Consider the following 72,089-nt stretch of genomic DNA (forward strand, 5'->3'; position numbering starts at 1 on the left):
AAAAGTTTACTGCAGCATATATCTTCTACTACCATTTGTCATGTTAGAAAACAATATGCATAATTTTAGGTGTAATTAATAAACTAACACAGGAAAAATTGAAAGAGAAGTTCCAATCAGACTTATGGAGTCATTCAGCTAGAATGACTCTATAAGTAACTAAGGCCAAGACAGATACATACATGTTAAAAATGGAGGAAGGCTACCAGATCTGCACATGCTGACAAGCACATTTAATATCTCATTTGTACACAAATGTTAATTCTTATTTAGGATAGATTGGTAGTGATGAATATTAATAAGAATGTAATGCCTCAGGTGCCTCCATTGAACTCTCATATTGCCTTACTCTTGAATTAGATATCAAGGTAAATATTACGAATGAGTGTCTACATCATATAGCTTCACCCACCAGTGATTTATTTATTTATTTAACAATGTGTGGATAAAATTGAAGACTAAAATAAAATCTAAAACTGACTGATAGCAGAAAAGAAAATCTGCCATTTGTACCATACCAGGAAGTCATGTGAAAATACATCAAAGCGCTTGATGTACAAATAATTGCTTTAAAACATGGTCAGACTCTTTTGTGAGCAAACATTACTGCAAGTATTCTACCGAGGTTGTAAAATTACCAATGTTATGAATTTGGCAGCCTAGCAATTCATTCAAATGTCTCTGGAGCGTAATAAACCATAAAAACAGCATTTTTTTGTCCCACAGCCAACTTCCTTCACCCTGCCCTGGAATTTTGGACAGCCCCTCATAAAACTTTTTCTCAAGGTCGATGCCATTTCATGGCAGAATTGCTAATCACCTCCAATGAATTGAAGTGAGAAGTATTCAATAGTATCAAGAAATCTAACAACTCACTCCAGCCACACAATCCTTGAACTTCGCTTGCTGTGTTGCAGGCCCATCTTTACCCTAGATCTCTGTAACTATGGGAGGTGTTCAGCATAGGACAACAGAATAAGCAATTTTTATCTGTCACGGTTTCTTTCAACAAGAATTTAGATTTTTTTTAAACCGCTATTCATGTAAAATACTCAAGAGGAATCTTTGGTTTCTGTTATTGTGTTCATTCTTTTGTACTACTCCTAAGAGTATAGTGAAGAGACAGATCTTAAGTGTGCAAGCTACTTATTTTTGGAAGCCCACTTTTTGGCAGTTTGGAACAGGCAACATAACCAGTTTTTATTCAATTTTGGAGGCCAAGGTCCAAGACCCAAAAGCTAAAGATGTTAAATCGCAAGAAGTTAACCCATTATGGACAGTTGTCTTCTGATGCTGGTTCTCAGGAGCTATGGCAATTATGTTGAAAAAGCCATTTTTTCACATTGCACTATTATGTCATCAATATATCATTCTGAGACCAAAATCTAGAAATTGCTACCAGCAATATTAGTTTGTTGAATGATGAATGTTTTTGTATAGCATTTTGTTGGCTATTTTAACAGAGGAGTATACCCATTAAAATAAAGGGCTGAAATATGCATTAAAATAGCAGACAGAAGAACATAATATCATACATCAAATATCCATCCATTAATATTGGCAACATTTGTTTTTAAGCTCACAAAGTATTGCTTTCTGACAAAACTTATTGTTTGATTCACATCTCATGGGAAATTGTATACATGCCAAAAAAATTATATAAAAGACAAATTACTTCAAATATATAAGTAATATATATAATATATAATATATAATTATATATATAATTATATATAAATATATAATTATATAATTATATATAAAAATATATAATTATATATAAATATATAATTATAAGTAAAACTACTGAGCCTCTCTACCAAACAAAAAACCGTGTCCCTAATGTATAAAAAGTTCACTTTGAAAATTGCCACTCCATCCCTTGCTGAATTGTAACAGAGCCAATTATGTGAAACCCTTTATTTGTTTTTATTTTCTCCAGTTGAATTATTAAAAGTTAAGACTTTAAATGTTAACTTTCACAGATGAGCAGCTGCAGGTTTTAATATTACCAGAGCTCTGTAATCACCAATTGCAGAAGCCCACTTCCTAAGATCTATAAGGAATGGAACATTGGAATTATACCAAGCAATGCAACGGCCTCCATTTCCACTACCTGAATAAGAAGCTTTTTCACTACTGCACAAGGGGCATTTTAGACTGCTCTTCAGCCAATTGACAAAAGAAAGTCTTTCAGGTGTGGAATTCAATGAAAAGTAAAATTTTAAAAACATCCTCATGACTATCCTTGCTGTCAAATGAAAGATTTATTTGCTATATCAACCGTATATTTACCTCTGGAGATATAAAAAAGCTGTATCTGCCTCCCATATTGGGCCGGATTTTCATCCTAGCTCAGAATGCTCATCTTGGGAGAAAATGCTAGGAAAGATGGGGTTTTCATTTTGGGAAGTGTGGGTGCAAATGCCAGGAATGGGGTCAGGATTCCCTGCATCAAGTCCTGGATGCCATTTTCTCCCCGCCAGTCTTCCTGATGCCATGAAAATCCAACCCACTGTCACTGCCATCTATTTTCAGAAATATTAACAGTCAATCATTCACTGAGGCCATATTGTTTCTCATCCCAAAAATAAACATACGCTGCAGTCAGTCCAGTATCATACAATTCCTACAGTAGGAGGAGGCCATTCGGCCTATCATGTCTGCACTGACAATAATCCCACCCAGGCTCTTTCCCCGCATATTTACCCCACTAATCCATCGAACCTACACATCTCAGGACAATTAGGGGCAATTTAACATGGCCAATGCACCTAACCCGCAACAGCTTTGGACTGTGGGAGGAAACCAAAGCATCTGGGGGGAAACCCATGCAGACACGGGGAGAATGTGCAAATTCCACACACACAATGACCCAAGTCGTGAATTGAACCCAGGTCGCTAGAGCTACAAGGCAGCAGTGCTAACCACTTGCCACCGTGCCTCACTTAAATTTTAGTACTTCTGGGACTCTGGTACTTATGTCTGTTTCTACCTCTTTTAACTTGGGAAATGAACACAGAGAAGTGGTTCTGTTCTCCCTTAACATGAAACGGGCATTGTGTTGCGTGTAATGGAATTTTCAGGTATAAATCTGACTGCCTCTGTCCTGTATGTGGGACTGATATCAATTGATTAGATGCGGACTAAATTTTCATTGCTAAATTTTGAAGTATATCTGAAAATGGCATCCATGCCTTGGTGCAGGGGGTTGTGTTCACTGCAATACAAAATTATGAAGTAAAATTAACTCCAAGTGTTAAAATCTAAATGCTTTTCCATGGTTGGGATGCTACAGTTGGCCTCAGTACCCTAGAGTTAGAGAGGGGAAAGTTGTCCCGGGCTTCTGCTCCTGCTTCCAGCAATCACTACCAGACGGAAATGTGTAGATATCAGGTGAGGACGAAATTGTGTTTAGCAATGATGCTTTCCCCTGTGGAATAGCCCACCAACAGTCACTACCAAGGCTCAGAGTTGGATGACCATCTGTACTCAAAGTTGACCAGCGAGCTGGAAATCATAACTCAGCAAATACTTACAACTGCCTGAAACTGCGCCAATAGTTGAAAGTTCACTGGGGTCCATGTGCAACCATTTGTCTGCCTGATTCAACTTTCAGACAGGTCTTAAAATAGGTTTCAGCACTCCTACCTAAGCTTGGTGAAGGACCCTGATTGTAACTTTCAAAGAGAAATGCTTGGAACATTCACAGCACATGAAAGTCATATTCCTTCAGCGCCTGTGAGGCCCGAGTCTCCTGTGTGGTTAAAATATTGCTTTATCTCCACAGGCTTAAAGGTTGACGTGGTTGCAACACAGACATAAAGAAGCCAACTTCAGAAACAATTTTTTAATCTCAAATAAATGCCACGTGCTCCTAGACAGAAAAGCTCATCTGAGGCACATTCAAAGTGGTAGCATCAGTTTGGCCAAAGGATTTCACTGCATTTTTCCTGGGGAATAGAAGTCATGCCACGCTCAATGACTGTCCACTGGGGCTTGTCTAACTGGTTACAAAATCACTTTGACCAAGGTTAACAGTTAAAGTAGCATCTCTGATGATTTTTTTAACATTCTTTCATGAAAGGTAGGCATCATTGCCTTGGCCAGCATTTATTGCCCATTCTAAATTTCCCATGAGAAGGTGGTAGCGAGCTGCCTTCTTGAATCACTGCAACCCATGTGGTGTAGCTACACCCACAGTGCTGTTAGGGAGGCAGTTCCAGGATTTTGACCAAGTGACAGTGAAGGAATGGTGATATATTTCCAAGTCAGGATGGTGTGTGACTTGGAGGGAAATTGCAAGTCGTAGTGGTTCCTATGCATCTCCTCCCGTTATGCACATTAACCAATATATTTCTTCAGCTATGAACAGTGCAATGTTAATTCATCACAGAATCCCGTGTGGCATTTTGTTTAGTGATAATGTATGGAGAGCTGTGAGCCACGGGCTCAGTGTGTACAAAATCTCACAGCACAGCTTATAGGCTTATAATTTCCTTTCTTTGGAAACAGTCATTAGATGTGTTACCACATAACACTGAGGAAGCCATGCTGAAGCACAAATTGAACAAGGTTTTAGACAGCTAAACCGCATGAAGTGAAATTATCATTTCACAATGCACCCTGAACAGAGGGACCAGCATCACTTGAGGTTTAGCAAAGAATGTCTGACTAATAAATTCCTTTTAATCCTTTCAGATATTTTTAAAATAAAACATTTGAAAAAAATGTGCACACATCAATGTTTGGTATTCCCCTCCACCTACTCCTATTGCCTTTGGTCATATTTATGAGAGAATAGATGTTACAGTCAGAATTCAAACAATCTGACAGAAAGTCAGATTGAAGCTGCATTTTAAGAATGTGATGAATCACGCTAACGCTCATCAATAAATTGAAAAAAGACTTTACTAAATTGTGTTTTATTCATTAAAAATGGATACCTCAAATCTTTATGTGATTTTCACTTGCGTGGTAAATGACCGAGATGCAGAAAGAGAGTATTTATGTAAATTCATAACCCCTAATACTTAAAACTCATTTTATCGAAATAAAGGATACAAATTGCAATGCACTGTTAAGCAATGTTCCTTGAAAAATAAACTGGTGATTCACGCAGGTATGTTTATCATAATTGCATTGCTTCAGACTCCAACAATTAATTTCCCTATAGAATAATCAAAGAAAGACAAATCATTTAAGTAATTCAGATGTATTTTCTCTAATGTTAAAGTAGTATTTAATTCAGGAATGTTTCTGAGAGGCTGCTGTGTTCTTAGAGCTTGCTCATTGCACTATTAAACTGGACAAGGCAAAATGTGTGCTTGCATGATTAAATGTACACATGCAGTTCAGATCATTGGCCTCCGTACACTAATGTGATTTCTGCTAAAAATAGCTTGTGGGACAATCTCTCATTGTTCTAATAAGAAATGTAAATATAAGATCATGGAAATATATAATACAGGGAACTACCACACAAACTTAGAAATCCCTTTAGACGTTTCATAGCTTTCAAAAATGCAAACTCTACTCCTGGTTAGATTCATTTGGTTGATCTGGTTTATTGAAAACGGCATATGTATGAAGCAGCTTGGATGTAGTTTTTATTTTATTTCAGATTCAGTTGTTGTGTTTCACAGAGTTTTTCTCCCCATCATAACATTTGAATCTATTTGCTGCTGTGCCCATTCCCCAACATTTTTAAGGGTGAAGTTTTTGTTTCAACACAAATGAAAATTGTCTCTCTTTCTCTGTGCTTAATGGGTTCTTCATAGAACCCATTAAGCTCAGTTTCTTCATAGAAATGCACAACTCTGAAATGGCTAATTTTGGAGAAAGTGATTTTGTTAATCAGTAACTGTAGAGAAAAACATCGGATGGAATTCTCCCATGCCCCTTAGTGGATTAAATGTTGGGTGAGCTGCAGGTGTTGGGGGACGGGTGTAGAATTCAGTAGGAGGCCTAAACATCAGCTTTACATCAGCATGAATTCCCTGAGGGATCTTCCGCCAGCACCTGCCATGGCAGATCAGGAAACTCATTGTTGGCCGGGATAAAACCGATTTGGAACTGCTAATGGAATGCAACTGAAGGCCCAACCGGCATTTGCCAAGCACACCTGAATCTCTGTGATGCCAGCAGGAGACAATAGTGGACCAGAATGCATCTGGAACTACATAGCATGCAGAAATCAGGGCTTACCTGAAAAATGTCTGGAGCTGCTTCTGGAGATTGGGCTGGAAGCAGCCAGTGACCATGCACTCTGGAACAACACAGGATGAATGGTGACACATCTAGAGGTAGATCTTCCAGATTTAGAGTATCAAAGAAGTCAACCTTGTAGCCTCAGCGTGCTCCTAAAGATCCATCTTCTTTTTCCATGAGGTCCATCCCCTTTTAAATATGGCAAGCAGTGATGATGGCAGGACGAACGCAATCAAGCTCGCCCCACCACAACATATGATGTTAAACCCCTGGATGCATATTGATGGGCTGAGTCTGTAGATACGGCCTGGTTTTTCATCAGCCTCCGTAGTGGGAAACACACCCCTTCCCTGCCCCACCACAGGATCTGGTCCCAGATGCGAGAAACTCTGCCCATTGTCCCATTCTTCATCAGGTTAGTTTTTACCAAATTCTTTATGTTCTGTGGTAGTCACAGTTCTCTTCACTTGGTGGAAGGATAGTACAGAGTGTGTGAAAATACACTGCATTGCAATTTTAAAGTGCTTAATTTTTCAGCTGGATACGGTGCCAGCCTTAGTCATACATGTATGCAAATCAGGGTTATTTTATATCAATAGAACCCAATGTCACTTCAATCTGGAAGAGACTGGGAATCTAACCCAACAGTTACAATCTGAAGACAAAAAGATCTTCTTCCAGCTTTCCATTGTGGAACTAGAAACTTCAGAACAGCTCTGCAGGATCTCACAGGAAAGGGTAGACTTCTCCTGTCATGCACTACCACCCCATCTGCTCTACCAACTATCGCCACCCTCCGCCCATTTTGGGTGGAAAGTTAGACAGTGGCGAGACCTATTTGTTAAAACTCTTAACATCCGTGGAAAGTAAAATTAGACAGTTGTGAAATGGGTGGTTAATTACATCACATCAGCTCATCTCTAGGTGAGATAGGTTTAATGAGCCTCTCTATGCAATGTTCCCTGTAAGTTGAGCAGGTGCACAGCTGTGCAGCAGTCCAGAACTTACCACTGAAGAAATAAACATACCACACACAGGAAATATTTCCTTTGCGATGTGTGCATGTGCAGCTGCAGCACAGTCTTAAAGGGACTGCACAGTAAAGAGGACACACACAACATGAACAAATTAGAGGGAACATTATCTGTCACCTGATTTTTTTGGATGGTGGAGCCTCACTTCCCTCCATCCAGAGAGTCACTGACTCCGAGTGCGCCACAGCCATTTCATGCTTAAATGAGCATTAAGTTAAATTTTTGGACTGAATTGAATTATTAATGTCATATGTATTAGTATACAGTGAAAAGTATTGTTTCTTGCAAGATATACAGACAAAGCATACTGTTCATAGAATACATAGGGGAGAGGGAAAGGAAAGGATGCAGAATATAATGCTATAGCCATAACTAAGATGTAGAGAAAGTTCAGCTCAATGGGTGATAGAACCTATTCAAAAATCTGATGGCAGCAGGGAAGAAGCTATTCTTTAGTTGGTTGTGTGTTTTCAGACTTTTGTATCTTTTTCCCAATAGAAGAAGGTGGAAGAGAGTATGCCCGGGATGCGTGGGGCCAATGATTATGCTGGCTGCTTTTCCGAGGCAGAAGGAAGTGTAGACAGAATCAATGGGTGGGAAGCTGGTTTGCCTGATGGACTGGGCTATATTCACAACACTTTGTAGTTTCTTGCAGTCTTAATCAGAGCAGGAGCCACATCAAGCTTTGATACAACCAGAAAGAATGCTTTCTACAGTACATCTGTAAAAATAGGTGAGAGTTGTAGCAGACATGCTGAATTTCCTTAGCCTCCTGAGAAAGTAGATGGTTGCAGGCAGGACTTCCACCCCTCACTTGGGAAGAAGTCTCACCTCAAAGAGCTGCATACCCACGTAATTGGCTAGCAGCTCTCAAGTCACTATAGTGACAAGAACTGCAGTGGATTGAAGAGGAATTGCATGAGGGCACCTGAGACTAAGTCCGACCATGGAGGCCAAGGTAAGTCCAAGGTCCCAGGGCAGGGAAGGCCTGGAGTGTATGAAGAGGGCAATCAGAGTCTCGGGAGAGAGGCTGGAAGGGGGGGGAGGAGGTGGTCCAGTGATCACTGGATGTAAGACATGTGGGGGAGGGCAATCAACTTTAGAAGGGGCTTCTGATGGAGGTGCCCCCCCTCTCCCCTCTTCCTTACTTCCCACCCAAGTTCATTGATTTTTGGTATTCCCTCATGCAAGATTAATCCTCCCGTCAGCCTAAAAACTGAGGATGGGTGGAAAAGGAGCCTTAACTGAGCACTAATTAAGCCATTCCTTCAATTTTACACTCCTTGCTGCCTAAAGCCCTGCCATCAGGGGAACATAAAATTTTGGCCTTTGTGTGAGTTAGTGAGCATGTGTAGAGAGAGAAAGGAAGCAGGAAGTTGTGACACCTCTTTGACTTTTTTTTTATCTGATTCTGCTTTAGAGACAGATTAACATAAAGATTTATTTATATTCCTGTGTTTGGCTTTTAATATTTAGCTAATGTTAAATCTGAGTTCAAATCATCAATGTTACACAATACTTTCTAACGTCTTGGATGTGGTAGCATTGTGGTTATATTTGCTGGACTGGTAATCCAGATTTATAGACTAATCACCTGGAGACACAAGTTCAGATTGCATGATGGCAGCTGGGGCAGTTTAAATTCACTTAAATAAATCTGGAATGAAATCCTAGTGTCTGTAATGGCGACCATGAAACACTGAATTGCTGTAAAAATCCATAATTGATGCCCTTCTGGGAAGGAATCCTGCTGTTCCGACAGTCTAAACCTTCATGTGACTCCAGAGCATAGCAATGAGGATGTCTCTAAAACGGCCTATCAAACTAGAATAAAAGAACAATAAAAGTAAAATTGGATGGACAAATCGGACAAAAGAGTATCAGTGTTAATTCTTCTGAGTCATTACCAGAGTGGCAGTTTTCCTTCATTATTACATAAACATTTGTTTTACATAAACCAGACCAGTTGGAGCCAATGCAGAGAAAACATTCAGGTTCCACTGAACTAGCCATCATTTAAGCATCGCCATTTTCATTGATTTATCTGCAAGGTACCAATCATGTCTGGGGTGTCTTCATATATTGACATGCCATGAGTTGCCAGCCCTTGGTATATTCTCGGTTTGTTCAATCATTAACTGCAAGTCGTGGCATTTCTCTGCTTCACAAACAACGGCTAATCAGTGGGCTTTTAATATTGGGAAATGTCAAGTTAGACATTGAGCAGGTCACCTATGGCCTCACTTGTCCCCAAAAGGTAAAACCCACCTGAAGTCAATGGACCTTTACATTGTCCACCCCTCACCCACTCCGATTCCTATGGTAGGTGGGGCGGTAAAATTTCATCCTTTGAAATATGGAAACTTGCTCAGTCAAAGAGATATCATACATTTCTTATTAATAACTTTAAAAAATTGGCTCCTTCATTTTGAAGTGGTGGCACAGGGCAGAGTATCTCAGATTCATGGGGTCTGCAGGCTCTTAGGTTGAATCTGATGGTGCTGAGATTCTGGAGGCCCTGAATTTTCCCTGTTTCTCCATTCAGAAATTTGTTGTTAACATTTGACTACCCAAGATATTCATTCTGCAACATACTGATCTTTTGGAATGTTCATGCCTGTGGGTTCTTCCAGTCCCGCCAACGACACACCCCCGCCGTGGGGTGGATTAATTGAGAAATCCCATTGGCAGCAGCAGGAAGATCTTGCCACCAGCAAACGGCGCATCACCTCCCGCCATTGAGAAAAATGTGGTGAGGGGGGAGGACAGAAAATCTCGACCCCTATGAAAGATTTTTCCAAGTGCAATTTCTACAGCTCCAATCAATCAATTTCCTATATGCTTCCCACTGATTTAAACTTTGTCCTGGCTATTTATCACAATGCTTCTTGGTTTAATTAAGTTATTATTTGATGGCATTTTTGACTGGTTCGATCTTGTCAATGGTGAATTTGTCCCTAAGTTGCTATCATAGCTACTTTGCTTTATTAATTTTTTTTCCTTGCTTTTCTTCACACATTGTAGCCATTGCTATTGGTTGCTGTTGCCAATGTTATATTACAAACGCTCAACACCTTCATATCAATTTAATCTCTCCATATGTAAAGAGGGAGGCATTGACCCATTAAAATAAGCACTGTTAAAATAGTGGGAATGAAATTGATATTAGTGCTCATATGAAAATATCACTGTCAGCAATTTTTAGCTTTGTGTCATTTTAAAATTCCCTCTAAGAAGATCTCTTTATGTATTTTAATTCTCATTCAATAGTGGCTAACAAAGCCAGGGACCCAGGTTCAATTTTGCCTTGGGCAACTAACGTAAGGTTTACTATTAGTCCCAAGTAAGGTTTACATTAACATATTAACAATAATGAAATTATTGTGCAATTCCCCTAGTTGGCAGACTCAGATGTCTGTTCCGGTCAATGCACCTAAGTATTGTCTGTGTGGAGTTTGCACATTCTCCCCATGACTGCATGGGTTTCCTTTGGGTGCTCAGGTTCTCTCCCACAATCCAAAAATGTGCAGGTTAGGCTTTTTGGCCATGCTAAATTCCCCTTTAGTGTCCACAGATGTGAAGGTTAGGGGGATTAGTGGGTTAAATATGTGGAGTTACAGAGATAGGGATTGGGTGAGATGCTTTCTCAAGGAGTTGGTGTGAATTCAATGAGCCAGCACTGATTCATATGCCTTGAGATGAAGAGATAAGAGCTATGCAACCTCCTTTGCAATGTTCCATTGAAGTGTGTATATTAAAGCTTATTTTGTTGTTCTGATAAGGTTGTGAAATTTATAACCTCTTTTGGTACTCTGTTTGGTCGAATAACTTATTTTCCAAGTCTTTTTTTCAACATCTGAGACAGAAGAACAGGGAACTAAAGACACTTCTTGAGCATCCTTTGCATGTAGGCAGGTAGGTAAATGTTCAAGTTAGTGGCTGAGGCAGACACCATGTGAACATTCAAGATTAGATTGGTAGGTTGGATGAAAGGCAAAGGGGTGGAAAGGAAATGGGAACAGGGCAGCTTTAAGTGATTAAAACAGCCTTAATGGAGGTTGGTGAAATGGCCTGTCACTGCTTTGTAACTCTATGCATTGTTATAGTACTGCAAACATCCTACAGTTATACCAGTGCCACATCACAGGCAGGTTGCTAATTGGTAAAGCACCATAAACTCTGCTGTTATTTTTAAAAATACTATTAAAATGGAATGGCTTTGGAATTCAATCATACCACGCCTCATTTTCAGGTGCAAAAAGGGCATCTAAGCATCCGATAAGGCAGACCAATATGCTCTCAATATACATTGTAAGTGCCATAATGGTAAATGCAGAAAAAGACACATCTAATGCTGCACCTGAAACAACAATCAGGCCCTAATTGGGGCTGTTTGTTTGAGGCCTCCTTTGAAAATTGGGGTGCTCTCTTACAGCCGACCACAATCAGAGAAAGGTAATCCCCATGCAGCGTAACCAATGGTTCCTAAGTTTTTGCCAAATGTGGAACTATCAGATGCAAGAGGACTGCTCCCAGCTCAACCATAGTGCAAAAGACCATTGCCAATCCCAGCTTGGCCTTATCTTGACTGTATTCCCCTTTCTCCTTATTGCTTCTCCTTTTCCCAATCATCCTGCTCCTTGTCTCTTCCCCAAAACTCCCCGCCTCACTTCTGATCACTTCCCTCCCTCTTGCTGAGGGCTATTAATGCAGTGGCCCTAAATTGCAATCCTCTGCACAGTCGAGGTGCCTTGGAATATATGGCAGGCATTCACAGCTCACTAGTCTCTCGTAAATGAGGTTGGGGGCCCAAAGTTGAGTGTGATCTTCCAGCACAGTGATCATTCTTTTCATACTTTAAAAAACGCTTAAACCACATAAAGCTAAAACCAGTTTTTGCACGTTGCACAGTGAGGAAAGAGTTTTAATGACTGGACAGGAATCTCAATAGGGATTTTCTGACTACAGAAAAGCCTGTAATAATTAAATATGCATTTTTCCTGTTTAAACAAAAAGGCACTTTGAAAAAGAGTCTAACAGTCTTTTGCTTCTTCAGAGACAAAAGGGATAAGTGTTTGCCTTCATCTGTCCTCCTCCTTCCTCTCTGCCTAATTTATGGGTGGGATTTTCTGGCCCTCCCTGTCCCAGGACCGGAAATTCCCACCTGAGCTCAACAGAAGTTTTGCTTATTGTCTGTCAAATTCTGCATTCCACCCATGACAATTTCTGCAGCGGGTGGGACCCCCTCCGGTGGGACACCCAGGACTCTCCTTTTTCTCTTCACCACTCAACCCTAACTCCCATATATTTACCTCTTCAGCACTCACACTGTCAGTCAGTTCTGGTGAGAAAACAGACCAACTGAGCATAGGCACACTCAGCTCAACAACCTTCAAATTGGAGGTGGAAATGGAATGAATGAGTACATGGGAGATTATGAAGGGTAGAATGACACTGAGGCATTTAAGACAAAGGCGTATGGACAGGTAAGAAAATTTACCTGCATTAGGAATGATGTGACACAATGAAAGGCTAAGACTGACTGCAAAAGATATAACTTTATTTAAGTTACAATATATAAGGACATTATTTTTATATATATATACTTGGGAGTTGGTTTAGCTTAGTTAGCTGAATGGCTGGTTTGTGATGCAGAGCGATACTAACAGCGTAGATTCATATTCCCGTACCGGCTGAAGTAATTCATGAAGGTTCACCTTCTCAACCTTGCCCCTTGCCTGAGATGTGGTGATCCACAGGTTAAATCATCACAAGTCAGCTCTCCCCCTCAAAGGGGACAGCAACCTTTGGTCATCTGGGACTATGGCAGCTTTACCTTCATTATATCTCATAATCTTCACCTTTTGTCAAATAAACTCACCTTCTGGGTTGAAGCTGGAGCAATCTGTTTCTAACCAATTGTCTAACCAATCAGCCAGATATAATGTCAGAGACTGGTCACTGGGATAATGGGGAGAAGTTTTGGGTGTGAGGTGTCTTAAACTCGATGTGTATAGATTGGACCCGTACAATCAGATCTGAACTCCGTTAATTTGTTTGGATAGATAAGTTCAGTTCCTAATGGGATCTCACTCTGTGCTTCATGAGTATCGTGTTAGTACACAGAAAGCACTATATGGTCACTCTGCTGCAGCTCACCTGTCTGGTGAGTGTAGTATATGGGTCTGGGACATATAGGGTTAATGTAAGACTGGGTAAAGTACCATCCACACTGTGGTGTAAGAGACTTTGCACCCAGAGTCAGTTGAGTGTTGGATAGAGCCGTGTATACAAGCATACATGGAGACAACTCCTAACTTATATCCTTTACTGTATATTTGTAAATAGTTCTAAGAGTCAATAAAGACTTATAGTTAACCTATGTACGATTATGAAGATGTCTTCAGACCTACTGATCTAGAACCAACACCCTACAACAATGAGAATCAAAATTAGCCAGCTACTGCATTCAAGTAGGCATGTTGAAAAGGAGCAGGTGCCTGGTCAGGACAGCTGGGTTGGCTGGGAGGGAGACGTGGTGAGTGATGGGTCAGAAGATTTTGTGAGGCCTGGAGGTGTCCTCCTAACCCCAGATCAATCTAATAAAAAGCCTCAAAACTTCACCTTTTGGGAAAGACCTCCAGCTGTCCCTTTAAAGGTTGTTAATGACACCTCTCAATTCCTGGACAAAGTGGGTGTGACATATTCAATGCTTTGCCTATTTGCCAATGGAAAGGCAAATTAGACGAATAATAGCTAATGACTGCTTTGTGCCACCAACCCCCTCGTTGTTTTTTGTTCAGAATTCATGAACCCTTGGTACATTCTTCAGATGTGTGAGTACATTGGAAAGTAGGTGAATTGCCCTCTATATAATGCAATATATTAGTCAGCGCACCTAATATTGTACTGATTGCTGAAAGATAATATGACATGTTGATGGTTACCACCGATCACAATACCCTGACAAATGCATTAGTCGTTCTGCAACTCTGGATAATTACTGCAAAAATATCATTTATCAAAGAGGTCTGAAACTAATTACTGGGTACAGAAATGATAAGGAATCTAACAGTTATTTTAGAGAATACTTGAAAAAAATCTTAATTCATGTGCAATGCCATGTAGGCCTCTTCATTCTGCTCTATACAGGCTGTTGTTCTGTATGACTTTTCACTACAGAACAAATCCTATATTTTGTAACTGATGTCTGCCTGTGAATTTATGTCGATTTATTTAGTTATCTTTTAGTAATGCCTCAATATTGGGAGAACGCTCCTCACTAGGCATGTTATGTAATGATCACAGCCAACGCTGTGATCATTTTATTCTATCTCAAGCCTCAGGAAAAAATAATGACATGATGAAAGTGCATCAAATGTGGTAAAAGGCTGCTCATTACTAATTTCAGTGCAATGGGCCTTGAGCACATAGCCAACTACTTGTCTGAAACATTGTAAGCACAGCCAATGAGATTAATCTGTACACTGTGCTTGTTGCTGCCAATCTTATAGAGGGGGTCTGTGCATGTGTGAGGTTTGTGCATGGAGTGAGCACCTGATCAGCAGTTGATGTCACCAAGCATGCAAGCCCTTGTTTTCTATCAGTATGTGCACGTGACTAATGATGCTTTCACATAAATAAACACAGCCTCATCTGAAATAGCACAGTGGACATATTAGTGGCAATCAGTGTGGAGCTGCTTAATTATCAAGATCAAGGCAGACAGAAATGTCACTGAGACACAAGTGGAATTGAAGGTAACAGCAGACATGTCAGGAATCCATGTTAGGATGTAGTTAATCAATATTTTGGAGTCCAAGAACTTGAAATCCAAATTTGACCAAATGTCTTTTTTTTAGGTTAACAAAATACCCATTGTAAACTATGACGGTATTTCAAGTTAATTGAAATGCAAAACTTTTGAATCAATCATTTCAAAATTTCCAAACTCCTTAGAAACACAGTACTAACTGAGAATGAGGGGGTGGAAGGAACATGTAGCATTCAGAAGGAAGGTGCAAACTTGATAATTGTTCCATACAGCATAGGGCGAAAATTCCCTTAAGTAGTTATTTTAAATGAAATAAACTTTTTTTCAGTAATATGTATTCAGTATTTGCAACTAAAGGGTGTCATAAAGGATACATCCGTGTGTATGCAAGATGTACATAGGTTTGTGGTACACAATGACAGCAGTTGAGCTATCCTGTTAACAGTGCATATTGGTACATTATTCTCCATATTACAGCTCAAATTTCAAATCTGTTTTCTAATGCGCTTTCCAAGTATCCTTAGTTGTTTTAAGCAACAAAAATTGCATTTATAAAGTGCCCTTAATGGAATCAAACATCCCAAGACACTTCACAAGGAGATAGAACAAAGAACAATACAGCACAGGCTCTTTGGCCCTCCAAGCCTCCATCAATCACCTATCTAGACCAACCACCTGTATCCCTCTGTTCCTCGTCTGTTCATGTGTTTATCCAGATAAGTCTTAAATGTCGCTAACGTATCTGCTTCACTTGGCAGTGCATTCTAGGCACCCACCACTCTCTGTGTAAAAATCTTCCCTGACACATCTCCACTGAACCTTTCCCTCCTTACTTTGAACTTATGCCCCCTTGTAAAACAAGGATGGAAAAACAAAATATAATACTGAGTGATATATGGAGATCTTTGACCAAAAGCATGGTCACTGCATAAAGCGCTTTATACAGTGACTTAAGAAGGTGCAGAAATGCTTACTTAGGGAATTCCAGCGCTTAAGGCTGAGCAGCTGAATGTACTATCAATAGTGAAACAACTACAATTGGGGATGCACAAGAAAACAGAATTAAAGGAGCACAGTTTCACCAGAGTCGTGGGATTTGAGAAGTTGCAGAATTAGGGAAGGGTGAGGTCACCATATAACTTGAAAGCAAATATAAGCATTTTAAAATCAAGTCGCTTAACCAGGAGCCAATATAGGTCAGGGAGTCATGGCGCATGTTAGGATCCATACAGCTGAGCTTTGCATGACTTCAAGTCTACAGAGGGTAGAACAAGGGAAGATGACAAAGATTGCATTAGAATAATCAAATGAAGAGATGGCCGTCGGCAACAGATATAATGGAGGTGGGAATTAACTACAGTAAGTTCACTCGACAGACTGGAGGGGCTGATTGTGGACAAGTCCCCAGGACCAGATGGAATGCATCCGAGGGTTCTGAAAGAAATGGCGGAGGTGATAGTGGATGCCTTGGTGGTTATTTTCCAGATGTCGCTGGATTCCGGGGAAGTGCCGGATGATTGGAAAACGGCTAATGTTACGCCGTTGTTTCAGAAGGGTGCCAGGCAAAAGGCGGGGAATTATAGGCTGGTTAGTTTAACGTCTGTGGTGGGTAAAATGTTAGAATCTGCCAATAAGGAGGAAATTGCGAGGCATCTTGAAGGGAATTGCTTGATAGAGCAGACGCAGCACGGTTTCATTAAAGGGAAGTCATGTCTGACAAATTTACTGGAGTTCTATGAGGATGTGTCTAGGGCGGTGGATAGAGGAGAGCCGGTGGATGTGGTCTTTCTGGATTTTCAGAAGGCGTTTGACAAAGTACCTCACAAGAGGTTATTGCAGAAGGTTGAGGGACATGGAGTTGGAGGTAGGGTGTTAGCGTGGATAGAGGATTGGTTGTCAAATAGGAGGCAGAGAGTGGGGGTCAACGGGTGCTATTTGGATTGGCGGATGGTGACGAGTGGAGTGCCCCAGGGGTCGGTGCTGGGGCCTCAGCTTTTTACCATTTATATAGATGATCTGGAGGAGGGAACCGAGTGTAGGGTGTCGAAATTTGCTGATGACACCAAGATAGGGGGAACGGCAAATTGTGCGGAGGGTGTGGAGAGTCTGCAGAAGGATCTAGATAGGCTGGGCGAATGGGCCAGGAAATGGCAAATGGAATTTAATGTTGGCAAGTGTGAGGTGGTCCACTTTGGTAGGAAGAATGGTAGGAAGGACTATTACTTACGTGGCGAAAAACTGCAGCAGGCGACGGTGCAGAGGGACCTCGGGGTCTTTGTGCATGAGTCGCAAAAACCCAGCTTGCAGGTGCAGCAGGTGGTCAGGAAGGCGAATGGGATGCTGGCCTTCATAGCGAGGGGGATTGAATATAAAAGTAGGGAGGTCTTGCTGCAGCTGTATAGGGCATTGGTGAGGCCGCAGCTGGAGTACTGTGTGCAGTTTTGGGCGCCGCACCTGCGCAAAGATATTTTGGCATTGGAGGGAGTGCAGAGGAGGTTTACTAGGCTGATACCGGAGTTGAGGGGGTTGAGCTATGAGGAGAGGCTGAATAAACTGGGCTTGTACTCATTAGAGTTTAGAAGAATGAGGGGAGATCTCATTGAGACTTATAAGATGATGAATGGGATGGATAGGATAGAGGTGGAGAGACTCTTGCCGCTCAAAAAAGACAGTAGGACTAGGGGGCACAGCCTCAAGATAAAAGGGGGGCGGTTTAGAACGGAGTTGAGGAGGAACTTCTTCACTCAAAGGGTGGTGAATCTCTGGAATTCTCTGCCCGTTGAAGTGGTGGAGGCTGTCTCGCTAAATATTTTTAAGACGCGGGTTGATGGGTTTTTGATAAGAGAGGGGATTAAGGGTTATGGGGAGAGGGCGGGAAAGTGGAACTGAGCAGCGACAGATCAGCCATGATCTTATTGAATGGCGGGGCAGGCTCGAAGGGCTGGATGGCCTACTCCTGCTCCTATTTCTTAAGTTCTTATGTTCTTATGTTCTTACATGCGTCTTGATTTGTTAATTTTGTTGCAGCTATTTGGCTAGCCCTTATTGGTTTGGATTGTACTTGGCACTGTTCATCATGATAACAACCAAAACATCAAGGCACATTGGAATTTGAAAAAAACATCTGGGCGATTTTTCCAAAAGTGCTGAGTTGTTGAGAAAGCTGTTCTAAGTCCCAACTGTTCTGATAGTTCAGCTTCTCACCTGAATCTCCGCACTCTGTGCACTGAAGAGGTCCCAGTCATGAATCTCATTAAAAACCTGGGGGGTGGGGCCTATTCACACCAGAGTTTGACAGTTCTGGAGCTCTGCACATGCGCAGCGACTCCAAAGTGACAACTTCCCATTTGCTGGCCAGCTCGACCCCTGGCCAGCCTTGGATCCTCATGCTACTCCCATGGCCTGAACACGGCCCCCACAACAATTCCCAGGCCAGCACTGACCCCTCCCGCCCCTCCCACCCCGATGCCCAGGCTCCATCCTCTAGCAGTGGAAATCCCCCCAGCCCCCACACTCTGCAGATCCCCCCCCCACCCTGCTGACCCCTCCATGCCCAGGGTCAGTCCATCCCAGAGGCAGCGACCCCCCCCCCACCCACCCCCAGAAGACCACCTCCCTCCCCAGCCCAGCCCAATCGCTGGCCTCCCTCCATTCCAGGCCAATCCCAATGCAGAGTGGCAGCAGACCGCCCCCCCCCCCCACCCCCACCAATCACACCTAGGCCCCACCCACAATTGGCCTCACCCCCTTGGCACTGCCTGATGCCAATAATGGTGACCATGAAAATATAATTGGTTGTTGTAAAATCCCATCTGCATGGTTTAGTAATGTCCTTCAGGGAAGGAATCTGCCTTCTTTCTCTGGTCTGGCTTACACATGATTCTAGACTCACAACAATGTGGTTGATTTTTAATTGCCCTCTGAAATGGTCTGGCAAGCCACCCACTTCAAGAGCAGCAAGGGATGGGCAACAATGATGGTTGCATCTCTCGAAACAGTTTCATAAAAATGATGGGCAATCGGGGAATTTAGAATCTTAATGTTTTGATTCCACCATAATTGAACTAACTTGTTATGAAATAATGGTGGTTGAGGGTGATAGTTCCATGAGAGAAACTCTTACCTTTTACTTAGTTATCCAACCTATTTGAAGCACAGTTGCAGTGCAAGGTATTGCTTTCAAAAAGCCAGAAGCTGACAACTGAAGTGAAGCAGGAAATGAGAGTCAACCAAAATAAGTCAGAGTTCTGAAAAACAACATCATCTACAGCTGACAGTAGCAGATCCTGGAGAATGTGTGGGAGGAGGTTCCTGATCTACACCTCAGATTATCACTGATAAAAATCAATATCATTTCTTATGTGCTGGTTGGTATTTGAAAAAAAAGATATTTTCTGAGAACAAAGTGTAACTGATCATTGCGCCTTGACAACTTGACATCTATAATGTTATTTAAAAATGGCAAAGCTCTTTTCTCAAGATGAATAGGTGCAATGGACAACATTTATATGATAAACTTAAAATTGCCAATAAAGCATAGTGAACCAACCAAATAATCTGTCTTGGGAAACCCGAGAAGAAGCATGTTGTAAAATGAATGGTGTGTCTTATTTCAATCCCATCCATTAAACCTACCAGTAAGATAACTAGGGGAGATATTGTGGTGCAGTGCATAGCATCCCTGCTTCTGAGCCAGAAGCTCCAGGTTTGAATACCGTTTCAGAAGTTGATGGCCAATGAAGGTGCGTTCATAACATGGTCCAACAGGTTGAGTATCAACCTAAAATTCCTACAAATACACCAATGGCTGGCAGTAAGAAGGGGAGAGACTCCTGCTTGATATGGAGTGAACCGCACCCCCACCCCCGCCGCCTTCAATCTATGAGAAGGTAAGTTTGCTATGGTCCCAGATGACATAGGGCAGAACTTAATGTTGGTGACGATAGCCTCGCCCATCCTCTGGAGCTCCACATCACCTGCATTGGGGAAGGTCCACTGTAATTTGGTGCCCGTAAGGCACTAGGCAGTGTTGGGCCTCCCCCAGTATTATGATGGCCACAGGGGACCATCAGTGGATATCCCTGTGGACCTCATAGAATATGAGGCAAGTGGAGGCTGGCCCCATAGAGGTGGGGTCAGCTGATAGAGGGAGGGAGGGGTCAGGTGGGGGAAGGGGTGGGGTCACAGCCACTCACAGCTCTTCACAATGCTGGATCTCTCGATCAGGCAGTGAGTGGCTTTGAGTAATGGATCCGCCTCTGCCCTCCAGCCAAACATACACCTGTTTGCTTTTCAGCCTCCCCATGTAGTTGAATACCAGAGGCAGTGGGATGAGATCCTTTAAGTGGTCATTAATTTCAATGGTGTGAGAATGTGCTGGGACAGAAGCAGGCATGATTTTGGGGATGGAAGTATATGGTCATGATGATGGGCTAACCGAACTGCATCTTACAACAAGCATAAGGGTAAGGGTGGGTATTTTTGACACATGTTGAGCTGTTGACCCTATTCTTACAGAGGTGCTATCAAGAATGAACAAGGAATAAATAAGGATTATTGTTGACATTTGACAAATGATCGTTAAGTAGCAAAACTTTTAGCAAACCGTGATGCAATCAGAGAGAGCAGTCTGGCCTGTACAGATTCCATCTCCCTCAGAGTCAGTGCCAATGTCCCAAGAATTAAAGCTCTCCTGCCTGCACAATTATTCCAGCCATGCATTAATCTATCTTATTCCCCTTGTCCTGTACTCACTTGCATATGACACTGAAAGTAATCTGGAGATGGCTAATTTTGAGGTCCTGCTTGCTAACTTTCCACTTAGTTCCAGGACCACATCCTTCTTTCTATCTCTGACATTAGTACCTATGTGAACAATGACTACTGGCTGTTCACCCTCCCCCTTTGGGGTTCTGTGCAGCTATTCAGTGACATACTTGACCCTGGCACGAGGGAGGCAATACACCATCCTGAATTCATATTTGCAGCCACAGAAACACCAATCTAATCACTGATTACTATTACTATCCAGACTTCCTTGTATCCCTCTTCCACTTTGGCTGTCTGGTGATCACCCATCCTCTCTCTCTTAACATGCAGGGTGACCACATCTTTAAACATGCAATCCATGAAACTCTCACGCTCATGAGTGTGATGCATTTATGCCAGTTGCTGGCACAACTTCCACAACTCAGAGCTCAAGCTGCTACAACTGACAACATTTCTTTCATAGATGGTTATCCAGGTAATGAGAAACCTCCTGGTGTTCCCACTTAGCACAGGATGTGCACTCTCGAGATTGGAGCAGCCCTGCCATTTCTCTATTTATCAACTCTTAACCTTGTTATATAAGTCACAAAATCTTAGCATGTGGGCACAGCAAGTAATCAAGAGGGCAAGTGGAATGTTGGCCTTTAATGCAAGGAGGATAGAGTATCAAAGTAGGGAAGTCTTGCTGCAACTGTGCAGGGTTTTGGGAGACCGCACCTGGAGCACTGTGTGCAAGTTTTGGTCTCCTTACTTCAGGAGGGATGCTTGCATTGGAAGCAGCTCAGAGACGTTTCACTAGGCTGATTACTGGGATGTTGGGGTTATATTATGGGGAAAGATTTAGCAGGTTTGGACTATACTCACTGAAGTCCACAAGAATGAGAGGTGACTTTATTGAAAGGTGTGAGACTCTGAGGGAGTTTAGCAGAGTAGATGTTGATAGTATGTTTCTCCTTGCGGGGAATCTAAAACTGAGTGGCACAGTATAAGACTAAGGGGCTTCCCAGTTAAGACAGAGATGGGGAGGAACTCAGATGATGGTTAGACTTTGGAATTCTCTTCCACAAAGAGTAATGGAGGTTATATCAATGAATACATTCATTGGGCTTCACTGGGCAGGTTATTGCTGAGCAGGTGCTGCTTGATAGCACTGCTGATGACTCCTTTCATCATTTTACTGATGATCGGGAGTAGACTGGACAGTAATTGGCCGGGTTGGATTTATCCTACTTTTTGTATACAGGCCATACCTAGGCAATTTTCCATATTGTTGGGTAAATGCCAGTGTTGTAACTATACTGGAAGAGCTTGGCTAGGGGAGCAGCAGGTTCTGGAACACAAGTTTTCAATGCTGTTTCCAGAATATTATCAGGGCCCATTGCCTTTGCAATATCCAGTGCCTCCAACTGTCTCTTGATGCCACATGGAGTGAATCGAACTGGCTGGAGACTGGCATCTGAGATGCTGGGGGTCTCTGGAGGAGGCCGAGATAAATCGTCCACTCGGCACTTCTGACTGAAGAGGATGAGGATATTTATGGATCCTCCTCCTCCAGTGAATTGTTTAATTGTCTACCACCATTCTCAACCGGGTGGGGAAGGACTGCAGAGCTTAGATCTGATCCATTAGTTATGGGATTGCGTACCTCTGTCTTTCACTTGCTGTTTTTGCCATTTGGCATGCAAGTAGTCCTGTTTGGTAGCTTCACCAGGTTGACATTCATTTTTAGATATGCCTGGTGCTGCTCCTGGCATGCCCCCCTGCACTCTCCATTGAAGAAGCGTTAGTTCCCTGGCTTGATGGTAATGGTTGAGTGGGGGAAATGTCGGGCCATGAGGTTGTAGATTGTGTTGGAGTCCAGTTCCACTGCTGTTGATGGCCCACAGCGCCTCATGATGCCCAATCTTGAGTTGCTAGATCGGTTCGAAGTCTGTCACATTTAGTATGGTGATCATGCCACACTACGTGATGGAGGTTATTCTCAATGTGAACGTGGGACTTTGTTTCCACAAGGACTGTGCATGATCATTCTTATCGATGGTCAGATGCAGCTGCAGCCAGTGGATTGGTAAGGATGAAGTCAAGTATGTTATTTCCTGTTGTTGCAGATCCAGTCTAGCAGTTATATCCTTTAGGACCCAACCAGCTCGATCAGTAGTGCTGCTGTCGAGTCACTCTTGGTGGTGGACATTGAAATTCCCCATCCAGAGAAGCACCCTCAGTGCTTCTCCCAAGTGTTGTTCAACATGGAGGAATACTGATTCATCAGCCGAAGGAGGACAGTATGTGGTAACCAGTAAGAGGTTTCCTTGCCCATGTTTAACCTGTAACCATGAAACTTCATGGGGTCCAGCGTTGATGTTAAGGACTCCCAGGGCAACTCCCTCCTGACTATATATCACTGTGCCACTGCCGCCTCTGTTGGATCTATCCTGCCGATGGGACAGGACATATCCAGGGATGGTATGGTGGTGTCTGGTTTGTTATCTGTAAGTTTGATTCTGTGAGAATGGCAATGACACTCTGTTGCTTGGCCCATGCTGTGAGACAGCTCTCCCAATTTTGGGCACTAGCCCCCAAATGTTAATAAGGAGGACTTTGCAGCGTCGACAGGATTGTTTGTTTTGCTGTTGTCTTTTCCGGTGCCTAGCCAGGTGGTCCGTTTGGTTTCATTTCTTTGTTGAGACCTGTAGTGATTGAGTAGCTTGCTGAGTAAGGCTTACGTTATCACTGCATTGAAGTTACTGTGAAATTCCCCCAGTTGCCACAGTCCAGCATCTGTTTGGGTCAATGCAGCTAACCAATACGTCTTTCAGAAGGTTGGAGGAAACAGGAACATCCAGTGGAAACTCATGCAGACACAGGTAGAACGTGCAAACTCCACACAAACAGCGACCCAAATTCCACTATTTGCCATAGCGGGGTTCAAACCCAGGTCCCCAGAACATTATCTGGGTTTCTGGATTAATAGTCGAGCGATAATACCACTAGGCCATCGCAGTGCTGCGTCCTCCCCCTCCATCCGCCCCCTCATCCCCCCTGTCCCCCCGAATGGGGAAACAAACTCAGTTGTCTGATTAGCCTACTCCTGGCTCCTAATTTATCTGATCGTATGTATGTGTGGAGAAGCCATTGCAAAAGATGTGTTAGTAACATATGGCCTCATGGGGACGGAGTCATGAATAGTTGACACCATGGAATGGATCAGTAAAGATAATTGCATTAGTCTGCCACATCAAAGGTCACAGAGAGATCAAGATAGGGATGATGCATGACACTCAAAATCTCATTTGTGAATTTGATCAAGGGAGTCACATGATTGTGAGTGGGATAGAGACAAAACTGGGGAGATTCAAAGGTGGAATGGCTGCAAAAATGGGGACAGAATTTAATAACGGTGACAAGATTCCCATGGTTATGCTGCCATATTTTATACTAATTAGGTGTGCAACTGTTGGTGTGAGGACTGAGGCACAGAGTGGAGCAACAAGGAGAGCAAAAGTATGGAACAGAAACTTGAAATCGCCTCCAAGCATCAGTGGATTAACAGGAATGAAGAAAGCCCTGACACGCAGCAGGTGAGTGGCTGTTTACTTTAGCAGCATTGCCAGGAGGCAGAAATGGAGAACACCCTCTGGGAAGCAAGAGAATAAAAGTCCAGCCAGAACTTCCTGCTTTTAAGAAACCTCAGAATGCACATGACGGGCATTTCCTTTTATAACACATCCCTTGCTATACAGGAACTAGATGATGTGACATAATTATAAATATCATCTGGTTGAGTGAAAGACAATATTTTTGACAGAACTGAACAATTCAGGGGGTAGTTACGAGTCAATCACATTATTGTTGGTTTGGGATCACCTGGGCACCAGTCTTGGTAAGGGGATGGAAGATTCCACCCCCCCCCCTCCCCCAGAGGACAATAGTGAACAAGTTGGGTTTTTAATGATAATCCAGTAGTTTAAATTCCAGATTGATTTAACTAATAGGACTTAAAAATCTCCTGCTGCTGTGGTGGAATCTGGTCTGTGGGTTATAAGACCAGGTTGTTGACCAAGGTCATGAGTCAAGATAACATTGAGATTAATACTGATGGCAAATTCCTCTCCACCCGAATCCTTGCCAGGGCTCCAGTGCAGAAGATCCAAAAGGCAACTCCTCAAATCTCCACAATTCCTGTAATTTGGAGGGCTGGTGTTAGCACAACTGGCTACACAAAGTCTCCTCTTGGAAGTACAAATGAGATATCCAGATGTTAGAATTTGTCAGAACACTCAAACCCTCCTGGTTAGTTCATATCCTTCTGAGTGTGAATGCATTCTAACATATTTCAAATGGCAGCATTTGTTCAGAGCATTTGGGTGCAGGAGGAGGGGGAGGCAGAATCCAGAATTCGAGCCTTTGGCCACTTGTGTGACTCAGTGAAGCTATTCGTGTGCCCCACACATCAAAATATGACCTGTAATTAAACAGTGAGTACAAAACAGGATAAGGCTATCTCCACGCTCTGTATCCTACACCCCAAGGGTGCAGCAGTTCTCAGAGTTGGTTGTATGCCAAATGAACCTTGTCTCAACAATCAGGTGAAGGTGAGGGCGTTTACATTGGCACTCCTCATACCATAAACAATCTCCTCTAGGCCTTAAAGACATCTGAAAAAAGTAGAAAATGTTTAAAACTTTTTTTATTTTTGTTGTCAACATAATTTTTGCTGTCTCCATATACATTTGTGTCACAAATAACAGAACAAACTTTGAGAGCAAAACAAAATCTGAAGAATTGCCAAAAAGACAGCTGTAACAAACCCTCCGTCACAACAAGAATTTCCTGTTGTCACCACAGTTCCAGAGTTGCAAAGGTTTTGTTTGGTGACTATCTGAAGCGATGTCTTACATGTGCTTTTTTTTTGAACAAAGTTAACCCTTTCACTTCCGCTATCAGTCTGAGGCTCCACAGTGGAACACCAGTTTATTGTAGTTTCTTCTCAATGTTTGCTATGACCTCGTGAGTTGTCCATCAGGGGAAGCACAAGTATGCTTTGCAAAGTGAGTTTTGAAAAGAAGCCTGGAATAATTGGGTTTAAGTTAATTACTAGTATCACAAGTAGACTTCCATTAACACTGCAACGGAGTTACTGTTAAAATCCCCTAGAGTCGGAATGAAAATACAGAAAGCAGCAGCTACACTTTTTATGCCATTGTTACTTTATTGCTTAAGTTTCGAAGTCACATGTGATTAAAACTTGGGAAGGCTAGAACGGAACTACGAGTGAAAGGGACAATTTAGAAAGTGGGAGTCCTGGCTGGCGACCTTGACTGCTGGAAAGTGAGCAGAACATGCAAATGACAGGGTGGCCCGACCCATTCCCACCGTTGGGAACGGAAACATGCTATTTGATTCTCGAAACTTGCACGGTAGCACTAAGAATAAAACCCGTAGTCCTGAATTAAAATTGATTTCCAAGAATAGACCTGTATTGCTGCGATCTGAGTCCACCCGTGGTTATAGCTCACTGAACTTGGTGATCCTGTCCTTTTATATAAAGTCGATAGTGCCGGAGTTTTGGCATTTGCCAACAAAAACAGCCGAACTGCAGTGAAGTCCAGAAGCGGATCTCCGTTAGAGGGCAGTATCAAAACTCGAATCTGGGCAGTTTTGGGAGAGGATGCAGCATTGTTAATTATCATCACCCCACGCAGGGAGCTGATTTTTTTTTCATTTGTAAGTTGGCAGTGAATAAGCACCAGAATTGGAAAGGGCTTTCCTTTTTGTGCCTTGTAAAACAAAATGAAGTTGTAAGTAAGGCGCACTTACTATGTTAGCACCTGTGGAGTCCGTTTTATTTTATTTGGCTGGGCGTGTAATTTATCCCAACAATTGCATGTGAATTGTGCAGCTACTGGGAGGCTGTTTGAAGTGGTGCAGGTTAATCGTCAAAACCGCTGAGCTACTTGCAGTGTATGTGTGAAACTGCCTGCAAACAATCCGCTCCAACAACGGCACAGGCTGGACGTGGTGGAAGCTGAAGCCAATATTGCTGCTCTGACAGCGGCTGATTTCAGTGTAGCTGAGAAAGGTAACTGTGATAATAAGCGAAGTGAACCTGGGGCTTTGTTTGTGTTTGAACGGGCACGGGGCGTTGGGGGGTGGGGGGGAGGATTTTCCTTTTTTTTCAAGCATGTACATCTACAAACCTCCGTTATTTTATTTTGATTATTTCCTTCCCAGGGTTCGGAATGCACAGAGTGGACAAGGCAAGCCCTTAATCCATCTCTTTGCTTGCTCCAAAATCCAATTCAAATTGAATCCAATTGGTGGTCTCCCCAGGGAAACAGACTACATCCAAAGCTGACAAGAACAGGCATTATACCTGATCTTGGGCTTGATCTCAGCCAAAAGGCAGAGACCTGGAAACCGCCCCTATTTGTAAGTGCTTCTGGAGGTCCGATCGCAACAATTCAGCGTGTGGGAGAGGCCGCTCTGAGTTCTTGTCAAGTCCAGACCTGAACAAGAACTGGAGAGAGGCGGGGACCAGCAGGGCGGGATCTTGGCTTCAATTGTGAATAAGTGCTGACAAAACAAATTAAATGCCTTCATGTCATAAGACACAGAAATATAAATGAAAAACAAGGGGGCATTACATTGAAAATATGAGTCTTGAGTGTCTGGTATATATTTTGGCATTTTCGGGCAAGCCCACTCAAGAAACAGACTCAAAGCCAGACTAGTGGGAATTTGAGAGGAAAGGATTTGTCAAGACACAGGTTCTTAGTCTTCTCCTCTGTACAACCAAAACAAATTAAAAAAAGTGGATTCAAAGTAAATTACATAAAAGACTGCACCAGTAATCAGGGCCAAATTGGTACTTTAAAAATGGATTTTATAGTGCTCCATCTCAGAATTTGCCTTCAAATATTTTGATAGACAAGTGTATTCCAGATATATACGTGTATGAAAAAGTACTCCAGATAGTAATAAATGAAATCAATTTGTTCACCTAAAATTCCTCTCTATTCCAGCAGAATTTCTAGTCAGTTTGTTTTGAAAAATATTGATGTTTCTACTGAAGAGAGGAACTGCTAATGAAAGTGTAAATGTTTGTACACCTGAATCCCATGTCATGCTGTAATAATAGGGTGCTCAAATCTACCACTCCTTGCTTCCATTTCTGCCATTAGTCTGAACACAACAGTCCCTAAAACATCAATCATTAATCAAGCACTTTTGGATTAATGCTAGGAAACTTGCAGTTGATTCTATAGATTGGAATGGCATTTCTCTGATGTTAAAGGGAAAAGAAAGGCAGAAATCCTGGAACTCCTTCCCTTGCAGCACTGCAACTGCACCTACACTAGATGGACTGCAGTCATTCAAGGCAATGGTTTATCACCACCTTCTCGAGGGCAATTAGGAATGGGTAATTAATGTTGGTCTAGCTAGTGCCATTAACAAATAAAGTAGTTTAATTGTGCCTAATTAAAAATTAGTATGTTAAATAGTTTTTTTCTAAAACTCTGTATAAATGTAATACACAGTGAAAACCAGTGGATTTCTAGATTACTGTAATGAGGAAAATCCTCATAACTAGTGTATTAGTCACATTCCAGTTCCTTGGTTATTAATTGCTGTTGATTTTGAGTGAGCTCAGTTTTGAATAGTTTAATGAGGTCACTGATTTCCTGTCCCTGGATATTAATTGTTGCAAAATCAGGCCTGCAGTGAATCGGTCACAAATAACAGAAATTGCTGGAAAATCTCAGCAAGCCTTACAGCATCTGTGGAGAGAGAACAGAGCCAACATTTCGAGTCAGGATGACTCTTTGTCAGAGTTGAACACTAGGAAACTCAGACAAGATTTAGACAATGAGAGTGAGCGGGCGGGTGGCTGTCATTGATAGGAATGGAATAGGCAAAAAGACAAAAGGAATGTAAATAGTGATGTTAAAGGCTGAGAATGGTGCTAAGAGCGTTCATTAAGCAATCAGAATGTGTAAATGGCAGAACAAAGGCGCAGAGTTTAAAGGACAACCTAGGAATGTGACAGTTGGCCCTAGTGGGAAGTGGGAATGGAAAACAAGATGGAAAGCGAGATTTTAGATGTGGAAAAATAAAAGTAAGAATATAAAGTAATAAACATGGATGATTAAGCTGGAAAGAAGAAATAAAATAAATGGGAATGGGATGAAGGTGGAGGGGAGAATACATGCTCTGAGATTGTTGAACTCAATGTTCAGTCCAGAAGGCCGTAAAGTGCCCAATCAGAAGATGAGGTGCTGTTCCTTCAGTTTGCATTGGGGTCCACTAGAACATTGCAAAATGCCAGGGACAGATATACAGACAGGCGAGCAGGACAGTACAGAGATAGGAGTGTTGAAATGGCAAGCGACAGGAAGCTCTGGGTCCTGCTTCTGGATGGGCCAAAGGTGTTCTGAAAAGTGGTCACCCAATTCTCCAATGCAGAATAGACCGCATTGGGAGCAATGAATGCAATAGACCAGATTAAAGGAGGTGCATGTGAAGCATTCTTTCACCTGAAAAGCTGAATGTAACCTAATGACTTCAACCAAGTGCAGCATGTCGATACTACACTTGATCTTAGCCAAGAGGTACGTTTCAACTTCATTTGAAGCAATTTTTTAAAGCAGCATCTCGGCCTTTTGGCTAAGAAGCAAATGAAATCAGGCCTTGGAGGTGGAGCTACACCTACTCCAATCAGTTTGGATCATGTAGGTCAAGCCCAAGACAGGAGGTGAGAGCCCTGTCTTGTCAGCTTGGATCGGGAATGTCCCAACTTGTTGGGACTCTGAATTGTCTTTAATTTGACTTGATTGGATTGGAATAAAGTTTAAAAAAAAAATTCCTTCACCTGAAAAGACCTCAGCTCTGGGATGGTGAGCAGGGAGGAGGTGAAGAGGCAGGTGCTGGACCTTCTGTAATTACATGGGAAGGTGCCATCGATGGTGGGTGAGGTGTTTGATGTGATGGAGGAATGGACTGGGGTGTCCCAGAGAGAATGGTCCCTGTGCAGTGCTGACAGGAGGAGCCAGGGGAAGATGTGCTGAGCGGTGGCATCATGCTAAGTTGGTGGCAATGGCAGAGGACGATCCTTTGAATGTGGATGACTGAATGTGCCACATTGGCCTCTGTACCCAATTCTCAGGTCAGCACTGAGAATCCCTACATAATGTTCCACTATAGTCACCAATCCACACTTAATTAAGGCTCTGTTTCTGCATGAAACTATCTCTCATGGTATATATAAGATGCAGAACTAATTACTAGTTACAGTCTCCTTCTTAGGCAGTCCACTGGGATTGAGTTTACTACCATCCCAGTTCAATGGATTCTAAGATGGCTGATAAATTAAATGAGTGATTAGTGGATTTTGCTACATACTGGGCAGGTGGTGCTTGGTGAGTTGGGCAGATGAATTGTTTGGAGGTTTTTGTGCTCTCTCTGTCTCTTTGGCTTCACAACCTGGGTGAGAGTTTCCAGCCACGCTCATCCCAAGACCCAAAAATCCCTCCCGAGGCCAATGGACCTTTGCATGGTCTGTGTCCAGCCCACTACAATTCCTGTGACGGGTGGACAGGAAAATTCCGGTCTCTGTGTTTGGACCATGTTTCTTCATGTGCTTAGTGTCTTCCCTGCATGAGCCTTATAAATTTCAATCAATCACAAACCTGGGATTTCCATGAGTAAGGATATTTGATCTCTTTAGAGATACATTAAGAATGTTTTGAAAGTGTTTCTGCTGTCTTCTACTTTGGAGCCCCTGGCAATACTGAGTTCCAAGTTAAATAGTTGCTTTGGGAGTCTGGTGTCAGCTATACAAATGGCATGGTGGGAGCTGATGGCCAAGTGGTATTATTGCTAGACTATTAATCCAGAAATTCAGCTAATGTTCTGGGTATCTGTATTGAATCCCGTCGGGGGAGTTGATGGAATTTGAATTTGATTTAAAAATATCTGGAATTGAGAATTTACTGATAACCGTGAAATCGTTGTTGATTGTCAGGAAAAAAAACCATCACTAATGTTCCTTAGACAAGGAAATCTGCTGTCCTTACCTACATGTGGCTCCACACCCACAGAATTTGGTTGACTCTTAATTGCTATTCAGTTCAAGGGCAACGTAAAGTGGGCAATAAATGCTGGCCAGCTAGCAGTGCCTACGCCCCATGAATGAATAAAATATATATATATATATTCTAATCTTATAAAAATAGTCCAATCATGCTGGTTCTCACTGTTCTGGTCAAACACAAAATGAAGATCCTCTTCCTTTGCTTTTGGGTGTTATCTAATTACCTGGACTAATGCAAAATTGAACAGGGACAATTGTGTTCTGTAATGATGCCTATTGGATTAAATAAAGGCCCTTTGATCGTGCTGACCTTCACAAATTAAAGTTCACCTCTTCCCACATTGTGCAGTCACTCTATCTGGCCACTGTTTCACTCCTGCTGCCAACAGGCTTTTCAGGTATTGGTAGATTGTGTTTAATATCTTAGTCATCCAAGCAAGATGGATCACGTTTGCAACATAATGGAAAGCCCTGACTTGGTTCATATCACTTGTCATTGATCAAAAATGTTGTAGTGTCTCTTTATGTAATTTGGTGTGGTTTGAAATATGATAAAGGAACTGGGATCATTTAAAAATCTGGATATGAGAACAAATTTGAATCAGTGTACTGTATTGAGTTGGAGCTGAAAATACACAGTCTTTGTCTTGGCAAGCCCCAAAAGTTATGGTAAACAGGGTGTTTCAGATGAAGAAAGGGAGAGATTCTACAAAGGTGAGTGAACATAGATTTAAAAAGCGTCTTCAAGTTACACAATTGCTTTTATCTGCTATTGTTTGAGCACCTGGGTCAAAAATCTCTAACCCTTAGAGGACAATAGCATTAAAATACAGGTAATACTGGATTAATCTTTTCAACTATAAATAGAAATCCTAAGGCTGTGTACAAAACTGTTCTTACTGTGCTGTGTACTCACAAACTGTTTAAGGAAAATGGTAGAAAGCCTTTGGTTAACAAGAACAACCTGAATTTACATATAGCCTTTAATTTTCACAGAGATAGTTAAGAGAAGCAGAGTGACTATTGTTTGGTTTAAAGAGTCGTCTGAAGTGACTGAAACTTTTGTGAATGATGCTGGAACCGCAGGGTATGAGCAATTCATAAAAGGCGTAGACAAAGTCAGAAGGTTAGCGAGCATGGAGAAGGTTATAAATATAGAGAAGGTTGTAGCGATTAGGTGAGGATTGGGAGGCTATGGAGGAATAGGATTTTCAATGTCATTGCAGCACCAGTGTAGTCAATGAAGAAAGATGTAGTGAATAACATATGAAGACATAGGATGGAACTGGGCTGAGGAGAATGGCGCAGCAATGCATCAGAGAAGTGAAGTAAAAGAAGGTTATGTGCATTTGATTTGATTTATTGTTGTCACGTATATTAGCATACAGTGAAAAGTATTGTTTCTTGTGCGCTATACAGACAGAGCATACCATTCATAGAGAAGGAAATGAGAGAGTGCAGAATGTAGTGTTACAGTCATAGCTAAAGTATAGAGAAAGATCAACTTAATGCAAGGTTGGTCTGTTCAAAAGTCTGGCAGCAGGGAAGAAGCTGTTCTTGAGTTGGCTGGTATGTGACCACAGACTTTTGTGTCTTTTTCCCGATGGAAGAAGGCAGAAGAGAGAATGTCCGGGGTGAGTGGGACCTTTAATTATGCTGGTTGCTTTTCCGAGGCAGTGGGAAGTGTGGACACAGTCAATGGATGGGAGGCTGGTCAGAGACTAGACTGACTAGATTCAAACAAGGCTTTGTGGGTTAAATGAGTATAGAGCTGCAAACGACATTCTGAATGTTCTTGAAGAGGAAAGGGAAATGATAGAAACGGCCATAAACAGAGAGGAGGCAAAGGTCAAAGGACAGCTTTAACTTGAGATTTGGAAATGGGAAAACAACTGAGTCTCAATGAAGGGAGCCAGTATTATGTAATCAAGCATTGGACTGGAAAGACTAACTGAGTGGTTGGAAAAAACTTTGTTTTTAAATGCTGAGATTGTTGATTGCCTTTTTAAGAGACTTAGTTAAATGTGAATTAATGAGCCCGCCAGTAAAAGCAAGTTAAATTAGCATCAGTAGATGATCGTTATTAACAGTGATTAACACAATGATTGAATCAATGTATAGAAAATCAAGGAATATGGCAATCTAGCAGAATTCTTCCCTATATTCGATCTCTTGAAAGGATGCCAGTGATTGTCGGTTTAGTTCAGTTGGGTGGACAGCTGGCTAGTGATACAGAGTGACGCCAACAGTGCCAGCTGAGATTACTCATGAAGGCCTTGCCTTCTGAACCTTGCCCCTCACCTGAGCTGTGGTGATCCTCAGGTTAAATCACCGCTGGTCAGCTCTCTCCCTCAAAGGGATGAGCAGCTTGTGGCCATCTGGGACTATGGTGGCTTCAAGTAAATGCTGCTATCAATTAAAAAAGTGATCTGGTTTGCATTTCAGTGTTACCAATATTGAAAACAGCTTTGATTATGAATGCTTAAAGCATTTAACATCAGTTATGTGTGAACGCCACAAAGTACAAAACTAGAAGGGTCACCGAGAAAAGGAAGTGAGAAGATTCTTCTGTCTTTGTTCCCTGGTAGAATGTGACGGGAATGGAAATCGAAAACCAGAGGAAGCCTTCCACAGATGGAAACGAAACATGCGAGAGACGGATTAAGATTTTAGAAAATCAGAAAAAAGAGGTACCTTCATTTTGAAATTACAGTTGTAATCCCGTCTCCTCTTTCTGTAACATTTCTGGATACAACGACAGCTTACAGTTGTATTGTACATTTCAAAGGAATGTTGGCCGTCATTGCAAGGGGAATGAAGCATAAAAATAGGAAAAACTTGCTATGTTTGAATTGGGCATTGATGGGAACACACCTGGAGTACTGGCCTCCTTACTTAAGGTGGGATATGCTTGCATTGGAGGCAGTTCAGAGAAGGTTCACTGCGCCGATTCCTGAGTTGAAGGGTGCCTTATAAGGAAAGGTTGAGCATGTTGGGCCTATTCTTGTTGAAGTTTAGGAAAACGAGATGTGATGTTACTGAAACATAAGAGATTTTGAGAGGGCTTGACAAGGTAGATGATGAGAAAATGTTTCCTCTCGTAGGAGAATCTACGACTAGAGGACACAGTTTCAAAATAAGAGGCCTTCCATTTGAGATGAGGAGGAATTTCTTCTCAGAGAGGGTCATTAGTCAGCATACGAACACACAAATTAGGAGCAGAAATAGGCCATTCGGTCCTTCATGCCTGCTCCACCATTCACTAAGATCATGGCTGATCATGCCCTTGCTTATCAAAAATCTATCCACTTCTGCCTTAAAGATATTCAAAGACTCAGAGAGCTGGGGATAGGGCTTAACTCACCAGACAGCCTGTAGAGCGAAATATTGTATATGTGCAGACTTCTGATGCTGCACATGTGCATTAACAGTAGCAGGGGTCTGACAGACAGAGTGAGTTATCAGGCCCCTGCTACTGCAGGCAGACTCAACTAGCTACTCCCCGCTCCCTACAATAGCAGCGTTCTGTGGCTTAATATTCAGTCCCCACTGCTCCCCCTCCGCCTGGACCGTTTGCGGTCCCCACCTTCTTCTACCGATTGCATGCAGAGTGGCAGCGGCCCCCTGCCCCTGGCACTACCCATGGGCATTGCCCAGGTGCCAGGGTGGCACTGCCTGTCTGGCACTGCCCAAGGGCACCCCCTTGCCTTGCACACGACCTCCCTAGGGGACCTCAATGGCCTCTGGTTCCTCCAGAAAGGTCAACAGGACTGTTCACCATTCACGGGGAGCCGGTGTTTTCCTCACCAGAGAGAACCTCTTCCAGAGAGGCCATAAAGATAAGTTAGCCAGGCTCACTAAACACACTAAAATAAATATATACATAAATTTAATCAGCATCTCGCCCATTTCCGGTGAGAGGCTGACCACACCAGAAATCCGGATGTCATGAAATCGTGACAGGCACGAAAACATGCGGCATTCACGCTAGCCGCTATATGCGTGATTTTACAACATTTTTCCACTGCAAAATGGGCATAAAGTGGATGCAGAATTCTGCCCACCATCCTTCTAATTTCTGTCTTAAAAGGGTGACCCCTTGATTTTAAACAGTGATCCCTAGTTCTAGATTCTCCCGCAAAAAGAAGCATCCTTTCTATACCCACCTTGTCAAGAACCCTCAGGATCTTATCTGTTCCAAACTAGTCACCTCTTATTCTCCCAAACTCCAGTGTGTACAAAGCTATCCTGTCCAACTTTACTCGCAAAATAATCCCCCCATTCCAGGTTCCTTCTCTGAACTGCTTCCAATGTGTTTACATCCGTCCTTATGTAAGGAGACAGTACTCCAGATGTGGCCTCATCAATGCTGGATATAGCTGAAATGTAACCCTGCTACTTTGACATTCAATTCTCCTGTCAATAAACAATAACGTTCTATTAGTTTTCCTAATTATTTTCTGTTACTGCATGCTGACCTTTTTGTGATTCATGCATTCAAACATCGGTTTTCTCTGCTTCTCAGACCTCTGCAATCTCTTCTCATTTAGATAATATGACTTTTTTATTCTTCCTGCCAAAATGGACAATTTCACATTTTCCACATTAAGCTCCATTTGCCATATCTTTGCCAATCACTTAACCTGTCTGTGTCCCTTTGTAGCCTCCTCTTATGTCCTCTTCCTAATTTATTTTCCTACATGTCTTTGTATCATCAGCAGATTTAGCAGCCATACTGTCAATCCTTTTATCCAAGTCATTGATATGAATTGTAAAGTGAATTCTCTAATCCAGAGGGTAGTAGAATATACAATACAATTGAAAATATTAAAGGCTGAGTTTGGCAGATTTCTGATCTTTTAAGGGGCGTCCTTACAAGTACATGAATAGGATGGGAATAGAAGGATATGATCCCTGGAAGGGTAGGGGGTTTTAGTTATGTCGGGAGGCATGGTCGGTGCAGGCTTGGAGGGCTGAAGGGCCTGTTCCTGTGCTGTAATTTTCTTTGTTCTTTGTTTGTTCTTTGGTCTAATCCCACAACGCTTAACTCAAAGTGGAGATAAGGCCACAGTCAGGTCAGCCATGATTGTACTGAATGTGGAGCAGTCTTGAGGGGCCAAATTATATTCTATTTCTTAGAACGGGGGCCAGAGGAGAATTTAAAAAGCCAGACAGCTGGAAATTTGTGGTCAGTCTTGTGGACTGAATAGAAGTATTCATCAAACTGATTATCAAATCTGTGTTTGATCTTCCCAGTGCAGAGATCAACACGGATTCACAAGTGAATACTGTACAATAAAAGTATAATAAATCACTGTTACACCTGGAGGAAGCTATCTGGGGCCCTGGACAGGGAAGAGGTAAAAGGGCAGGTGTTGCATTTCCTGGGCTTGCACAGGAAGGTTTCACGGGAAAGGGTGACAGTATTGGGGGTGATGTGAGGAGTGGATCAGGGTATCGTGATGAGAACAGTCCCTTCGGAATGCTGAACGGAGAGGGAGGGGCAGATGTGTTTGCTGATGGCATGTCCTGGAATTATGTTCTTCCAAGTTTTGGAAACTCAGGAGCAGTTGTACTTTCTTTTCATGTTGTTTCGTATGTCATTGAAGATTGTACTTGTGGCTTGGTTCTTTCCAATCTGTAACATTTAAAAACTTGAACCTTTAGGCTGTGTATGAAGAAATGTCTTTTTTTCAGTTTGATATGGCTCAATGGCTAATTGTTCTGACAGCTTCTGGAGATAAACAAGCAGTGGGATCAAGAATTCAGGAACATGAAGGCGGTGTATGAGCAGAAGGTAAAACACCCACATCTACTTCACAGTTTTTTGTTCTAGGTTTTTTTGTTTGTGGTATACCTCGTATGCGGATTGTACATGCACTTAAAATGAATCTTAATGATGTACAAATTCTAAAAAGTATTGAAGCATACTTAGTAACGTTTTTGTGCAAGTCAAAATCTCTTTGTTTTATTTTATTGTCAACACTTTCTTGTTAAATTAATTGCGTTAATTCCCAACCAAGTCCATAATGCTGTCAATGTAAATGCACTTTGTGAAATTATTGTAGGTATGTGAATGGGTTAGAGTGTTCTCACACACCTCCTAGTGGGTTTGTGGAGAATTACATCCACACAGACCTGGCAGTCAGTTATTTCTACACCTTTGTGGTTGGGAATGATGTTTGATTCTTTGGGGAGTGGGGAGAGGAAGTGTAGTTGGGGGGGGGGGGGGGGGGGGGGGGGAGTGGTGGAGAGGAAATGTGGTGGGGGGGGGCAGGGTGGTGGTGGTGATGGTGGATGCTTAAAATGTAGAAAGGGGGGGAAAAAAAAAGCAAATGTCCAAATTAAAAAATGTGTTAAGTATTCTTATGGGGCAGCACAGCAGTTAGTACTGTTGCCTCACAGCGCCAGGGACCTGGGTTCAATTCCAGCTTGGGTCACTGTCTGTGTGGAGTTTGCACATTCTCCTCCATGTTTGTGTGGGTTTCCTCCGGATGTTTCAGTTTCTTCCCACAGTCTAATAGATGTGCTGGTTAGGTGCATTTGGCCATGCTAAATTCTCCCTCAGTGTACCTGAACAGGGGTTGGAGTTTGGCAATCAGGGGATTTTCATAGTAACTTCACTGTAATGAAAGCCAGCTTGTGACACTAATAAATAAGCTTTTAACTTTAAAAGACTTAGAATTGTATGTTTTGACAATGTGGATTATTGATTCTTTTTCAACAATAGCCTGTAAGTCATTTTGCCGACCTAACAGGGTTGTTTGAATTGAATCATCAATATGTACCTCAATATGTAATGTTTCCTTCATTGGCTTTCATGTTCTGCAGCTGAAGGAAAAGTTCACCACTTACACACAGTCCCTGAGTGTCCTGGAAAAGGAGTTGGACCAGAAACAGAGGGATTTCGATAAGAAGCTGCTGCTTGCTAAAGCAAAACTTGACACAGCAGAAGTATGCTTTTACCAATACTGCCTTGAAAATAATTGATATTTAATTCTGTAAAACAAATTCAATTAATAGAAAACTTGGAGTTCTTCAGAAGCTCCAGCAATGACGCAGTTAATGTAACTTTAATTTGGCTGAAGCTTGTTTCGCTAAGGTCTGGTTTTCCTATTACTTTTTTTTTATTCCTTTTCTGAACAAAAGGAGCAAAAGCAGACATTAAATGCAAAGTTGCTTGAGGCTGAAGAGGAGAACAAACATTTGAAAGAATGCCACACCTCGATAACCAAAGAGAAAGGATATTATGAATACGAAATTTCTCGTCTGAATAAGGTCCGTACAGTTACTTTGTTCTGATCTGCATGTTCACCTGTTGCCCAGTGAAGTTGAATAGATCCACAAACAAGTCAGTCTTTCTCTGTAAACCTGCTTCTTGATCACAAAATCTTCTTCAGAATTTTGAAGACCCCGTTTTCTCTCCTGTGAAGATGCTGAAGCACAGGTACATGGGCACTATCTTGCACTCCGTGTTAGTAAGCCTTAATCGCATACGTTTTGCCCATTTACGTTCAACAGGCAATAGTATGAAGGACTAGAGGGCCTCACAAAAGGTCTTCAAAATGGTATAATTTTTAAATTGCCTCTGGTTAAACTTTCAAAAGGTCCTCTTTACTATGTCCTTTTTAGTTAAGACAAAAACATCTGGTTAACTGCTGCCAAGTGCTGCACTGCACATTGTCTTGCGGTATGTGAAGTATGAGAGTTTTAAGTATTGGTACAATAAACTGGAGCTGAAACCAATCTTTAACAATCATGCTCCTTTCTAATACGGAATCAGGTTTTCAATGGTTGGTCTAGTGGCACAGTTCATTCCTGTTCGAATGAGCTAGGTTGCAAAAATGTGGGGTTACGGGGATAGGGCCTAGGTGAAATTGTTATCAGCATTGATGGACTGAAAGGCCTCCTTCTGCAATGTAGGGATTCTAAGACTCTATGAAGAGTGTCTGTGTGTCTGTGTGTCTGTGCCACTCCCACTCCCTGCTGTGCCATATTGAGTTCCAGATCACCTCCAGGCCGTATTCGAATGGCCTCAGTGCAGCATTGAGCAGGAATTTCCAGGCTCCCAATGACATGTCCTCCAGAGGTGGAGGTGGCTTACCATCGGCTGCCAGCAGGATCTTCTGGTTCCATTGATATCTATGGCATTTTGCTTGGTTTGCCTGTCTCATCACTAAAGAATTCATTGGGGGGGCGGGGGGGGGTCTCCTTTGGTGGGACCAATAGATCCTACCAGTGGGAATGGCTGGAAAATCTCATCCATGTCCTTCCTTAATTAGAAGGAAAAGGAAATTTGGAGGATTATTTAACCTGTCGGCCATTGTATTTTCATAGTCCCTTCATATCAGTAAGGCTCTGGGAGCTGTTCACTTATTTCCCTTGTAGATTTGAGGAACAGTAGATGTCAGGGGAGACCTACAAAATTGACAGAACAAATACTGGGGGAGGAAAGAGATGATTCAAGTGTTTTTGCTAAGTAGTTAAAGTCCAAAATCACAGTGAGAACAGATTTGTTGATAGAAAAGAAAATATGGAGTAAGAGAATTTTTTAAAACTCCCAATCAGTTTGGTAACTGCCAATTCCAAAACTAGGGAACAGATGTGTTCTCTATTACTGGATTATATCCCCCAGTTGCTCTTCAAATATCAGTCTCCTGCTGTTTCACACAACACAGAAATCCACAAAGGAGACCTGAAGTACTTTGTAAAAGATTTATTATTAAAGTTCTGAATACATGGAATTTATTTATGCACAAGTCCTTGACTTTCTAAGTGTCACAGTGAGAGTTGCATTCTTGCTTTAATAGATTAAAAGTGGATTGTTCTTGATAATTCCAAAATGAATCAGTGTATTTTATTTCTTACTGAATAGTTCTTACATATTTTGCAAAATATAAATGCAGCCACATTTGACATCTTGTTGCCAACACCAGTAAATTATCAGAGTGAGACATTGAGGTGATTTTAAAAAAAATGGAATCAGAACAAAAATGCTGGACATAGAGAAGATCTGATGGTTTCTAAAGAGAAAAAGACAATGTAGAGTTCAAATATATATCCTTCATAGCAAATCTTTCCTTCAGTGATTTTGCCAATGCCATTTTTAATCTTTCCAAATGCTGACAGACCTTCTCCGAATTTTCAAAATATTCTATTTTTGATCAGGCAATTCTGTTAGGTTTGCATGGTGGTGGATATCGCTGGGAATCAAAATGGCTTTAGTTTTTGCAGGATGTTACCTGACAGGCATTTGACTGCCCCGCTTTTGCCGTGGGCTTGAGTTATTCTTTGTAAACAATACTGTGGAGCTGTACCTCACAAATGCTTCACAAAAGGAACTTCAAAATAGAGGTGTTTTCAGTTTATTATTAGTGTCACAATTACATTAACACTGCAATAAAGTTCTTGTGAAAATCCCCTAGTCACCACATTCTGGTGCCTGTTCAGATACACTGAAGGAGAATTTAGCATGGCACTGCACCTAACCTAAGGGTATTCAAATCTCTAAGGGCTCCAGATATATCTGAACAAACTGGAGCTCTAACATGTCGTAGCACACAGTGGGAGGATATATGTGTTTTGAAAAAAGTTGTTGTGACCCAGTGGATAACAATTATTCGTCTGAAGTGTTTACATTAATTTTGTTATAGGCTCTGTCTGCTGCTCTAAGAAAGCAGAATGTTTCCTGCACATCTCACAGTTTTGACAGTGGAGAGACAATGAAAAAATCTCATCCTGAAGAATTGACAACACAAATTGAGGTTCTAAAGCAACAGGTAATATATAACACACTGAATGTTTTACAAGTAATTATAACTGTGTGGTATATGGAGTTTAGAAAAACCTGCCTCATTGTTTTGTTTTCATTTATTTCTTAAGAACTCTTTAAAAAAGACAACTCACATTCTTCTTTTCAAATTCTTCCATGGGCTCGCCCTTATCTCCTGCAGGTCCAACAACCCTTCTCCAATTCTGGCGTTCTGTGCATCCCTAATTTTCATCTGCATCATTGGTGGCCATGCCTTTGAAATCTCATGCATTGCATTAGAATGGGAGACCTCTCATAGTCATGCCTCTCTCTCCACCTTTTAACATAATCCTTTGAACCTATCCCTATAACCGAGCTTTTTGTCACCTCCTTCCGTTGTCCATTGTTAATTTTTTTATAGAACTCCTGTGAAGCACTTTTGGATGTTGGTCCGTGTCAAAGATGTTATATAATTTCAAGCTGGACATACAGGGAGAAAAAAACAAGTTAATGGAAGAACATACAAAATGGGAGCAGAAATGGACCATTTGCTCCCTCAAGCCTGCTACACAATTTAGTGTGATTATGGCTGACCTTCAAATCTCAACTCCATTTTTCCCCTTGCTCTTTGTATCGCTTGACTTCAATAGAGATCGAGAATCTATTCAACAAAGTCTTGAATATACTCAATAGTGATGTCTCCACGACTAAGGTTAGATAATTTCAAAAATCCCCAACATACCTAGTGAAGAAATTTCTGCTTCTCTCAGTCCTAAATAAACATTCACTTATCTTGAGTCAGTGTTTACATCTACATGTGAACAATGGCATCAGTATCACTAGGCAAAATCTGGATGTCAATGAACCATGAAGATGAGTATCTTTCATTTTTGTGGAGATGCACTTGATGTTCCTATTTTTCTTGTAATACTGGTGATAGGAGTTAACGATAATGTGTTCAACTTCCTTGGTTATTTATGGAAATGTTCCAGTTTATTCAGCAGCCTGGAAATTTTTGGCTCTTTAGTTCAGACTGTGTAATGTCTGATTTTCCTTTTGGTCCCATATCCATCTTGTCTTCCATATTTTAACTTCTAATTCAGAATTCCATAGCTAGCGCTTTGCATTTCATTTTTCCATTCAACCACATCAAGAAAGCGATGTGTGTTGTGATATGTATCTGAAGAAGCTTTATATTCATTTTTCTGTGGACAGTTAGGAATATTGTTCAGAATAGGTTAATCCAAATTACATCCATAAGCTCTTAAAATGTTTGGGGTTCTGTTAAAGGTGCAGATATTTGAAGAAGACTTTCAGAAAGAAAGATGTGATCGGGAAAGAATGAATGAAGAGAAAGAAGAATTGAAGAAAAACATTGAACACCTACAATCGAAACTTACTTTACTTAACACAAGGGTATTACCATAGTAATTACCTTTCTACGTTATGTTTGCCTCAATATCTGCTACTATTTTAATAAATAGCTTTCATATTCCACTTACATATTTGTTTGATGCTGCAGTCAAACATCTGCTAAGGGATTTTTTACTTTTTTTTTCACAGCTTAAAACTTATGAGGAAGACTTTATGAAAGAAAGGAAAGAAAAGGATTTACTAGGGAAGAAACTGAAAAAACAGGTATGAAACCATAGTATTAAATATGTATCATGCGGAACTTCTGCCTGGATGCCTCTGGTACAACAGTTCAGTTAGTAGCCTTTTATCTAATGCTGTTTTTCAGTTTCTGATTCCATCAGATGGACTGTAGATTGCATCAGGAGCTAAGAAGGTTGAAATTTAAATAGTTAGTGAGCTTTCTTAACTTAAGCATTAGATTTAGACGACGGCACAGTGATTAGCACTGCTGCCTCACAATGGCAGGGGCCGTGTTCAGTTCCGGGCTTGGATCACTGTCAATGCGGAGTCTGCATGTTCTCCCTATGTCTGCATGGGTTTTCTCTGGGTGCTCCAGTTTTCTCCCACACTCCAAAAGACGTGCTGGTTAGTTGCATTGACCATGCTAAATTCTCCCTTAGTATATCTGAACAAGTGCCGGAGTGTGACGACTAGGGGATTTTCACAGTAAGTTCATTGCAATGTTAATGTAAGCCTACTTGTGACTCTAATAATTAAACTTAGATTTAGCTTTTATATTAGTGGACCAGTTTACTGAAAATTGAAGGGAGTATTCACAAGATTTTGGTAGTAAAATTAAAAATACATATATACTGATGACATGTTGTACACTGGTTCCTGTTCACTGCAATACATTCCATGATATTAGTTACATTGTTTAGAAAACTTCAGTTTTAGAACTGAAAATTAGCCTTGCAAAATGACTCTATGAAGGACACTCTGAATAACCCGTATTCTAGCCTGTGTATCAGTTTGTCCTACTGAACCTCCTCAACTTATGTATGTTGTCAAATAGCAGCTTTTCTCACTGCCAGAACCCCAACAAAATCCCATTTTTGGTTTGATTTTTCTTTTCCAGGCTTTTGTAAACACAAGGATTATCAGACAGAATGGCTAAATGAAGTGTGGTATAAAGGTTTGAAAATGTCTGCCTTAACCAGTAGCTCATACAAATTTTGATCCAACTGATATCTCTTCCTGGCATAATGAACTTACCTTCTACAGAGATGATAATGACTGTAAAACCCCTGCCATAGCTTTCAATTTAAGAGTTAGACAGAGATATCTACTGTTTTGGGAAGAAAAGGGAGACATTACAGATGGGATTTTATGGCCTTGCTCATCCTGGAACTGTAAACTCCTGCCTGAGGTCAACGGACATTTCCATTGTCCACCCCTCGCCAGCTTCGATCCCGTGGCAGGCAGGGCAGTAAAAACTTCTGAGATCTGAAATAGTCGTAGAAAGATTTTCCCATACCTGAGAATAAAAGGGGGCAGTCATAGTTACAAAAATATTATGGTCTTTCCTGATGGTGGAATTTCTAAAATTATAGTTTCGCTACCTCTTAAAATTAGCTGCCTTCTAAACCATAGAATCCCTGTGATGAAGTGGAGGCCATTTGATCCAACGAGTCTGCACTGACTCTCCAAGCAGCTTTACTAGATACGCTGCCACCCCTACCCCCCCCATCCCCCACCACCACCACCACCACCATTTCCAAAGTTTTGCTCATTTACCATGGCTGATCCATCTAACCTACACGTGTTTGGGCTGTGGGAGAAAACCGAAGCGTCCAGAGCAAAACCACATAGACACGGGGAAGAGCGTGCAAACTCCACACAGACAGTGACCGGAGCTTGTCAATCTTTTTTAAACCTACTGTCAACATTAGAAATTTACAGTCTGAACAATGGATTACTGCATTTTGTAAGTTTTGAAAAGCCCGTTTCTGTATGCAATGCAGTGTGATTGCTGTTGCTGTGCAGCATTAGCACCGCAAGTCTCAGTGGCCTTTCTGCCTTTGCTATCAACAGAATCATTTGGCATATGCACAGTACAAAAGATAATAACTCAACAGCTACTGTGTTAAACCACCCTGTGAATATCACTGTTTTTGCAAGAGTCGCCCACTGAAGATGGCAATCTGTTGCTCACCTGCCTCAAGACTGTGACTCTTTGTCAGTTCAATGTGCTGGTAACTCTCAGTTTCTGCTGACATTTACTCTTCCTTTTTTATTTCTTGGTTGAGTAAAAGCCAGAAAACAGCACGCACGGACAGATAAACTTCAGCATCAGCACTGTACAGAGCTGGATCTGTTAAAACTAGACATCTTTATAGTAGCTTATACTCCCACTCCACGAAACAAGAATAAATTATAAAATTGACGTATTGTTTTGCCAAGTAAGACCTTGTTAGAAACTTTGGTCCTGATCATTACTGGGGCAAGATTTCCAAGTGGCAGGGGGGCAATTTTAACTGTGTTACAGTGTTTCCACCTGGAATCCAGCCTGGGAGGTAGTGACATTGTGATAATGTCACTGAACTAGTAATTCCGAAGCCCAGGCTAATGCTCTGGAGACACGGGTTCAATTCCCACTATGGTAGTTGGTGGAATTTCAATTTTATTAATAAATCTGAAACTTAAAACTAAGCTCCATAATGGTGACCACAAGATCATTGTTGATTGTCATAAAAACTCACCCGTTCACTCTCCTTTAAGAGAGGAAATTTTGCCATCCTTATCTGGCCTGGCCTACGTGTGAATCCAGACCCATAGCAATACAGAAGGCTTAACTGTCTTTGAAAATGAAATGACTAGTGAACCACTCACTATAAATTTAAAAGAAATAAGCCAGACTGTAACTTTGTGGTCTGGCATATCCCTTACTCTACCATTACCCCCAAGCTAAGGGTTCAACTCTGGTCAATGAAGAGTTTAGGGGGAGTATGCCAAGAGCAATACCAAAAATGCAATACCAAAAGAGCAATCAGCTAAAAATGAGGGCCGTGATTATACCGGTTTGACCACTCTGAAATTGGGGCGTCGAGGCTCGCAGAACGGTATTTTCCGTTGGCCTTAGATGTGATCTTACAAGCCTTGGGGGGGGTGTGCTGGTAAAATTCCGGCCGAGGTATCAACCTGGGACAGCATGGTGGCACAGTGGTTAGCACTACTGCCTCACAGCACCTGGAACCTGGGTTCGCTTCCCAGCTTGGGTCACTGCCTGTAAGGAGTTTGCACGTTCTCCCCATGTCTACATGCGTTTCCTCTAGGTGCTCCGGTTTCCTCCCACAGTCCAAAAGATGTGCGGGTTAGGTTGATTGGCTATGCTAAATTGCCCCTTAATGTCAGGGGGCTAGCTAGGGTAAATGCATGGGGATAGGGTGTGGGTGTGTTGTGGTCAGTGCTGACTCGATGACTGATTGGCCTCCTTCTGTACTGTAGGATTCTATGATTCTAATCTTGTGAAATTACCAAACAGGATTACTTGCATGCCAAACAGTGGAAGCACTAGGTGATAGAGCTAAGCAACCGCACAATCAATGGATGAGATCCAAAGCTCTGCAGTTCTGCCACATCCAGTTGTGAATGGTGATGGATAATTAAACACCTCACTGGAGGAGAAAGCTCCACAAATATTTCCATCCTCAATGATAGGAGAGCCCAGCACATCAGTGCAAAAGACAAGCCTGCAGCATTTGTATCCAACTTCAACCAGTGCTGAGTGGATGATTAATCATGTACTGGATATTGCAAAGGCAACGAGCCCTGGCAACAATCCAGTACTGAAAAACTGCTCTCCAGAACTAGCCGTGTCCATGGCCAAGCTGTTCCAGTACAACTACAACACTGGCATCTAGCTGGCAATGTGAAAAATTGCCCAGGTATGCCCTATACACAAGAAATAGGACAGATGCAACCTGGCCAATTACTGCCCTACCAGTCTACTCCCTGAACATCAGCAAAATCATAGAATCACTACAGTGCAGAAGGAGACCATTCAGCCCATCGGGTCTGCACCGACTACAATCCCACCCAGGCCCTATCCCCATAACCCCATGCATTTCCCTGACACTAAGGGGCAATTTAGCATGGCCAATCCACCTAACCCGACATCTTTGGACTGTGGAAGGAAACCAGAGCACCCGGAGGAAACCCATGGAGATATGGAGAGAATGTGCAAACTCCACACAGATATTAACCCAAGCCAGGAATTGAACCTGGCTCCCCAGCGCTGTGAGGCAGCAGTGCTAACCACTGTGCACCATGCTGCCTGTGATGGGAGGGATCATTAGCAGCGCAGTCAAATGGCACTTGATAAGCAATAACCTACTCACTGAGCCTCCGTTTGCGTTCCAGTGGATTCAGTATGCCATGATTCTTGCTACCTAGTAACACCCTGATTTAAGGTATTCACGAGATTACCAGTTGAGTCAGATGGCCATCTTTAGAGGATTGGCGCATTGCAAATGTAGTACCGTTGTTTAAGAAGGGTCAGCGGGATAACCCAGGGAATTATAGGCCGGTGAGCTTGACTTCAGTTATAGGCAAGCTAATGGAGAGGATCCTCAAGGATAGGATGTATGAACATCTGGAGCGCTGCAATCTGATCAGGGATACGCAGCATGGCTTCGTTACAGGGAGGTCGTGCCTTACGAATCTAGTGGAATTTTTTGAAGAGGTGACAAAAACGGTTGACGAAGGACAAGCCGTTGATGTTGTCTATATGGATTTCAGTAAGGCGTTTGACAAGGTCCCTCATGGTAGGCTGATAGAAAAGGTGAAGGCTCATGGGATACAAGGCCAGGTATGTAGATGGGTGGAGAACTGGCTTGGGAGGAGGAGACAGCGAGTAGTAGTGGAAGGCTCCTTTTCCAATTGGAGGCCTGTCACCAGTGGTGTGCCGCAGGGCTCGGTACTTGGACCTCTTCTATTTGTGGTATATATTAATGACTTGGAAGAGGGGGTAGGTGGTGTGATCAGCAAATTTGCTGATGACACCAAGATGGTTGGATTGGCGGGTACTGAGGAGCAGTGCCTGGCAATGCAACAGGACATAGACAGGCTGGTAGATTGGGCAGATAGATGGCAAATGGAATTTAATCCGGAGAAATGCGAGGTGATGCACTTTGGCCGGAATAATGTGGAGGGGAGTTATACAATAAAAGGTAGAACTATCCGGAGTATAGATACGCAGAGAGACCTGGGGGTGCAAGTGCATAAGTCCCTGAAGGTGTCGGTACAGGTGCAGAATGTGATGAGGAAAGCGTATGGTATGTTAGCCTTCATAGGAAGAGGTATAGAATATAAGAGTAGGAGTTTGATGTTGCAGTTGTATAGAACATTGGTTAGGCCTCACTTGGAGTACTGTGTCCAGTTCTGGTCGCCGTACTACCGGAAGGATGTAGAGATCCTGGAGAGAGTGCAGAGGAGATTTACCAGGATGTTGCCTGGTATGGAAGGGCTGTCTTACGAGGAAAGATTGGATGAACTTGGGCTGTTTTCCCTTGAGAGACGTCGGCTGAGGGGGGATCTAATAGAGGTTTATAAGATTATGAAGGGGATAGATAGAGTAAATGGTGGTAAGCTTTTTCCGCTACAAGAAATGGATAGAACGAGGGGTCACGGGCTTAGGGTGAGGGGGGCTAGGTATAAGACAAATATTAGAGGGCAGTTTTTCACGCAAAGGGTAGTGGGGGTGTGGAATGCACTGCCGAGTAAGGTGGTGGAAGCAGGCACGCTAGGGTTGTTTAAGAGTCACTTAGACAGCCATATGAGCGGGCTACATATAGGGGGATATAGTAGGCCTTACTGAACATTGTAGGCTTGGGAATACATTTTGCCTCAGGAATGTTAGTCTTTGCCTGTTTAATAATGAATTTTTTTGTCTCCACAGGCATTTAAGTCCAGCAAGGGGCATGCAGGCGGCAGGTTGTAGTGGGCTGCTCTTGGATGTTGCTTCGGGAGTTGCCTATTGCTTCATGTCGTTAGTGTGCTTAAACTGGACCATCTCGAGGGCAACATGACAGCTCAGAGACTATCTCTGTTGCTGTGCGGACACATGGATTTGGGCCTGTGTCTGTGGGAGTTTGCACGTTCTCCCCGTGGTTGCGTGGGTTTCCTCCGGGTGCTCCGGTTTCCTCCCACATCCCCCAAAGATGTGCTTTTAGGCTGATTGATTGGGTACTAAAATTGTCCCTAAATTGGACCTCCCTGATCCTCGCACGTTAGACGTAGACTAAAATCATGAATAGGTCACTGAGATAGTAGGACGGCGGCGCGGGCTCGTTGGGCCGAAGGGCCTGTTTCCCGTGCTGTGTTGTTCTTTGTTCTTTGTTCTTTAGCCATCTGTTACACCAGCATCTGAATGTAGAATGGAAAACCAGCATTTGTATTCTGCAGGCATTTTTTTAAAAACCTGGGCCAATTGGGATTTAAACTTCTCAGTTCTCATCTCATCATTTATTATTCTTTTAGAGGAAAGCCTTTGTAGGATTGAATGATACAGAGCAGTAAAGTTCCACTTTTGATCTCTAGTCTGTGCTGAATTAGCAGATCAGAGGTAAAATCGTTATGCATTCCAACTTCTGATCAGTGTTAAAGTGGGTTATGTGTGGAGTGAGAGAGGATTGTGCGGATAGCAGTTCAGCTATGTTGTTATTGCATCATTGAATCACTTGCTGACTCTGACTGGGCTTATAAATGATGATAAAGTTCTAAGGGGAAGTTAGGGAGGGGTGACAGGTATTTGTGGAACTATCTCCCAGAATGAGCCTTTAAGGAGAGAACATTTGTTTCTCAATTTGGCTATACATTCATCTACACTTTTCCCTGTAAAATATTTCAGTTTATCTCTGGCAATCCCACCACATCTCTAAGTTCTACTGTTAATAATCAAGGTTACTGTAGCATTAACCTCCTGTCAAGTGTTCTGGAATTCATTTGTGATTTGTGTCAACTTCCAAAGCAGATAAAATAACTTGTTTAAAGTTTGTTTTTTAGTGGCACAAGTGACCTACATTAGCACTGCAATGAAGTTACTGTGAAAATCCCTTAGAATTAGAATGAAAATACAGAAAGCAACAGCAACACTTTTTATGACATTGTTACTTTAGTTGTGTAGTTACTAGCTCCCTGCTCAACTCCACTGAGGGAGAATTTAGTGTGGCCAATGCACGTAACCAGGGTGTCTTTTGGACTTTGGGAGGAAACTGGAGCACCCGAGGAAACCCATGCAGACATGGGGAGAACGTGCAAACTCCACACAGACAGTGACCCAAGCTAGGAATTGAACCCGGGTCCCTGGCGCTGAGGCAGCAGTGCTAACCGCTGTGTCACTGTGGTTAAACAACAAGAATGGCTCCTGATGCAACTATAGTCAGTGATGGCTGAATGTCTTTCATCACTGCTGCCCATTAGGAGGGATATGCAGACAGCAGTGGAACACACTTTGTAGTCAGGAAGCCATTTTAAATAAGTTGAGCCGTGGACCATGTTACAACCATCGTCATTCAGATCTCAGGCTGCTCCCACTCACTTCTCAATCTTTATCTGCACTTTTTCATAACTCATTCTACAAAGGCACTGACTAACCATGCTTACATCAATGAGATGTGGGGTTGATTGGAATTTAAAACAATGACATTCAATTTTGCAACAAATTAACCCCAACAACTCCGTTAGATTCTCAAACAGAATTTGCATAAATGCAAACATTTGAAGGTGACATTAACAGGTTGTATTGTGCTAAAATCTTGTTGAATTTGCATAACGCAGAACAAACCTCCTTCAACCTTTTCAGTTTACTTGGGTACCTGTGAGGAAGCTGGAGATAAAAACAGGGAACTATTGAACCTCATGATTATTGAGATGTAATATCAAAGTTATAGCTTGCTGAAATGAAAGGGATAGATTTAGACTTTGTGCAAAACAAGTGATGGAGAATTTAACAGCCTGCTTGTCATTTCTCCTGATTTTTAATTCCACTGAGTTCATGGCAGTTCATTGAGCGGCTGAATAGCCTACTCCTGCTTCTAGTTTCTATGTTTCTATATCTAAAATGGCTAATTACCCACTACCACTCCATTTTACACAGCAGCACAATGTTGAAATGTACTCCAAGGTCCTCACTGAACTATGTCTGGTTATTGTTAACCATTTCCCTATTGTTACCACAGTATACCAGGACGAGCACAGTTCTGGAGACACTACAGATAGCAGTCCCTCTGCTTACTGTGGCTGCATGGGTGTTAACCCGATTTGCCTGTTATAAGTGGTGGACAGTAACAGCAGGAAGTCTGTTGGGGAGGCAGATAAGCTACAAAGGGAGAGATGGAATGTAAGAAACCTGACAGCCTTTTCAATTGTTAAACTGGCATAATCCAATCTTGGAGAAGAGATGATACCAAGTGAAGGAAAGCAGAAGGATGGAGAACCAGGCAAAGCAATTCTATGGTATCGGGAGGGAGCGTCAGTACTTCTTCTGTTTCTCCACTTGTCCCTTAAAGAGAAACCATATTCTTTGTTTTTTGGGGAACGCACAATGTCCCTTTGAAGGACTGTTGGTTAAACTGTTTTGTCTCTGCTTATCTGAAGATCCCAGTCAAAACGGCAGCAAACCCGGCAACAATGGGAATGGGGCAGAGAGTCTGCACTCTGATTCTGAGTGTGCTGTAAAACCCCATTCACACCAATAACAGGAATGAAAATCAAGACCAAACAATCCCAAATCTCTCTCACTTTTTGTCATGCAACTTTCCTTTCTTAATTTTTTTCTTTCATTTTTATTCTGGGGAATCATGAAGGAAGTAATAGCCATTTTCATTTTTTTTTAAGTGGAAGTAGAATAGAACGATCATGGAATCTTCAAGCACAGAAGGAGGTATTTCTACCTCACATGACTGTGCCAATACTTTGGAAGAGCTGTCCAATGTAGTCACACACTCAGGGTTTTTCTCCATATACGGTGGCATAGTGGTTAGCATTGCTGCCTCATAACACCAGGGACCTAGGTTCAACTCTGTCTTGGGTCACTGTCTATGCAGGGTCTACATGTTTTCCCCATGTCTGCATGGATTTCATCCAGATGCACCAGTTTCCTCCTCTAATCCAAAAGATGTGCTGGTTGGGTGCATTGGCCTTGCTAAGCTCTCCCTCATTGTACCCAAATGTACACTGGAGTGTAGCAACTAGGGGAAACAGCCCAGCCAATTCATGCCAGTGTTTACGTTCCGCCCAAACCCATTCTCGTCTTTTCTCATCTAACTCTTCCATTGTAGCCATCTATTCCTCTGTCCCTCACGTGCTTGTCTAACTCGCCTGTAAATACATCTATAGTGCTCACATCAACCTTCTCTCTGGTACTGAGTTCCACATTCTTAACACTGTTCGGATAAAAAAAATTATCTCCTGAATTTTTTTATATTGGATTTTTAAAAATTTTGATATCCTCTAGTTATGCTCCTCTTCCACAGGAGGAAACATTGCGCAGAATTTTACCTCACGCAAATCTGGATTGCAAACCCGCTCAGGAAGACAGTGGAACTTCCAATTTCACTGGTGGTAGCTCATGACTAATCTACCACTACGTTTGCCATCCTGTGCAGAACAGTTGCTCATGCCCCCTCTGCCCACCCCCATCCATCTCCCCTCTCTGAGAGCTGCCAGTCCAGTCAGAGGACTGGCAGCTCAGCAGCCCCATCCGGAGCAGTGGCCTCTGCTGAGACATACAGGGGCACTACCAGGAAGGGATTCCCTCTGAGCCCATTGCTCGGGCCATGGGATCTGCCTTCCCTGCATGCGGCCAACTCTCTGATTTTAAAAAACACAATTCCTTGTGAGCTGCTGCTGAGGAGGCCCCCTGCATTCAGCTGACAGCCTCCCCACCTGACAGATAGGGGTCAACCCACTGTTGGAATAACACTGACCTACTAAAATTGCCCTTAATAAGGCATTTGAATATTTAAATTTTCTTCCTGCCTACTTGTAGTGAGAAGCCTGGATGCAGCACATCCCATTGGTAAAATTCCCTGATGGTGAAGCCTGGTGCCCAGAATTTAATATCCACCTGAACCTAACCAATAAAACATAAAGATTTGGTGTGACCTCCTTGGGTTTTATATTCAACCTATTTACAAAACAAAATATCCCAAATCATTTCATAACTATCGTATCAAACTGCCATGCCAATATCAAGGAATGGTGAATGTTATTTCTCAATCTTTGAAATGAGGCATTGCAGGGACAATCAAGGGGTTGAAATGTCCATGATGGACACAAATGCAGCCTTAATATAAACTTTCATTAACTTTGGAGAGATCAGTTCAACTTTGCTAACTGTAAAATATGCCATTGGTCCAGCCTCTGTGCATTCGGAGGAGCTAAGACACAAGTAGAAGTTATAAAGGTTTGTGCAATTTATGTTTCTAATGATGGTAAAGCTTGACGCAGCTCCAGTTAATGGCATCAGATTTGTGTGAAACCATTCAGTTCCAATGTAAATTATATGAAGTTTTGTACTTTTCTCTCAGGCTACAGGCTTTTCACAGTCACCTACAGCCCCTTACCCGCCTCTTGCGTATGCGCCATGTGCACCATACGTTAATTATGGACATCCCTACGGAATCCCTATCCACTATCCAGGGCCTGCGTTGCTGGCGCCACAGACAGAAAGTAGAGGTTATCAACATGCCATGGTGAGTAATAGTTTGTGCTACACAATGAAATCCTAAAAATATACAAAGATAAATTGTAAGTTGTATTTCATTCCTAAAGAGAAATTAAGGGGTATGGGAAGTACAACACTTCTCATTTAATGTAGCCTACTCATGACTATGTACATCATATCACAGAATCCCTGCAATGCAGAAGGAGGCCATTCGGCCCATCAGGTCTGCACCAACTCTCTGACAGAGCATCTTACCCAGGCCCATCCCACACCCTATCCCTGTAACCCCATGCATTTACCCTGCTAATCTCTCTAACTTGTATCGTTCGACACTAAAGGACAATTTAGCATGGCCAATGAACCCAAGTTGCCCATCTGTGCACTGTGGGCTTTCCTCCTGTACAAGGAGGAAAGCCAGGCAGACACAGGGAGACTGTGCATGTGTGGAGTTTGCACAGTCATTCAAGGCTGGAATTGAACCAGGATTCCTGATGCTGTGAGGCAATATGTAATCCTGTCAGTCCATGAATCCAGGTAACATCACTGAAGGGAGAATCTGCCTGTGTCTTTGCCTGGCCTCATTTGACTTAAGTGAAGAACCGGGAGCTGATAAAGAAATAATTTGAATATAGCACGTTAAAGAGAGATTGATGACCAATTCAGCTGGTTTTGTGATGTTGGATGAGGGATAAATGCTGCCTAGGATATCAAGCAAACACCCCTGCTCTTCCTTGAACAATATCAAGAGTCATTCTATTCTCTGAGGCAGAGAGGACTTCAATTTAACATCGTATTCTCGCTACTCTTGGAGTAATGTCGTTTTTTCTGAATTCTCTGTTGGACATTTTGGTGACAACGTTATACTGATGGCCTCTGGTAATGCTTTTCCCTTAAGAAGAAACATTCTCTCTGTATCCGCATTGTCAAAACCTTTCCTATTTTTAAACACCTTTTATTAGGTCATTCCTCACCCTCATTTAATCAAGCGAAAATTGACCCAATCTGTCAACCATTTCCGATGGACTTTCTTGTATCATCCTGGTAAATCTTCTTTCACCTTCTTCAGTGTCTCCACATCCTTTTTATAATATGGTGATCAGAGTGTCACCCAGCAGTCTGTGTGGTCTAATCAAAGTTTTATAGGATTCTACAATGAGATTAATGTGAGGTAGTAGGTTTTGGTGGGAAGAATGGGGGGGGGTGTCAGTTATAACATGGAAGGTGCAATCTCGATGAGATAGAGGGATCCGAAACACAAATGCATACAGCACTAAATATTGAGCCGCACGTCAGCAAGGCACAAGAGCTTATATCTACAAGGATAGAATTGAAAAATAGTGAAGTAAACCCACAGGAGCTAAGAATCATTTTGGGCTGGTTCATGAAAATTGAATGAGTACTTAAGGGACAGTGTAAATTATAGCTTTTGAGGTGAGTTTATTTGGTTATGTTATCAGTAAAAAGGGAATATTTCTGTCCTGTAGTTTAAAGTGTAGGTTACTTTCAGTGGCCAATATTCTCCAGTCTTGTATGCCTTGCCACCGTTGCCGGCAAGAACGGAGAATTAAGCACTCAGCCAAAACTCCATTCACCAAAGCAGAATCGGAGAATCCCAGCTGCAGGTGAAATTGGAGAATTCTGCCAGTGTTTAGTCAAACGTACTTTTAATCTGTTTATTACAGGAAAAATCTTAAAATGTAAAATCTTGTCATGTTATCCATTCAGCTATCAGCTGCATGCACAATTGTTTGTTTTTCAAGTTGTCAGTCTCTATGGTGATCAAAATTCATAAATTTAGAAATTATACTTTTGATTTGCAAGTCCAAATCATTGACATAAATTGTAAACAGCAGTGGTCCTGGCACTGATTCTTGTGGAACACTACTTCCCACCTTCTGCCATTCTGAACAACTACCCTATACTGCACTGTCTGCTTTCTCTCATGAAGCCAACTAACAATCCATTCTGTTACATATCCCCTGACCTTATTCATCAGTCTATTATGGGACACCTTATTGAAGGCCTTTTGAAAATCCATATAAATTACATCTTAGGTGGTAACACAATGGTAATAATGAATTGGCATCCCATTTTACATTCAACCTTTCTTTTCTGGAAAAGAGAAGTTGAACTTAATCTGAAGACAATAAATGGGAAAACTTAACCAAAAGAGACTTTAACTTTTAAATAGTAAATTCTACAAAAGTTTGTACATTCAGAAGAATGCTCAAGGATTGGGCTGATGTAGAAATTTATCTTGAGTATTCTTTTAAGATTGCTTATTGCAATTTCTGCCATTTATCACTGCTATTAAGTTCAAAGTAGATTTTGAATTTGTCTTTCATGCCAGGTACGTGCATTCATAGAAAGATGTATTTGTAATTCCAATCTAATACAACATTTTTGTGGTTGAGACATATTTAAATGTTTTTAAAAGCATAACTTACCATTTAACTTCTGAGCTATTTCTTCTGGCATCTGTGCTAAAGAATGCAAGACTGTCTTGTCATTTTCATTAGCCATCCAATAAATTTATGATCCGCTTGTTCAATTGTAATTTGCAGACAGAGTGTCCATGGTATATTCCATTCTCTAATCAGCTGTCACCAGACCAACAAAACGCTCAAAAATGCAGACCAAAAGGTAAGGAATGGACCAACTCAATACTAAAGCAGTTTAAATAAACTTCGTTCTATTGTTGGGATTAATGATGTAAATTGAATTCCGCATCAAATAAACTGGTCCATTTGGCTCTGGATTTTTGTTTAATTTGTGAAAAATATTCATTCTTGAGCTTTCTGCCTTTGGTTTGAGCTTATTGCTAATCACTGTCTTGGTATGTCTGCAGCATTTATTGGAAGACCAAATGTAAAGAAACTACTTTTGAAAACTGTATCAAACTAATCCCAAGCAATTCTTTCCACTTTTAATTCCAGATAATACCTCAGCAAAAAGACATCCAAAATAGCAACCTTGGAATAAAACTGATTTGCTATGAATATTTATCAATGCCTTCAAACAACACTAGGCCTTTGCTGAGGATTGCCCTGATGTAGTTGCTGCTATTTGTTGTATTTTAATCTGAGTTCTTTGTTTCTGTTTCTAAGAGAAATCTAAATAACACATTAAAAACAACTCAAGCTTGCCTTTTATTGTGCCAGCAATAAAACAGTTTTACACTTACATGGCTCATTTAATGTAATAAAATCTCCCAAGGCAATTCACAGGGGCGTCACCAAAAAATATTTGACATCTTGAGTCACATAAAGGGAAACTAGGAAAGGTGACTAAAAGCTTGGTCAAACAAGAAGGATTTAAAGAGCATCGTAAAGGACTAGCGAGAAATCAAGAGGAAGAGAGATTTACAGAGGAAATTCTAGAATTTACAGCCCAGACAGCTGACTCCATGCAATTGTAATGCAATAGAAATTTGAGTGCTTGTGTATTAGAAGATATTGCAAATGGGCAAAGCTTTCTGGCTTTTTGTCAATTTGGCTCAGTGAGTAACATTATGGGAAAAATTTAATTTTGCCCTCAGGAGAGACCTGGGAGGTGGGATGGGGTGGGGGTATGCAAAATTGGGAGACAAATGGGAATGGAGTTCCAAATTTTCCCCCATATCCCTCACTCCCCAATTAAGTCTGTTGCAGTGAAAGAGGAGCATAGCTTTCTACATGCATGCCAATTAAGACCTTAAGTGGCAAATTAATTTCCATTTAAACCATTGACCTGCCACCACTTGTCGAATAACAGACGAGGAATTCACCCACTAAAAGCTGGTACTGCTTTGTGGCTGGGAGAGGGGTTTGGGTGTATACGTACATAGAGCAGCAAAGATTAAACACCCTGGGTGAGAATCTCCAGCCTCCCAGCCGCGTGTTTCTCAGCAGTGGGAGACAGCATGCCATTTGCTGATGGCAGGATCCTTTGATCCCGCCGCTGTCAGTGGGATTTCCCATTGAAACCCATGGGTGGGAATGTGCTGCTAGCGGGACCAGAGAATCCCGCTGGCAATAACAGCCAGGGAATTCTGGGCCCATGTCATTTTTGAAGGATCTTTCCAGTGTCCTTATCAATATTCCACCCTTGGCTAACACAAGTAACAACAAATTTAACATTCCTGTTTCGATGACGACTGTGTTTAAAAAAACAAAATAGCTTCCACACTTACCCACGGTAATGTTCTACAAAGTAACTGCATTTTTTTTGTGATATCGGGACCCTTTTTGAGGAGCATAAAAATTTGCTTGCATAACATGGAAATAGATGTAGGCCACTTAATCCCTCTAGCCTTTTGCCATTCAAAGCGTTCATGGTTGATTTGCAAGCTCATCTTCATTTACCCAACTTTGTCCCATCTATCTAAATACCTTTGATTAACAAATATCTAGCAATCTTAGTTTTAAAATTGATAATTGATCTAGCACGAAATGTTGGTTGTGAGTGAGCATTCCAAACTTCCACCATCTTTTACATGAAGGAATGTTTCATAATTTAACTCCTGAAAGGTGTAGCTCCAACTTCTCAACCACGAGCCATTGTCCTAGATTTCCCAGCTATCGGACATCGTTCCTCCTAGTCTACCGTATCTGTTCTTAACTTGAAAAAGTTGATCAAAACACCTTCAAAATTCCAGGGAAGACAAGTGATTCCCTCCTCTTAGTTCTTGAACTTTGGAGTCCAGATGTTGTTCTAATAATTTAAAAACATGCTCCTTCCAAGACCAATGTATCCTTCCTGTGGTTTAATGTGTTTACAAATGGTTCTTGTTCAGAAGCTGATCTGTTACTTGTGTAAAACGCATGTCTCAGTTGTTAATTACTTTATATTTGAAATTGCACGTAATCAACCAGTCATGGTATGGTGTTAAGATAAAATTGCTGATGCTGAGGTGACTTTGCATAAGTTCGGTCTCTTTTTAAGTAATACCTCATCATTGGCAGAAATGAGGAATACAACTAGATCTTCAAAACCAGTGATTTCTCCCATATCTGCTATTCTTTGGCCTTCTACTTTTGTGGAATAACACATTTGGGTAAAAATTAATTGTAAATAGCTTTTTCTTGTCACAAAAAAAAGTTGTACCTGAGATGTGTAACTGTCCAGAAGAGGAGGTCATATAGGATATCTGACATGCCAGGGTAGAACTCAATTTCACGTTCTGATTAAGTTTGCTGAATGACTGGAAGTTTGGCTTATTGTCATTTGTTTTCAAATTTTAATTCATATTAATTCTAGGAGATCATTTTGAACTTTCATTGTGAGTCTTTATGTATAAACATATCCAATGAAAGCCTCCTCTTAATTTCTGAAAATGTCAGAAAGGAAAATTACCTTTTATATTTGAATGTCCATTGAAAAGCATTTATTATTCACATTGTCACTTACTGCATGAAAATATTTTTCAATTTCCATTGCTATAGAACAGCCATTGCTATAGTAATATTTTTGTTCAATTTATATTTGACCTGATAGAATGTATACATATACATATATGTATACATTCTATGTTGAATGCTTTGTAACATATTGTGACAGTTTGATATCATGTAACTTTTTTTCAACTTTCGGAAAGAGAAGATTCAACCTGACATTTTGTGTGTTTATTTGGAATTGTTTTTAATGCATTTTTGTATATGCATGCTTAACAGAACACACTCACATACTTCTCCAGGTTTGGATATATTGGGCATGATTTTCCTGCCCCGCCGCACTGGTCGAGTAGCATAATGGGGTGGGAAAGTTAAGCAGGAGGCCAAAAACGGGAATTGTAACCAGCGTTCAGCCAGTTGTGATCTTCCCAGGCCATTTTTTTTTGTGTGTGACATAATCAGCCTTGCATCATTCCCCGTGGTCGTTTGCAACTGTTTAATGAGCCTGGGATGCAATCCTCCAGGCTCACTTGGATTTCCAACTTCCTGATCAAGGTTACCACCAAGGGATCGGAGATGATTCCCAGCAGTTGGGACCTGACGTGATGGATGTGCTGTTGGGACCAGAGTCAGTGAAGGCCTCCAGGTGGTTGGGGGCAGTGGGCAGTGCCAGCCTGGCACCCTGACACTGCCCACTGGGCACATTGGCATTGCTGGGCTGGCACACCAAGTACTGGGAAGTGCCAGGGGAGTAGGACCTCACGGGGCAGATGTGGGGGCAGAGCCAGACCTGGGGGAGGGAAAGATGAACTCTACATCGGAGGTGAGGAATAATGTGGGGCTGGCAATCAGAGACCAGGGCCAGCCATCAGGGTTCAGAACTGGTGATGTCCAGTGCGGGGGGTGGGGCGGGGAGGGGGGCGGGGTCAGGTAGGTCGAGCTAACCAATATGGTATTCTGGGAAATCAGTGCATGCTCAAAGACTTCCTCAGCAGACTTCTTCCGGCCTCTTGAGGGTGATTAGCCTCCCCCCCCCCCCCCCCCCCGGTATGAATGGCATGAATCTCCTGATGGCCTCTCTAGTGACAAAATGCCATAAACTCATTTAACTAACTTCACCGAAGAAACAGGCAGGGAAAACCTCCTAACCGCCTGTTTTCCTGCCCATCGAGCATCCATTCAATGTAATCTGTGAATAAGAGTTTAAAAAATGATTGCACCAGAACGTACAAACTGGGTGGTACTTTCTAATTACAATGTGATTCCAGGTGGAATTTTACCAGCATGTCCGCCTGAGGTTCGTACGATCCTCTATGTTGACAACCAAAGAACAGTACAGCATTCATGGAGGCCATTATGCTTGTTGAGTCTGCTCCAACACTTCTCAAATTTTATCCTTCCTCTCTCCACTCTATCCCTGCAATTTGTTTCCACACAAATATATCAAATTCCCTTTTAAAAACCATTACTGATGTTTGTATAAAATTCCTCTATATGCTACTTCTGTGAAAATTTTAACATAGCTTACCAGAAATGAATTAACTTCTTCATTATAATAATAGACAAAGGTATTTTGGACAAAGGTTGATGCAGCAGATGGAATTTAATCCAGAGGAGCATGAAGTGATGCATTTTGACAGAAGGGATAGAATGAGACAATGTAGACTCCCTGGCAGTCCTAAAGAGTCTGCTGGGACAGGGGAATCTGAAGTTTCACGTGCATAGATCAATGAAGGTGGCAGAACATATTGAGAGAGTAGTTGGTAATGCACGTGGGATCTTGGCCTTCATCAGTTGGGGTATTGAGTACAAAATCAGAGAAGTTATGCTGAATCTTTATAAATCATAATTAAAATATTGCATACTGTACTGGTCACTACTGTTTGGGAAGGATATGGGGGTCCTTGAAGAGACTTACCAGAATGATTCCAGGGTTAAAGTATTTGAGCTACAAGCTTAGGTGTCAGAAGCTGGGATTGTCCTTTGAGCAAAGGAGATTTGGGGGAGTTTTGATAACTGGGCACTAGATTATGTTGGGTTTTGATAAAGTAGACAATGAAAAATGGCTCCAATTAGCTGATGGTACAAGGACTAGGGGGAATACCTGATGTATTACAGAGAAGTGTTTTCATTCCTTTTAATGCTGTGACTTTCAGGAATAGGCACAAGACAGGCTTTAAATTAAAAGAAAGAATAAATGTTCATTTTCTCAATACCGAAGCTGCAAACAAAACAGCATTCATTCACATAAGACACAGATACGTAAGAAAACATTATAACAAGAGTCATAGCATGCACTTAAATTTATTAAGAAAAGACATTTATATTCTCAGTCCCAGAGGTTACAGTTGGTGATGTTGAAGGCCTGAGGGTTCACTCTTGGTTCACTGGAGGATGAATGTTTCTGGCAATGTACTCACAGTGGCTGACTCCATGCAATAGCAGATTTCTGGCTTTTCTCCAGCTGAAGTTGTCATTAACACATGTAGTTAAATTATAATCCATAAGTAAAATAAATAGCCCTGCTTTTCTGCCTCTGATGAATCTACAAGGCAGGAATCCTCATTTTCAGGGTGGGATCCATTCCCTCTGTAGTTTTTGTCCCAGTCAGACTCTTCAGGACTGCCCTTCGGAATTAATAAGATATTTCGTATCGCAAGCCAGTTTCCATCATGTGACTGCAGTAACAATGTTCCTATTGTCCACACAAATAGCTTAGTAGGCTAAATAATTTTCACGCTGATGAACAGTTGACAGCCAATCAAGATTTCAATTATGAATAGTCTCCAGATACCCTTATTTGAATTTTCATCCCCAAGAAACTGGTTAAACTTAGGCATGGTTGCTTTAAGTAACTTCAGTTGAACTGTAGTGGGGCAGTCATCAGTAGTTGGAAAAGGTCAATTTACATGTTAATGACCTCCTAGAGACATGCCCATTTCATTGTATGACGCAGTCCTTGTTTGCACAGAAACCAGAAAAGAAAAATCATCTGAGAATTGTCCAAATTCTATGTCCATCTTTTTCATAAATTTGTATACATATAATATGACTGTAACAAGAGGATTTATCTCCCTGTGCATGTCCAAATCTGGCTCACATGGCCTGGGAACATTTCCCCACCCCCGTTTCCAAAATGACATTAAAATTAATTTTTTAAGAAATTCTGGAAGTGCTTGTAAGACCACTGCCAGCAGGGGACCTTGCAGAGAGAAAGCACATTTTGCAACTTGTTGCAGCATCTGTACGTTGTCAACACCATTGCAACTCCTCCTGATCAATACCTCCCCACTATAAAGTCCACAGAACCAAAAATATTACTGCGTCTCCCTTTCAATTTAAGAAAAATTCTAGGTGCTGACTGAAAAGTGCTGCTCCCCAAATTTTCCTCTCACTGTTACTTCACTCTTGCCTTTTCCCCTCCTTACTCTCTTCTGGTTCCCCTCATACCTACTGTCCCAACCCTTGCTCTTCCCTCCTACTCTCTTTTGACTTTGTTTCTCTCACCTGACCCCCTACTTTCAGCTTCCTCTTTCCCTTTCTCTCCTCCTCTCCTCTGCCACTGTCCTTCCTTCACACCTATCCTGTCCAGTCCTCCATCCTTCTTCATTTCTTCCTTTCTCACCTCACTCTGTAATTGTTCTTTTCTTTCCTTCCTCTTTCCACACATCTGCTTTTCCCCTCCTTTCCCCATCTGTTCCTGTTGTTTGTCCCCCTTCCCTCTTTATCTGTTTGGCCCTTCTTCTATATTCTTCTTTCCCTTCTCACCATCTTCTCCCACCTCTTTCTTCTACTTGTTCCTATCCTCAATTTCTCCACCTCATTGTTTCCATCTGACTCCAATAGAACCCCTCCTCCTTGCCTTTCAGCCTTGGTCTTCTACTCTGTCCTTCTTCCCCTTTCCCTCCTATCCCTGTTGTCCTCTCTCACCCTCCCATCCACCTCTCCTCTTGGGTTTAATTTTTACTGTGTTGTCTAACCATTCTTGACCTGTAAGGTGTCCTTAGTCATATGCAACATCACCAGCAAGTTTTATTTCTGTGGTGCCTTTAGCATGGTAGAACCCTAGGCAGTTTATTTCTGTGCAGTGTTAAAAACAAAGAAAATAAAGGGAGGGACACTGGAGGTGGTGGGGCGGGTGGGAGGGGGTGGGAAAGTAACTACAGAATGCTTGCTCTTCAGGGTAAGTAGTGAAGTGAGGTGGAATGCCATAGCAAGTGGAAGTATGCTGCAGTATGTTTGGATAGGTTTTGTTTTGTGGAATGAAACTGGGGAGGAAGATATTGAATGATAAGTGTTATTTTCTGCATTGACTATTTGCTGATAAGAAGAAAAACAGATTCACCAACTTAAACACAAAGGAGAAAGACATTTTATTATAAAGATAATGGGCAGCCCATTTTACATTTCTCCTGATTTCCATTGAAGTCAAATGCAATGGCCTAGAATTTCCTCACTTCCATTTACGCAATATTTATGTAAAAATGTAGGTCAAAATGCTAGTGGAACACGATTACCTACTTTAGAATATAATAACCACCATAAAATACATGCAATTGTCCACAACAAAATTACAAATCCAACCTGGCTAATTACATAGAAGGTGCCATCAACATGCTATCAAGGAACACTGACAAAGTAATGAGTTATTTGCTGATGCCCAGTTTAGGTTTCGTCAAGGATATTCAGCTCCTGACTTTGTTACAGGTTTGGTCCAAATATGGATAGCAGAACTGATCTCAAGAGATTGGTTGAAAGTAATTTCCCTTGATAGCAAGGCAGTATTTTACTAATTACGGCATTTCAGAACCTTAGCAAAACTGAACTCAATGGGAATCAGTTGGAAAACTCTCCACAAGTTGAAGCCATACCTAGCACAAAGGAAGATGGTTGTTGAAGGTCAATCATCTCAGTGCCAGAACATCATTGCAGGAGTTGCTCAGAGTAGAGTCCTAGACCCAAAAATCTTCAGCTGCTTCATCAATGGTCTTCCCTCCATCATAAAGTGAGAACACAACTTGCAACTTCTCAGATACTGATAAGGTCCATGCCCTTGTGCAACAAGACCTGGAAAACATTCAGACTTGCTCTAGTAAGTGGCAATTAATATTTGCCAGGCAATAACCATCTCCAACAAGAGAGAATTTGGTCATCTCCGCTTCACTCAATGACATTACAATTACTGAAGCCCCACTACCTATATTCTAGGTGTTACCATTGATCAGAAACTGAACTGGACTAGCCATATGAATACTGTGGCTGTGAGATCAGGTCAGGGAGGCTGGGAATTCTGTGCTGAGTAACTCACTTCCTGACTCCCTAACCAATACCCAAAATCCGCAAAGCACAAGTGAATTTCCTGTGGGATCTTCTGTTGGTGTCCTGCAAGGTGGATCAGGAAATCCAGTGGAGGCTGGAATAAAATTATTTGAACCCTGCTAATGAGTTTCAGATGAAGGTCCAATTGAAATCTTCCTCCCACACCCAATTCTTTCTGACCCCGTTGGAAAAACACACCAATGCAGAACACATCAGGAACAACATAGCATTGTAGATGCTGGAATTCACCTGAGCAATGCCTGGAGTTCAGGATGGAGGATGCAGGACTGAGCATAACAAAGCAGGATGACAATGCACAGAAATGAAGTGATACAAAATTAGCAGAACAGCGTATAACTATTCATTCCAAACTTCTCACTAGCGCCAATCTTAAAAGTAAATATAGAACCGAGTACCAATCAGCCTCTGAAATTCAGGGGCTGTCACACTTTTTGAAGAGGAGAATATTTTTCCACACATACCAGCCAGAATTCTATGCCCTTGCTCGGGCAAAGCCCATAAAATCCTGCCCGTCTGGATTCCGAGGCAGGCATAGCGGTAAAATTCCAGTAACCATGTTTCTACGACTTAGCTCCCAATTACGTTTGAACTTAAAAAAATACAAAGCAATCAAGAATGGTAGTCTGTGTGTTTTATGCACTTTGTTAATGGAAGAAAGAACACTTGCCATGCTAAATTCTCCCTCGGTGTACCCAAACAGATGCCGGAATGTGGGGACTAGGGGATTTTCACAGCAACTTCATTGCAGTGTTAATATAAACCTACTCGTGTCTAATAAATAAATTTGTTAAAAAAATGTTGAAATGAGTTTGGGAATTTGGTGCTGTTTGTCAGGAGTACAGATCCATATGCACCTCTTCTGCTGCACCAAGTGATCTTGTACAGGGAGCAATTCTGCAAATGATGCCAGTGGATGTTTATGGTTGTGCTGATGACTTTCAATAGTCTTGAGTTGGAAAAGAGTGCTCTTCATATATGGACCTAAGTACACATGCAACTCAATTCTTACCAACCTCAGGCTGTCAGTGGGGATATCAGATTCTTTCCAACACCAGAAATTCAAAGAACACCATGCTGATTGAATTCTTTTACTGTTTAAAGTCAGACTTGTGCTGAGTGCAGTCATATAGTAGCTTATATGCAGAACCAGTGTTGCGAAACCCCCTTTCCCAGGTATTTGATATCATTGTGATACATAAGACCACAAGTATATCAGCATCAAATGTTAAGTAATGTTTTGGAGGACATTAATCACAATGGGTATCTTGAATTATTTTGAGACTAACTGAAGTATGTGGGGGACAATTCATGCGTGCAGCAGTGTGACACTGACTTTCTGATTTCCTGGGACAAGCACTGTGGGCCCTTAACTTCTGCAGCCCATACAATTTTCTCCATTGATATCATCAAAGAGCACCACATGGACCACACAGGTACTGGCCTACAGCATTGTTTGGCCCTGGGGAACAGAAGTGGAATGAATATCTCCCCTGTAGCTCCTTCACAAAATTGCTACAAACCAAGCAAAATATTTCCTGTTTAATTTTTCACTTGTGATGATCATTCTCAACAAAACAAAGTGAATGAAGAATGTGAACATGTACAGCATCCCTGTAGATTAAAATCTCACTAAATCTCTAACATGCGACCAAAATAATCTGCCACTCTTTGTCAAGTTATGTAACAATAGACATAATGTAATACCACCCCAAGTCTAGCAAGATTGGTAGTGGTGGTGGGGCATATAATTGGGCAGGAAGGTGGTGGGTGGCGATTCAGCCACCTTCCTGCCTCTGTCCTAATAAAGTCCAGAGTGCAAAGGCACTTGGACGGCCTTCCTGTCCCACTGCTAATTAAGGGCTTTAAGACGGCAATAAATGCCCAATTAAAGCTCATCCTACCACTGCTGGTTTTCACCATGGGCAGGGGACACCCCATGCCAGAAGCCTGAAAAGCAAATGAGTCGAGTCCCTCAATGTTAGACCCTCAGTGCCTGATCAAGGGAGCCAACATTGGGAAGGGGAGGCCTGCTGGAAGCCACCTCCCTGCCCTTGCTGCCTACTTCTCTCCCCCACAACTCCCAGCCCGCACCACACCTCCTGCCATCATTCAGCTGTAATCTGGAACCCACAACAATCCTGGGCCTCATGTGGGCTTATTGCCAGCAACAATCCCTTGGCCCTGATGCCAATGACTGCAATGCCAACTGCTGGCCTCTCGGGGCAGGATTGGTCTCAGGAGGGCCCAGCACTGCTCAGTTAATGCCAGATTGGCATTTAGTTTAACAGGCCTTCTGAAACGAGGCGACATGAGGCTCTCACTAGCTGTCAAGCCGGTGGACAAGCCTCCATCACCTCCATTTATTGCTGCCCAATATCCCTGAAATGCTTTGACTGTGTTTCCTGATTTAGCATTAAATGTGGCTTCTTTCCATGCATTCTTGAATATTTCATAAAACTGATAAAACATTTATTGACCATTTATAGCAAGTGGCCCGCTGTCTCTTCAAAAAAAAAGCCATACCGATGGTTGAAAAAGTAACAATGATTGCATTCCAATGTATAAAGAAAAGCACTTGGGAGATTAGTATATGTCAGAAGTAATTTCCAGAATGCATGAGAGCATACTGTTGAAAATAAATTGCAGAACACAGACTCCATTAGATACACACAGGAGGTAGATGTCTTTTGTATGTCTAAAGAAATGGTGTGGGAGATATGGTGCTTGTCAGTTCATTCAATCCCCACCTTAGTAAAATCCTAGCAGTCTAATGCAAGGTCATCTAACAAACATGTTACACTCTGCACTACACTTCGTTTAACACTAAAAGCTCTGGCACATGCTAAAAAAAGATATGGTGAAAAATGGAACATTCAAGCGTGCTTTCTGTTTTTGTCCTAAACTTGATTATGCTTGAACTCACTTGCATTTTTAACACCATGATACCCTTCAATCTAGTTACTTGGAACGATAGTGCAAAAACGCTCGTTCTCCAGTTTAGGGAAAACACAATTCGTTTATTTAACTATTCAGAGGCTTGCAGCCACATGGCTACAATCAATCAGCTCCTGAGATGACTGAGTACAGCAGTTTGTGCTTAGCACCACCCCCCCCCCACCCCCCACCACCCCTCCTCCCTGCCCCCTCCCCCCCCCTGCCGCTCCCCATTTGGTTCCTGAGTCATATGACCCTTTGACGATTGAACCTTGAAGGGACAATCACCACCACATCCTTTCCTCTCTAAGTCCCTTTACCTAAATGTCAATACTCATTTAAACATTGAGTCTCAGATAATTAAACATTTAGTACATGAATTTGGTCAATTACAAATCAAGGTCAGGATTCTCCCCAAAAAAAAATTTAAGTGCTGAATTCATATAAAAACTGGAGTAAATCAGTGGGATTTTTTCTGTGGGATTTTCAAAATTTATCTCCCACACTCTGCACATTACAGAACACACTAGTGTGTATCACCATGTAAAACTGGGAGTAGGGCCTATTCCCCCTGGAGATGCTGGCAGCATAGTGCTGAATGGGCCACTGCGTACGCACCAATCTGTCAATCCAAGATCGGCGCATATGCAGTAGCCCTGCACTGCCTGATTGCTGGCCAGCCCCACAACCCTGCATCGTTGGCTGTGTGGCCCCCACCCCCCCAATCGCTGGCCTCTCGGACGTGTCTGGGACACCACCTGACACCACCCTGCCCCTCCGGCCTGCCTCGATCTCCCCCTCACCAGCAGCCCCGATCTCCCCAACTACCCACCCTCCACAGCCTCGACTTTCCCCCAGCAGGTCAACATCCCCTCCACCCCAATGGCAAGCCCCAATCGCTGTCCACCCTCCCCTGTCACCAATCCTTGCTGCAGTGGCAACAGGACTACCCCACCCCTGTCAGTCTCTGCCCCCATTTGACTGTGCCCCTTCTGGTCCTTGGCATTGCCTGATGCCTGCTGGGCAGTGCCAAGGTGCCCCCAAGTGTTGTCACTTTGCACTTTGGGTAGTGCCAGGAGGCCAGACTGTCACTGCCAGGCTGGCAATGCCCAGTAGGCACCTGTCTTAGCCCCCCCCCGGCTCCTGGGGGACCTCCCTGGCCTCCCTTCACCCCAACAGGGTAGGGCCACCAGTTCCCCGCTAGTGAGGAACTGTTGTAAATACTGCTGGAGTGAAACACTACTGGTTGGGGGTGAGCTGGAGGGTGGGGGGTGGGGTGGGGGGGATGGGGGGAGGTGAGGTGGTGAGGAGAGGCCTGCGGGCCTGTGGACTTCACTCCTGGGCCTGCTAATGATATTTAAATCACAATTTAAATACTTTAATCAGCTCCACGTGAATTTTAATATAATTAAAGAGCCTGGGACACAATTGTCCAGGCTCACTTGCCTTACAGCCTTGTCAGTGAAGATTGAAGACGGGAATGGGTTAATGAACTTTGTAATACTTGGAGATTTGTAAAAAAGTATTGTAAGACTTGTTTTCGTGTATCCCAGACAGATAAGAAAGCAGCTGTCCCTGCTGTTGTACACAAGTTTATGATTTTCCCAGCTAATTGAGTTCAGAAATGTAGCTGACCCAGCTCATATCTATTTTTGTGTCTTTAATATTGTAGACTTTTGTCTAACATAGTGGAGCTTACATGCATACCTTCATATATATTTCTGTACTATTTATGTATTATGTACTGATATATGCTATACAGGTACCTATGAACATAAAATTGTTATACCGGCCTGTTACCTTGTATGCAGTTAACTTGTTTGTGTCAGCCTGTATGTTAGCTAATAGAAACGATAGAAACCATAGAAACTTACAGCTCAGAAACAGGCCTTTTGGCCCTTCTTGTCTGTGCCAAGCCATTTTTTGCCTAGTCCCACTGACCTGCATTTGAACCATAACCCTCCACATCCCTCTCATCCATGAACGTGTCCAAGTTTTTCTTAAATGTTAAAAATGACCCCGCATTTACCACTTTATCAGGCAGCTCATTCCACACTCCCACCACTCTGTGCGTGAAGAAGCCCTCCACCCCCACCCCCCCCTCCCCCCACAATATTCCCTTTAAACTTTTCTCCTTTCAATCTTAACCCATGCCCTCTGGTTTTTTCTCCCCTAGCCTCAGTGGAAAAAGCCTTCTTGCATTCACTCTATCTGCACCCATCAAAATCTTATACACCTCTATCAATCTCCCCTCATTCTTCTACACTCCAGGGAATAAAGTCCTAATCTATTCAATCTCTCTTTGTAACTCAGCTTCTCAAGTCCTGGCAACATCCTCGTGAACCTTCTCTGCACTCTTCCAACCTTATTTACATCCTTCCTGTAACTAGGTGACCAAAACTGTACACAATACTCTAAATTTGACCTCACCAATGCCTAATATAACCTTACCATAACACTCCAACTTTTATACTCGATACTCCAATTTATAAAGGCCAATGTACCAAAAGCACTCTTTATGATCCTATCCGCCTGCGACGTCACTTTTAGGGAATTCTGTACCTGTATTCCCAGATCCCTCTGTTCAACTGCATTCTTCAGAGTCCTACCATTTAGCCTGTACGTTCTACTTTGGTTTGTCCTTCCAAAGTGCAATACCTCACACTTGTCTGTGTTAAATTCCCTCTAAACTGTCTGTGCTTTATATGCTCTGTCTGAGGCCAGAACTCTCCATTCACCTGACGAAGAGGCTGTCCCCTCGAAAGCTTGTGAGAATATTATCAAATAAATAGGTTGGACTAAAACCTGGTGTTGTCAGACTTTTTACTGTATTAAATTCCATTTGCCATTTTTCAGCCCATTTTTCTAGTTGGTCCAAGTCCCTCTGCAAGTTTTGAAAACCTTCCTCACTGTCCACTACACCTCCAATCTTTGTATCATCTGCAAATTTGCTGATCCAATTTACCACATTATCATCCAGATCATTGATATTGATGACAAACAACAATGGACTCAACACCGATCCCTGCGGCACTCCACTAGTCACAGGCCTCCACTCAGAGAAGCAATCCTCCACAACCACTCTCTGGCTTCTTCCATTGATGTGGATATGCCGGCGTTGGACTGGGGTAAACACAGTAAAAATTAATTATCTTCGTCAGGTGACGAAGGGGCTAACCCGAAAGCTAGTGAATTTACTATCAAATAAATCAGTTGGACTGAAACCTGGTGTTGTCAGACTTTTTACTGTGTTCTTCTATTGAGCCAGTGTCTAATCCAATTTATAACCTCCCCATCTATACCTAGTGACTGAACGTTCCTAACTAACCTCCCATGAGGGACCTTGTCAAAGGCCTTGCTGAAATCCAGGTAGACAACATCCACCGCCTTCCCTTCATCCACTTTCCTGGTGATCTCCTCAAAAAACTCGAATAGATTGGTCAAACATAACCTACCATGCACAAAGCAATAGCTAAGCAAACCACAGGTGTTGAGATGTGGGACAATTGCGGCCTTGAGGTAACCATGAATCAGCCATGTTCACACGATGGAGGATAAGCCACAGCCTGGGAACCTGCCGAGAATGGAAAAATACGTTATGCGCTTGGGGGGGAGGTATAAATATGTGCTCTTAATTTGTGTTCGGAGAGAAGCTTGGGGAACCGCTGTCAGGTACCAGGTGTATCTCCCAAAAGCTTTTGAATAAACTTGCTATACTTTGACTCACAACTGGTCTCAGAGGTATCTTTTCCCTACAACAAGATCCTCACCAATCACTACAGAGCTTGGATTGGTTGGCAGCTCCTGGGAGCAAGACTTCCTCCCTAGTGACAGGCAGAAGTCCCACTGTCAGCCACTTTAACCCACCCACAGTGTTTTATGGCTGCAGGGAAGGCTTGCACAATCCTTCCGGGATCAGGAGAAGGGGGTTGAGGAAAGTCTGTAAGCCATTCTGTCTCCCCATAAAATGCAGCTGATTAACACTGTTGTCTCTTCACAGATGCTGCCAGATCAGCTGAGCATTCCCACATTTTTTACTTTTATTTCGTTTTCCACCTCCTGGGTCAGACTCTGATTTTGGTAGATCATGTAGTTTTTTAATAATGAGATAATTCTTAGTTTGAAGTTTATTTATTAGTGTCACAGTAGGCTTACATTAACAGTGCAATGAAGTTACTGTGAAAATCCCCTGGTCACCACACTCCAGTGCCTGTTCAGGTACAGAGAGAGAATTTAGCATGACGAGTGCACCTCAGCAACACGTCTTTCGGACTGTGTGAGGAAACAGGAGCACCCGGAGGAAAGCCACAACATAGCATTGAGCACAGAGACTGTTTCTCTCAAAAGTCACTGTTTGCTCTAGTACTGGTGCTCAGACACGTACAGATGATTAATTCCCATTGTGGAGATCCTGGCAAACTTGATGACCATGAAGCTATTATCGATTGTCGGGAAAACCCATCTGGTTCACGAACGTCCTTTCGGGAAGGAAATCTGCCATCCTTACCTGGTCTGGCCTGCATGCGGCTCCAGAGTCACAGCAATATGATTGACTCTCGACTGCCCTCAGAGTGGCACAGAAAGCCACTCAGTTGTATCAGGCACTATGAGTCAATCAACAGCACATGGACTGCAGCGTTTCAAGAAAGTGGCTCACCACTGACTTCTCAAGGACAACTAGGGATGGGCAATAAATGCTGGCCAGCCAGCAACACCCATATCTCACAAACGAATAAAAAAAAAGTTGCCATATATCAGAATTTGGGGTGGATACAGCAGATAAATTTCAGACCATTATTTAAATAGTTGGAAAAATCAAGTGTAAGTCATGCATGAATTTTGATACATGAGTCAGGATGGAAGGTGGGAGTGCAAAGTTGGAAAATCAATCTTAATAGCTGTGTTATTTAGTGTATTAACACATTTTAGCACTAATAGAGTTGAGTGATGTGACGGTGAGAAATTGAATCTTTTCAACATGAAACATCAAACACTTTCAAATTAGGTTTTGCACAGATCAAAGCAAAATAAACTTCCCACTACTCTGACCCAACAACATGTAAAGTCACCCAATGTGAGAGGAGCATTCTTCAATCGCACCAAAGTAGAATGTCCTTTTTGTGTAATTCCCACCATTCTGATCTGAGTTAGGCTGCAAGTGTAATATTATGGGTTGTTGTGGAATCCATAAAGAACCAGTGGAGACTGTCCACTAATTCACTTGGATCCTCCCATTTGATAAAGGAAGTTTTCTAAGCCAGCTCTGAGTTTTTAATTTTGAAGGAGGATCATCAAGATAATCGACTGTGTCAATATTGACTGAACACATTGCAAAATTTGCATTCCTGGTCTGGAGTTTTTATTTCAATTAAAGTCAATGGGCAAACACTCATAAGCTCAGGGTGTTTAATTTTGTAATATGCACAGCAAATGCCAGGAGTGGGATGGGCAGCATGGGAGGCACAGTGGTTAGCACTGCTGCCTCACAGCACCAGGGATCCGGGCTCGATTCCTGGCCTTGTGTCACTGTCTGCATGGATTTCCTCCGGGTGCTCCGGTTTCCTCTCACAGTCCAAAGATGTGCAGGTTAAGTGGATTGGCCATGCTAAATTGTCTCTTAGTGAGACAGGGGGCTAACTAGGGTAAATGTGTGAGGTTATGGGCATAGGGTCTAGGTGGGATTGTGGTCAGAGCAGACTCAATGGGTCTCCTTCTGTACTGTAGGATTCT

The 72,089-nt window shown here is 42.2% G+C and overlaps 1 protein-coding gene across 2 annotated transcripts; it reads left to right on the plus strand.

Moving 5' to 3' along the window:
* Positions 1–26,420: 26,420 nt before the first annotated feature.
* On the plus strand, positions 26,421–58,304 carry LOC145344273 (TNFAIP3-interacting protein 3-like). 2 transcript variants are annotated; one of them, XM_080191337.1, is made up of 11 exons: positions 26,421–26,866; positions 33,466–33,567; positions 36,609–36,674; positions 37,709–37,831; positions 38,027–38,155; positions 40,531–40,656; positions 41,919–42,044; positions 42,192–42,266; positions 52,577–52,741; positions 55,278–55,356; positions 55,650–58,304. In XM_080191337.1, the coding sequence occupies exons 2-11, from the start codon at positions 33,478–33,480 to the stop codon at positions 55,679–55,681; spliced, it is 1,011 nt and encodes a 336-aa protein (XP_080047463.1). In that variant the 5' UTR covers positions 26,421–26,866; positions 33,466–33,477; the 3' UTR covers positions 55,682–58,304. The 2 variants fall into 2 exon arrangements, with proteins under 2 accessions (XP_080047463.1, XP_080047456.1); XM_080191330.1 differs by lacking the exon at positions 26,421–26,866 and adding an exon at positions 31,361–31,591.
* The last annotated feature ends 13,785 nt before the right edge of the window (positions 58,305–72,089 follow it).

The sequence above is a fragment of the Carcharhinus amblyrhynchos genome, chromosome 1 (assembly GCF_965287045.1).
Source record: "Carcharhinus amblyrhynchos chromosome 1, sCarAmb.v2.hapA, whole genome shotgun sequence".
NCBI classification, from domain to species: domain Eukaryota; kingdom Metazoa; phylum Chordata; class Chondrichthyes; order Carcharhiniformes; family Carcharhinidae; genus Carcharhinus; species Carcharhinus amblyrhynchos.

Bases quoted from the DNA above. Each gene is read 5' to 3' on its own strand.
- LOC145344273 (XM_080191330.1), top strand. From the start codon at position 31,544: ATGGTAAACAGGGTGTTTCAGATGAAGAAAGGGAGAGATTCTACAAAG. The intron at 33,568-36,608 runs GTACCTTCATTT...TTGTTCTGACAG, and splicing joins TAGAAAATCAGAAAAAAGAG to CTTCTGGAGATAAACAAGCA. The intron at 40,657-41,918 runs GTAATATATAAC...GTTCTGTTAAAG, and splicing joins TTGAGGTTCTAAAGCAACAG to GTGCAGATATTTGAAGAAGA.